Source organism: Pollachius pollachius, assembly GCF_949987615.1.
Source record: "Pollachius pollachius genome assembly, chromosome: 20".
Taxonomy (NCBI): Eukaryota; Metazoa; Chordata; class Actinopteri; order Gadiformes; family Gadidae; genus Pollachius; species Pollachius pollachius.
This window is the reverse complement of record NC_136953.1, coordinates 4,599,904-4,670,975: the sequence shown is the minus strand read 5'-3', so window position 1 is coordinate 4,670,975 and position 71,072 is coordinate 4,599,904. Positions and strand designations below refer to the sequence as shown.

General features: G+C 45.1%; 5 protein-coding genes and 1 long non-coding RNA gene across 8 annotated transcripts in view; 4 read left to right on the top strand and 2 right to left on the bottom strand.

Moving 5' to 3' along the window:
• Positions 1-288, top strand: part of fxr2 (FMR1 autosomal homolog 2) — a 17,612-nt gene extending 17,324 nt beyond the window's left edge. For all 3 annotated transcript variants that reach the window (XM_079758402.1, XM_079758403.1, XM_079758401.1), the window contains one exon: positions 1-288. This exon is cut by the window's left edge and continues 545 nt beyond it. The gene's annotated coding sequence lies outside the window, so the exon portion shown is untranslated.
• Positions 289-3,474: 3,186 nt separating this feature from the next.
• LOC307091254 (cornifelin homolog) lies at positions 3,475-7,526 on the top strand. The gene is made up of 4 exons (XM_079758199.1): positions 3,475-3,588; positions 5,532-5,669; positions 6,493-6,650; positions 6,924-7,526. Exons 2-4 carry the CDS (start codon positions 5,534-5,536, stop codon positions 7,116-7,118), a joined length of 489 nt encoding a protein of 162 aa, XP_079614325.1. The 5' UTR covers positions 3,475-3,588; positions 5,532-5,533; the 3' UTR covers positions 7,119-7,526.
• Positions 7,527-37,581: 30,055 nt separating this feature from the next.
• On the top strand, positions 37,582-44,809 carry LOC307091120 (cornifelin homolog). The gene is made up of 4 exons (XM_079757995.1): positions 37,582-37,686; positions 41,013-41,150; positions 43,796-43,953; positions 44,231-44,809. Exons 2-4 carry the CDS (start codon positions 41,015-41,017, stop codon positions 44,411-44,413), a joined length of 477 nt encoding a protein of 158 aa, XP_079614121.1. The 5' UTR covers positions 37,582-37,686; positions 41,013-41,014; the 3' UTR covers positions 44,414-44,809.
• Positions 44,810-49,987: 5,178 nt separating this feature from the next.
• Positions 49,988-64,108, top strand: rbm4.3 (RNA binding motif protein 4.3). Its single transcript, XM_079758231.1, has 8 exons — positions 49,988-50,210; positions 51,023-51,453; positions 51,587-52,261; positions 52,595-52,617; positions 57,709-58,136; positions 60,521-60,942; positions 61,107-61,811; positions 62,145-64,108. Exons 2-7 carry the CDS (start codon positions 51,045-51,047, stop codon positions 61,766-61,768), a joined length of 2,619 nt encoding a protein of 872 aa, XP_079614357.1. The 5' UTR covers positions 49,988-50,210; positions 51,023-51,044; the 3' UTR covers positions 61,769-61,811; positions 62,145-64,108.
• Positions 57,404-59,063, bottom strand: tifa (TRAF interacting protein with forkhead associated domain). Its single transcript, XM_079757987.1, has 2 exons — positions 58,958-59,063; positions 57,404-58,260 (listed from the first exon to the last, which is right to left on the bottom strand). The coding sequence occupies exon 2, from the start codon at positions 58,237-58,239 to the stop codon at positions 57,613-57,615; it is 627 nt and encodes a 208-aa protein (XP_079614113.1). The 5' UTR covers positions 58,240-58,260; positions 58,958-59,063; the 3' UTR covers positions 57,404-57,612.
• Positions 64,109-67,695: 3,587 nt separating the features above from the next.
• Positions 67,696-69,149, bottom strand: LOC307091095. The gene is made up of 5 exons (XR_013812705.1): positions 68,898-69,149; positions 68,744-68,785; positions 68,346-68,477; positions 68,200-68,234; positions 67,696-68,037 (listed from the first exon to the last, which is right to left on the bottom strand). It is a non-coding gene; the product is annotated as an uncharacterized lncRNA (long non-coding RNA).
• Positions 69,150-71,072: the final 1,923 nt, after the last annotated feature.

The window sequence follows — 71,072 nt, the reverse complement described above, 5'->3', positions numbered from 1 at the left end:
GTTTTTTAGTTTTTTAAACTAATGTCCTCTTTTTTTTTGTTGTGTCAATTATTTACGTTGTCGTTGTTTATCACTGGTTTTGACTAAGGAGGGGGTTGGACGGTGAAAAATCGAACGTATTTTCCCGCCAAAACCGACGCGTCTATCGAAGCGCGTTTAACGTCGAGAAACGAAGAGCGAGCTAGAACGAGAGAGTGAGAGAGGGGCGGCGAGGTCGGCAATAGACGCACGAGGGCGGACTTTGTTAGCTGACGGTCCCTGCCTGTGGCGTCGGGCCGGCGGTGCCACGCCCGGGGGGGAGAGGGGGGCGGAGTCAGGACGAGATGGACGGGGAGGCGGGTCTGGTCGTGGGGGCGAATTATGGTTTACTGATAGACATTGTGCCTTGAATTTGGGGAAGCTAAAAAAAAAAAAAGACTAAAAAAAACTTGAGTTTATCATTTCGATTTTTTTCCGTTATTTTTTTCTGTTTGTTTCACAAGAAGAATAAAAGCGAGGGAGGGGTCTGAATTCCTTTTGTTCGTTTTGGTTAAGAGACGGATGGACGGATGAATCTGAGAGCGAGTGATGACTAGACAGTACAGGGGTGTTACTAGTGGCGGCGGAGAGCGAGGAGTACAGGAGCGGTAGTGGTGAATGGATTAATAAAAACAGCGAGGGATGTTTGGTGCCAAACAGGAAATTCAAGTGCTTGTTCTTTGCTATCGGCTGCGACGGCATAGGGGCGTGGACGTGGTCGGAGGTGTGAGGGCGCGCGGGGGGGGGCGTGCCCAGCAAGGCATCTGGCGTCCACTAAAAGAAACGGTTAGGGGTGGGATAAGGGGTCCTGGCATTCGCCTTAAGAGTCTCCTACGTCACATATCACTTCCGCCTCCCTCCTATTCTCAGCATGGAGGGGGGAGGGGTGGTGGAGGGTTCCAGCAGCTCTGTAGCCAGAACAAGAAATAAATCAATTACAAAATGACAAATGAATAGATAATGAAATGGTAAAGGAAACCTATACTGTGCCTGAGAGGGGTCATACGGGACTGAGCGCATACACACGTATACAGACACACTCACACATTTACACACACTCGGAGATGAGGAGGTGGGGCGCAGGGAGGCTGGCCAGGCGAGGCCGATGCGTTGGGAGGCGGTCCCCTCTGGGTTTCTGATATATCTGTAGATATATAGTGGAGTGGAAGCGCGCCCTTACCCGTGACGCAGCTCGCACGCCGTCACCTGTTGTCTTGGTAACCGCTCTCAAAAGCAATTTCATAATTTTTCTTTTGTTTTTGTTTTTGTTCTTTCCACAAAATACAATTTATCAAATAAAACAAAAATGGAAGTGAAACTCTCTCGACATGATCTTTTTGATTCCCTTTTCTCTTGTGAGTTCTGCCCCAGTACTTTGTGTTGTAAGTTTCTAACGTGCATGGCGTCAGATTGTGACAACTCCATAAGACACTCTGTGCCTGTCCCGTGCATGAAGACTTGATGTGTTTGACTGACTCCCCTAAACATCTCTTCCTCCTGGAGCTGCTGCTATCGTACATACTGAATGTCCCAACATGGAAAGTAACAAAAAACTAAATAAATACAACCCCAAGTTAATACTTTATTTGTAACAAGCCTCCTCACAGTTCTCTGGTGCACACACCCACAAGACATCCTGGTTAAATATATATCCAAGATATATGTATATATAGTATTTATATACTGGATATTTTGAGGCAGTGGACGGGAGGGTCAGGGATTATTGTGTACTACGGCTTAAGTTCTATACAAGTTTAAATATATACGGTTGGACGTTGGTCAGCACCCATTCGCTAGACAATGTGAGGCTGAAATTGAATCAACAGATTCTGCTGCTGGCCCTTATTGCTTGTGGCTGTTTTTTTTAATCGAAAGCGGGTACAAAGGAACTTGAGTATTTGTACCTTTTTATTGGGTTGTGTCTACAAGGAAAAAGGAAAAATGTGACCCTTAGGTTTTTTGTGTACACCTTTGTACCTCACACTCCTACGTGTGTGTGTGTGGTTATATTGTAATCCTTGTGTGTCTGAACTTCCGTGTGTGTGTGTGTGTGGGTGTGCACATCCGTTGTGACACTAGTCCAATTGTCATTTTTTTCTCTAATTTTCTGGTGTTAATAAAGGACTTTTCATCGTTTAGTATAAATATTATATCCATTTTGTCCTTTTATTATTATCCGTAAAATGGTATTTTGACCTTTTTATACTTTTTTTAATTTTTATGAAAGATTGAATAATGAGTTGTTGGTTATAGCTCAGCCGAAAGAGAGTTTGATACCAAGCGTCCGCACACTATCCTGAAGGGCTCTTTGAGAAAGATGCTTCCTCCAACCCCTACCTGCTCATTCATGACCTGTCTCTGTATCCACTGTCTAACCCCTACCTGCTCCTTCATGACCTGTCTCTGTATTCACTGTCTAACCCCTACCTGCTCCTTCATGACTTGTCTCTGTATCCACTGTCCAACCCCTACCTGCTCCTTCATGACTTGTCTCTGTATCCACTGTCCAACCCCTACCTGCTCCTTCATGACTTGTCTCTGTATTCACTGTCTAACCCCTACCTGCTCCTTCATGACTTGTCTCTGTATTCAGTGTCCAACCCCTACCTGCTCCTTCATGACTTGTCTCTGTATCCACTTAAACCCCTACCTGCTCCTTACTTAATGACCTGTATCTTGAGGTCACTCTGAGTCAAGTTTGATATACGCTTCTGCTAAATGACCAAAGTAATAAATAACAAAAATATACAAGTATTGTTGAGGGACTGTGTTATGAATTTTAAGTTATTAATAACCGGCTTGTAGTCCTAAGATTCATTGAACGCAGACCTTGTTCAACACAATTGAATGGGTCATATTCCATTGTAGTTGGATGAGTCCCCATGAGCCACTTCTTTCTCCAACTGAAGGTTTAGTCGATTTTGCTAAATGGTTTACATAACCCATATTTATTTGCAATCCAACCCCATTTTGACGTTCTTCAAACAGTACGGGAATTACAAAGTTCCTAAATCATACCTTCTCTTTTCCCCATCTCCTTGCTTAAATGTAACTAGAAGTATAAAGACTGTTGTAACCTACCGTTGGCCACTGGAATGGAATGTACTTATTTTTGTACTCAAAATAAATTGGCCTTATGTGATCCTGCGTCTCCCTCTAGTGGATATATTTAACAAGTAGTTTGTTAGTCTTTTAGCAGAATCTGCTTTTTACCAAACAATTTAATTGAGGCATATTGTACTAGTATGCGGTGATTTGTTCTCTGAAAGTACTCCGTTTAAACGTCGTTGTCGTTGCAAACCACCCTACGATAAGGCTGTGTGTGTGTGTGTGTGTGTGTGTGTGTGTGTGTGTGTGTGTGTGTGTGTGTGTGTGTGTGTGTGTGTGTGTGTGTGTGTGTGTTTGTTAGCCTAAAAAGCATGTGTGAGAATGGGCGGCAACATCCTGGGAGCAACGATAGACTCTGGGGGCGAATGTTCTGGGTAACATAAACAGTTGCTTGTTCAGACAAATGCGCAATCTAAGCTCCATCTCCACATTAAGGCTGGAATTTGCTCCGTTCAAAAGCAGGTTTGTCACAAGTTTTTATTAATACTATTTGGAGTACTTCATTCCAGTGTTTGGTGTATCATATTGTCGCGTTTAAACATTTGCTAATTATTTTAGTTTGTTTGCATTGTTTATTCTAAGTATGTAAGGCGCTTCCACATGAAATGATTATCAATAATTACATATGTTTATCCCTAGAATATCCCAATCTAACATTAGATGAACATGGATTTGAGATTAGTAACAAAGTACTTTTGTTGCCACCTGACGCATAATTATTATTTATTTTTTTACTTTTTATTTAACTTTTTAAATTAATCTCTTTAAAAATGAGCCTCCTAGCAAAGACGGGCAGCAGCAGAATTCACAGGGTTTCAGAAATACATAAATAAATGCACGAGACACGAAAGAGGAAAAAGTAATCCGAACATCTTCTGCCAGCTTCGCTATAGGGAATGACGTGTGGCAGGGAAATCTAGCTGTGATCGCTCTGCGGCTGATTTGGTTTTCAAATGTCTAACATCCAAACCACCTGAGAGGCCGAGCCCATGGGATCCCTACCTAACAACCAACACTTTTTCCATGTGTTACACAGACACAGTCCTTACAGAGACACCCATCACAATGATCTAAAGCCATGGCCGCAGAAACAATATTAGCCTGACCAATATGAGGCAAATAACATTAGTCTCAATGTTTACAACTCAAACCACCAAGACATTTGGCAGTCAAAGGAAGAAAGGCAATAATTAATGTTATATACCCTATATGGTTATCTTTTTTCGTAGACCTACAATCAGCCAATCATAAAATCTGAGAAATCTTTTAAACTTGATCCACAAGACATTTAGCATTGAAATACTGAAAAATGAGGCAGGCAATGTGAAGTTGACATTGCAACGTGTTGAATGCTACGGAGATAAGCGTAATGTTTTGAGAGCCTGTGTTGGACTGTTGTTCTGTCTCACAAGAACCCACAGACCAGTTAGTCCCAATGAATTCAAACTCTAACCATACTACCTCCCATAAGTAACGCAGACATGCAGATTTTGTTTTTAAATATATTTAAATATATCGTATCGCTGGCTGCTCAAAAACGGGCTTCACTTGTTTCAGATTTAACTCGAGCTGCTTCATTCATTCATCTACAATATAGATTTAGTTTTAGGATTTCAAGATTTGTATTTTGATTCATAAATAACGATTTCCATTTATGTATTCGATTTAGCTTTCTAAATTAAGCATTTAGATTTAGGATTTAGATTTCGATATAAGATTTTGATTTAAATTTAGCATGCCGATTTAGATTTAAGATTTAACACATAATTCCTATTCTATATACGTGAAGAAGTGACATTTCAATGACAGTGTAGTTTGGAGGGGTGTTTATAACCGAAATCTGGGAAAAATGAACCAAAATGTAGGTTAAGTGAAGCACCCTTTTCAGCAGCAAAAGCTTAGAAACGGCACCGCATTACTACTTTACAAAGATCTAATTGACCTTGTACGAAGCAATTTGTCAGCCTCTTTTACCCTATTTCTTACTCAGTAACATGAAGACATTGTTTGTTTGGTTGCTTGGTTGGTTACAGTAGCCAACCTATTTGGTTCATTGTTATACATTCCCCAAAAACACTCAAGCTGTACTTTCAATTAACAATTGTAGTTAGAAACAGGATAAGGTTTTTGTGTGGTGTTATGACCAGTACCAATCTGTTCACAGAAAACAGTACCTATTAGGCAGACAGGAAACCCACAATTCATAGGTTCCCTATTCAACCATCTGGGCCAAGTTTGCGTAAATTACACCGAAACTCAAACCAAAGTTTTGGTTTCATATCTCAAGAAGAGGACTCTCATAACACCTTGTGGTACAACACTCTCATTATCTCTCATTCCATGTTTTCCATCTCTCTATCACTCTCTCATCATCTTTCTCTTTCTCTTTGTCAATCCGTCCGTAGCCATGGCGATGATCCACCCACAGGTGATGACCATCCAGCCCAGTGTGGTGACCACGGGTGTGGTGACCTCGGCTTTCGAGCCGGGGAGGGAGATGTGGTCATCCAGCTTGTTCAGCTGCTTTGAAGACATGGGGATATGTGGGTATCTGTTTCTATTGCTCAATGTAGCATCCCCAGTGTCTGCAGCCACCAATGAGAAAATGGCCAATCGGTTTCTTATATTTGTGACCTGCAATGTGAATGGCTTGTCAACTTGACAAGCCATTAACTTGACACTTGCTCAGGGATGACTACAGGTTGACTGTGGATGTCGGGGCTCGAACCAAGAACCTTTGGGCTGGGAGACAAACACCCAAACTGGTCTATCTTGTCCCCTCAGTAATGAATAAACTGCTGAAGTCAAAGTCAAAGTCAAATGTATTTGTATAGCACACTATCAGACACAGTGGTTATTCAAAGTGCTTTAAAATAAAATAAAAAAAACAAAATAGAATGAAATATATATATATATAAATTAACAAATGATAAATAAATATATATATATATATATACTAATAAGTAAGTAAAAACAGAATAAAACAAAACAAAAACAAGATTAACTGAAAGCAGTAGAAATGGGTTTTTAAGTGGCAGTGGCTGACCAACCCTGAGGTGGCAGAGAGAGTCTCTTTGCTTTACTCTGCTTGTACCTCAGTTACTAACAATCAGCTCAAATATTCTCCCGCTGTGCTTTGAGAATAGTGTTTTAGGGTTTTCAAACAACGTCAGGTGGGTAGTTCTGATTTGAATGTAGGATTTTGACATTTTAAAAGGGTTAGGAGTCCCGGTAAAAAAGGGGGAGGAGTCATGGTATTTAAAAGTAATGCATGCCCGTGGGGAATGATTGATCAATCAGAATCAAGTATTCAACCGTGCTGTGTCAAAATAATAATACCTGTCTCAACTGTGGCGCACCGTGCAGGCTGCCTTGGGTTTTGGTGCCCGTGCGCCCTGTCCTGTCAGGTCAGCGCTGACCACGGCGAGGGTCTGTGTCTCCCCATGCTGGAGTCGATGAGCGGCATAGTGCCAGCCTTGGCCCTGGGCCTCCGGATCTCCGTGAGAGAGCGCTACCGCATAAAGGCACGTGGGCCCCAACAATAATTACGATGCAACAACAACCACTCACCTGATTTCCTTTGTTTTTATCCAAAATATCACAATAACAGTCATTTTGTCTTACACCCCCGAACCTTGTGGTTGGAAAAGGGGTGATACACACTCACTCACTCAAACTTTCCTTAACAGATTAAATAGGGTTTATCAGTGAAATCAAAGACAATATTAATTAATTATTATTGAATCAATAATTTGTGTGCGTCCTTTCTATTCCCCACCGCCTCCCGCCCACTGCAGGGCTCCATTTTTGACGACTGCTGTATCGTCACGTTTTGCGGCACGTTCTCCTACTGTCAGCTGGCACGGGAACTCAAGGAACGCCGGTGTCGTCACACACAGGTCATCTCCTCCACCACTGTGCAGGTCACCTCGAATCCTCCGGCATATGTACCCCAATACCCTGTCCAACAGGGCTACGGTCCCCCACAATAATAGGCAGGACCCAAGGCCTTATTTTTATATGCATTACATTATGGGATCAGGTTTTTAGAATAAATGTATGCTTTATACTTGATACTAATGTGTGCAATTGTATTGCTGTGGAGCTTTGTTGGTAAATTTTAGCTTAGAGCCGGTGGGGCATGACGTTATGGTTGCGGGACTGAGCCCACCCAAGAAATGTGCCGCTCAAGGCTTTGCAAGATGACTTGGTTAAAAGTGTGTGTTTGTTTGTGTGTGTGTGTGTGTGTATCTGTGTGTGTCTGTGCGTGTGTGTGTGTTCTTTTGAAAGTCTGTGCTGTTGATGTGTTAAAGTTTAGAGCGTTGCCTGCATGTATAATGATAATGAAAGTTTGTCCAGAAATATTTTGTTACACATGAATGCATGAAAATAAAGGCAAAAATTCCCAGTGCAAATTCTGACTCTTTCTTTATATTTAATCTAACATACATATTTGTATACATTACTTAATTGATATTTCAATTTATGTTTGTATATGTTAGTAGCAATGTGTGTAATACGGGGGGGTCAGGGGGTGCTCGACCCCCTGATTTTCCCATGAGACCCCTGAAAGCCTCAAAAGCAAAATTTGAAGGGGGTGTCAAATTTTGTCAAAAAAATATAAATGTTTTTATTTTATTGTCACTCATGGTCACTTAAATGTTTTTAAGCTCACCATGTTCAGAATTCAGAACTCAAAACATTTATTCACAAATGTTATTTTTTGCCAAGCGGAGCCAGCCAGTCCTGTATGCAATTTAGCCATGTTCGCCAGAAGAACAGAAGAAAGACGTAATGTTTACAAGTCATGCTAAAAACGGCTAGCAAGGGAAGGCTAAACCAGAGTATCACTCACACACTTTGGGTCTATTCTAACTCAATTCAGTCACTTTGCAGTGACTGAATTGTGATAATAGAAGTGATTGTTGTGCATAAGATGAGTGTGTGAGACTGTGCGCGTGCATGTCCTTTCCGGCCTCGGCATACTGCATGGTTATGAAGGGGTCATCCCTATGTTCCCCAGGTGCGAAGGTTTAGGGTCAGGTTTAGGGTTACGCCTTGTTCACACTACCTCCGTCCGTCGATGGATCTCATTGCCTTCGCATGGGGCGCTCGCGAAATGCATTGTGGGTCCGTCTGTCCATTCGGCTCCATGGCCTGGGTCAAAAAGTTGAGAAATGTTCAACTGTCCTGGCAGTGGCGGATCCGTTGGCCAATCAGATCGCGGTTATACACTCCACGCGTTTCCTGGATCCATTTTGCAATAACAAGCAGGAAGAAGCAGGAAAGATCCGCCGGTTATATTTTTTTAAAGAAATGTGGAATGATAGCATTGTTTTTGGGCACCTGTTGTTTGTGTCATCTTTTGTATTTATATCCACACATTGGCTTTGTAGCGGGAAGCGATTTGATTGGCTGCAGCAGGGCCGTGTCTAACGAATGGGCTGACCGGGCTGTAGCCCCAGGCCTCGCCGCTAGGGGGGCCTCCGGTCGCTGAAGGTCAAATGACAAAAATCTATAAAACAAACGAGCGAAAATGCCGGGGCAAAGGAAACACGAGAGCGGAGCAAAAAAACGAAAATTAGATGAAATAAAAAAGGAAAGAGCGAAAGAATTATTACAGAAAACACCCAAATTAACCAACATGTGGAGGAGTAATCAGCCCGCTGTAGCAGCTACCACCAACAAAGATACAACTGTCAGTGACGGAGAGCAGCCAACCACCGCTAGCCAACTAACCAGCCCAACTAGCCAGTCTGCTAGCAATAGTGCTACAATCTCTGAGGAAACAAGGGATGGAGAAGAAGCAGTGGGTAATGTAGCAGATGAGCCTGTTGATTCTGAGGCTGGGGCGAAAACAGATATATCAACAGACATTGCCTGCTGGGGAGAAGTTAATGAGGAGACGCGAAGCTATTGGGTCGGAAAGGGAATTGAAGCACCTACACAATGTCAACATAAAGATGTCTATTTTTCGGCTTCTGAAAGGAGCTATAAAAATCAGAAGCGATGTCTGAGCAAAACATTGTTCTGTCGCTCGCTCAGAAATGGAGAGAAGGTGGCAAGAGAATGGGTGTCTTACTCCCCATCTACTGGAAATGTGTTTTGTTTTTTTTGCAAACTATTCAGTAACGATTCGTCCGCTTTCACGCACGGATTCTCTGATTGGAAACACTCAGTTGACCGAGTCGAGATGCACGAAGCGGGTCAGCCCCACAGAAAGGCTGTTCTTACTTGGCTTGCGCGCACCCAGGTGCGTGGGATCGACGCGGGCCTGCAGGATCAACTGAAAGATGAGGCGAATTACTGGAAGGAGGTATTGAGGAGAGTTGTGGCCGTGATAAAATTTCTGTCAGAGCGTGGGCTCGCTTTCAGGGGAGAAAATGAAACACTGGGCTCAGTGCACAACGGCAATTATTTGGGCATCTTAGAGTTGCTGGCCAAGTTTGACCCTTTTTTGGATGAACACTTAAAACGTTTTGGAAACAAGGGGCGGGGGACACCCTCATATTTGTCATCGACTGTATGCACTGAGTTTATTGCTCTCATGGGCCAGCGAGTACAATCAGAGATAATAATGCAGCTTCGACACGCAAAGTATTTTTCACTTATTGTGGATTCTACACCGGATTTGAGTCACACTGACCAACTAACATTTGTGGTGCGTTACGTGTCTCAGGAGGGCAAGATCTTTGAGAGATTTTTGAAATTTCTGCCCATTTTTAGCCATACAGGCGAGTCCCTTTTTGACTCAGTCACAGGTGCGCTGCAGGACATGCACATAGACATTAAAAATTGCAGGGGACAGTGCTATGACAACGCGTCTAACATGGCAGGTGCATACAAGGGATTGCGTGCCCGAATTCAGGAAATAAACCCACTTGCTGATTGGATTCCATGCGCGGCCCACTCCCTGAACCTTGTTGGGGTCTGTAGTGTGGATTGTTGCCGTGACGCCAGCTCTTTTTTTAGGCTAGTTCAATCCATCTTCACTTTTTTCTCAGCTTCGCCTAGCCGCTGGAAAATATTAATGGATGGACTGGAGTCTAACGAGAACAAGCGCATGGAGATGGTCAAGGGACTTTCATCGACGCGATGGGCAGCACACGCCCGGGCTACAAAAGCTCTCCGTTTAAATTTCAAAAATATCCACGACACTTTAAACGAGATAGCAGAAGACGACCATCAGAAATCAGCCGCACGAGATGAGGCGAAGTCTCTAGCAAAAAAATTGAATAGATTCGAGACAGCATTCCTCGCCATCATATGGGATACCATGCTGCAAAGATTTGACATCACAAGCAGGGCCCTGCAGAAGGTGGAGTTGGACCTAGTTACTGCTGTGGAATTGCTCCAGTCCCTCATAGACTTTGTGTCCAATTTACGCTCCCAGTACAAACACTTGGAATCCCAGGCCAAATCACTATCACTGTCACAGCAGTACACTGTGACTCGACAGGTGAAGCGCACCACCCCGGCTGATGACACAGACGAACCAACCCTTGTGTCCAATGCGGGAGAAAATCGCTTTCGGGAGACATTCTTTGTCATCATAGACAAACTGATCAGTGCATTACAACAGAGACACGCAGTGTACAAAGAAACGTCCACCTACTTCGGATTTCTAACGCAACTGGACACATTGTCTCTCAGTGAAATACGCGAGAAAAGCGTCAACCTGCAGGCAAAATACCACGAAGACCTGGCTGATGATTTCCCTGATGAACTAGGACAGTTTTTGCATTTCGCAAAAGTCTCCACTGTAAACAGGCAGCCGATGAACCTACTGTCATTCATTCGAGAAAGGAATCTACAACAAGTTTTTCCAAATGTCGACATAGCACTGCGGATCTACCTTACATTGCCTGTCAGCAATGCCAGCGGGGAGAGGTCATTTTCCAAACTTGGAATTATCAAGAACAGGCTGAGAACGACAATGTTGGAGGAGAAATTTAACAATCTGACTTTAATGTCAATTGAGCACGACATGCTGGCCCAAATGGACTTTGAGGAGCTCATTAATGATTTCGCACGGAAGAAGAGCAGAAGACGGACCTTCTGAAGTCCCTTGGTGAGTCATGTTTGCCGCGGCGGCCTCCTCTATATGACCCAGCCCCATTAATGTGTAAAATAGTTTTAGCTTGTTTGTGTGCACATTTCAAACAGTTCACCCCAAATATGTTGCATCGTACATTCCTGCCTGTCTTCTTGCTTGGGGTTTGTTGTGCGTAACCGGACATGTAGCCTACCAGGGCGTTACTCCCGGAGTAAATTAACCATTCAATGCCCAAACCGTTTGAGCCATAGCCGGGGCCTTCATTGACCTTTGTTTAATAGCCTACAATAGGCCCTACATTGTTTTATAGTTTTTGATGAGTTTACAAAAACAGGATGCATTTCTATAAATTAAGTAACTTTCAAAAAACAGTTCATTTATGTTGTCTGGGCCTAACTTGCTGTACTTGATAGCAAATGCATTGTAGGGCCTATTACTTTTTCTGTAATGATTTGCCAAAGTCACCGAATCACCAATTTCATACTTTCTTTTTTCCTACATTTTCAAGTAGGCCAATTCAGATACATTTTGTTTCCCCATCCTCATTCTGTCAGCTTTGTCAACACTACTGCAATTATAATAAAGCTACCCTTGAATTGAAATGAATTTAATTAAATTGAAATCATATTACCAGTTCACTTTAAATAGTCTGTCATAGATTGGTAGGCCTACTGTGTACGATGATGTGTTAGTGGGTTTGTGTGAGGTCATGCGTCAGAACATCATGATATGAAGGGCCTCACCCGGGTAATTAGCCCCGGGCCTCAGAAAGTGTTAATCCGGCCCTGGGCTGCAGTATGCGTCTACAAAGACAAATGTGCTTTGTGTACACTCTAAATAATGATTCAGAGGGCAGGGCTCTCAAGTCTCATGCATTGGGCGTGAGCACACGCATTTCAACCCATTCACACGCTCACACGCCACACTTCGTATTTCTCACACAGAGAAATTACCAGGATAGCACCCGCCAATTTGCGGCACTATTTAACAGTTAGAACAGTTAGAACAGGTAGAAATCAAATGGGTTCACCCCATACGTAGGGTGACCAGACGTCCTCTTTTTGAGACACAAAAAAAATTAATCTGCAGGCTGAATTTCTAAATCGTCCGGGATTTTATTAAAGGGGACATATCTGAACGCGTTCATTGAACGATAGTTCATGAACTCATTCATATTTTGGGTGAACGTGAACTGAACGTACTGTATAACTGCCTGATGAACGTTACTGTGAACTCGTTCATTCTGGTGTCTGTGAACGGCACGCTCACTCGGTTTAACTTCGTTCAATATGGGGGTTATTTGTTTATCAACACAGCGGATGCGCGCGCAGTTCGCCGTGTTGTTTGACCGGTTGCCATGGTTATCTCAGTGTGGTTAATTTGCAGTTGCGGTGTTGCCAGCCTACTGTTACATTAAACTTTTATCAGAAAAAGCGGTTATATGCCTGAGAACCTATAACGTTAGCTCTCTGGCTCATAGCTCAGCGGACTAGAATACCAAATAGAATCATTGCTTGTTGGCCGGAAACGGAAAGGGGGGCTGTTCACGTTTGGTTGTAGTCTTTTCACTCGGTTCTCCGTCTCATTAGTAGGGCTAGAACCGAGCGAAAAGACTACAACCAAATGTGAACACCCCCCCTTTCCGTTTCCGGCCAGCGAGCAATGAGTCTTCCAACAGAAATCAATGGGATTAACAAAATGCGCTAAATGTGCAATAAAACAGGATATAAACTGTATTTCGCTACGATACTTGATTCAACCAATCTATTTTATCCTAGACAAACCACAATGCGGGGCTCAATATTCAAAATACCAGAAAAAACGAATAGCTCACAGCAACATATTGAAAAAAAGAACTATGAACTAGTTCATTTTTGTGGAACTGTGAACGTAGTTCAAAATTTTGAATTATGAACGTTTTACTGAACTAGTTCATTTAAAAATTTGTGAACTGAATTTTGAACTAGTTAACGTAGAAAGCGAACTTTCCCAACACTGTATATAATTATGTTATTGCACATTTGCATTGTTTAAAAGTTCAGTGAAAAGTATATTCCTCTACTGGTGTTGCTTAGGCCAATAGCCTTTTGAGGCAGTGTTGTTTCTGCATATTAGTGATAAGGACCAATAATGCTCATTATTCTACTTCATTTAGAATAATGACTCATTCTGATTGGCTGGGAGGAGGGCATTAACCTGGTAGGTTGCCCGCTGACTTGTCGATTCTACTTGCTGCTGACTGAGCACAGCGTCATCAAATAGTAGATCAATACGCCGCTTGTATTTCAGCCTTCAAAACGAGAACTGGTAAATTGTGAAAAATGCATTAAACTGTAATTGGAAAACACTGTTATATGATATAGACCATATAGTATCTGTGGTAGAAAGGCTGGGACGAATTTCAAATTATGAATATGTACAATCCATAACGTTAGCTCTCTGGCTCATAGCTCAACAAGAGTGAACAACATTTCCGTTGCATAAGAACCTTACGGGAGGGTAATGATTGTTCCAGGTATTAGTCAAACCCTCAGACGTTACCAGGGAAACTAAATTATGGCATGTGAAAAACTGTATATTTGGATTGTAAAACGCATGAAAATATAAATGAATGATCTTAAAGGGGGACTATGCAACTTTGGCCACTTCCTCGCTGTTTTCTTGGTTTGCGCTCGCATTGAGCTCCCCCTACAGCTTCGGAGCAGATATTTTACAACACTGTCGTATCAACTCGTTGACGACCCTTCCCTATCTACTTCTACGCTAGCCATGTACATTTGTTTTTAAAGAAGCCGGCGAATGCGTGGAGCCATGTCCGAGGTAGATGTTCATAAAGAGTAGACAAGGTTATACATTTTGAAAGGGTGTATGTGTTACAATAAACCCATTTTTTTTAATAGTTGACGGGGAGATGTTATATCCTAGATTAGAATTGTTTTATGTAAGAGTGCTGGCCAACATCATACATAACGATAGCATGAACAATTTGCGCAGCAATCGTAAATTTATGTATCTGCTCAAGTACGTCACTGGTGTACGGAATTACAGGGAAATGGATTCAGAGATCGAGACGGTATAATGTCGCTAGTCCGCGCAGGAGAGTTGTCATAGGCAGATGCTGGGTCTGGAAGATTAGGGACACATTTATGTTTTCGATATGCCCGGCTCGTGGAAGGTTACCGCCCTTGACTTTGTCTCGGCGGTAAGCCACTCACGAGCAGGGCATATCAAACTGTTTATTGCCCTGCCTCGAGGTGATTATCCCTTACTTATCCTACATTAGTCACCATGTCTGTGGACGAATCTGTATGCAGTCAGATGTTACTATACCACCCCCCTGGAGGGGGGGGGGGGGGGGGGGGGGGGGGGGTGGTAAAAAACATAAAACATGGCCGCCCATTCATTCCTGTGAAAACTGCTCAATGGCGCAGGGCAACATCAAGGAGAGATTTGCTTCCGCATCATGGGTGCCTAGCCACGCCCTAGTGCATGACGTGCCGGAAGCAGAGATATTCTCGTTAACTAGCATTGTTAGCATTGTAGCATCATTAGCGAGAGGTCTGAGCGAGCACAGTCGCATTGTTTCCCGACCATGGAAGTATAAGTTAATACCCCCCCTCGATGATTCTCTATATGTGATTTTTAAATTACACTCCTCCTGCCATCTGTACAACAATTATTATTTAACAATTATTATGCCGGGCCGAAACAACATGTTTCACTACGACCCCTTTCAGCTGCCCACCCCTCCTTTCCCTGCAAAAAATACATCAATAAAATAAAAAGCTTGAGGTGGCGTTTTGAAAAGAGAAAACTTACATTTTATCAGTACATGATAGAAAGATAATTATGAGCCTTTGATTGATATCAACAATTTTTTTTGCGGAGACACATTCCTGTTCCCCACTTGTATTGGAGTGAACGGGGATATCTACTTCTGGGACTCCATGAATACCAGGCTTGGCCGCTGAGCACTGGTGGATTGCGTAAGTATGCACTGCTCCTGGGGACCCACCCCAACAAAAACCCCACCAATGCCGCCGCCGCCGACAAAATCTCACTCCATACCTAATCCAATAGGTTCATGCTATGAACTCAGTTCAAAACTTGACAGCCCTGGGTTGGTAGTTCAAGCTTAAAAAATAGAAATTTTTCTGCATAAAATGAATGTGCTTTTGTTCGTTAACAACTTATTTTAAGAAGTGGATCAATCTTAATATTAAGAACAATTTGTTAACTTAAGTCAATTTTGAATAAATATTTTTATATATATTTTTATGTTTTCCAAACAATTGAGAAATACTAGTTAGTCCTACTTGTCTATTTAGTTAGTTTCAACTGAACAGCTTTTTCAAACTAAAGTGGTGCCTGAACTTGCCCGGAGTTGTTTGATTGCCACGCACTGCTGCAACAGCCACGCCGTGTCAAAAGCAAAAGAGAGAGACTGGATGAGAAACCAAAGTTTACAGCAATTGTCTTTAGGGTAATTAACAGCAGTAAATGGCCTTTTGTTTTTATTTACAATAATAACTTACTGTATCAGAACCCATTGCAATTAACAGTTTTATATCCCTCACTAAACTTAAGTGAAAACAAATCGGGTCTAAGCTAATTTAGCAGCTTGAAAATAGTCCACAGTAGCCTACTTTTTGCTATCATTAGCCAGATAGCCATTTTCTGTTGCTTTACTTCAAAGGCAGCAGGCCTAATTTGAAGTGATTTTGCAGTTGACTACAGGTTCACTCTGGATGTCGGGGCTCGAATGCAGAACATTTGGGCTGGGAGTCAAACACCCAAACTGGTCTATCTTGTCACCTCGGTAATAAATTGCAAAAAAGTCAAAAGTCAAAGTCAAATTTATTTGTATAGCACAGTATCAGACACAGTGGTTATTCAAAGTGCTTTAAAATAAAATAAAAAAACAAAATAGAAGGAAATATTTATATATATATATATTAGTGCTGTCAAGTGATTAAAATATTTAATTTTCTATTCTAAATATCCCTTGTTTTCGTGCTGCTAGCCTTTTAGTGAGATCAGGGAGTGTTGAGAAGGACAGTAAGAAGAGAGACCCGCAGTGAATTCAACCCGGTCCACTTGACATCGGGTAGGTGCACGACAGTGGTAGGCCTACCTTAAAACTTCAATAGCCCAGGCTTTTATTTGTTTCAATCACTGAACTTTCGAAAAAAACTCTTGCTCAGCAAAGATGGGAAATACTATAACATTTATTATTTAAACCAGTATGACTATCCCTACCGTACGTAGGCCTACACATTACCAGGCTATTGAATAACACCTACACACACACACACACACACACACACACAGGTGGCGGAGTGGTTATCGTTAACCGATGTAAGTCGTTAGTCGATGTAAGTCGCTTTGGATAAAAGCGTCTGCTAAATGCCCTAATTGTAATTGTAATTGTTATAATCCTGAGAATTCCCGGTGGGCCGTTAACGTTTCGGGGCTGTCGGGCTGATTACTGCGGGATAACAATATTGCGTTTAGAAAAGTCCCTTGCAGCGCCGTCCGGCAGCCTGAGCTGTGCGCCCGCAACCTCTCACTCACTCAAGAGACTAGTGATGGGTCGTTCGCAAATGAGTCGGCTCAAACAGCCGGCTCTTTTAAGTGAACGATGGGAGTCGGCTCCCGAACGCGAGCCGTTGTCTATTTTTTTGTCCCGCGCTACGGGTGCTACATGCATTCATTCTACGCGTGCTATGCGTGTAACGGCGCATGCATGGCAGCCAGCAACCGATCATGAGAACAAGCAGCGAGGGGCGGGGGATGTCGATGCACGACACACGTTGCCTGTGACTGACAGGTGGAAAGAGGAGAGAGACGAGTGTGAGCGTGTGAGTACAAGATGAATGAGACAAGGAAAAGAAGCAGCATTTGGATGCATTTTGATCAGTGTGAGAACACAAAGGCAAAATGCAGAATGTGCAATAGTAAGATTTCATATCGAGCAGGATCCACTCACAACCTGCACAGACACTTGAAGACTGTGCATCCAATTGTTCAGTTGGAAGAACAGTGGCAGGCTGGCTTGCCTGCTTCTGCCAGAGCCTCTAATACTCCACCTCTTCCTGCTGCTACTACAGTAGGCCCCCATGCTTCAGGTAGCATACTAACAACAGCAGCACGGAGCTCTATAAGCCAATTAATTTCAAAACCTATGGCCACAGCAAGGCAAAAGTTCTCAGTTACAAAGTGTTATTGGGAGAGACATGATGAATAAATAAATCATGTTTTCAAACTCAAAAATAATCATTTGAATAATCGTGATTTCAATATTGACCAAAATAATCGTGATTATGATTTTTTCAATAATCAAGCAGCCCTAGCCCCGGTTATTATTTAATTAGCGCCGAACGTAATTTTTGGGTAAAAAAAACAAAAAACCATTTTTTTCTTTCGATAATTATTGGTATATTTACTGGTAACTATGGAATGCATTCATTCAATTCAGTGTAGAAGTGATGAAATGATTCTTGTCACTAATGGGAGTTAGTTATTTAGAAAGAAACATGGGGATTCCAGGGACATCTCAAAAGAAAGTAGCCTAGTCCTTCTAGATCAGGGGTCTCAAACTCGTGGCCCGTGGGCCAATTGAGGCCCACGGGATGATATTTTGTGACCCCCTACTTGACATCAAAGTTTAGTATTAGTGCGGCCCCCGCGTTGTTGTCAAACGCACCTTTTTGCTGAGTGGCTTGCCAAGACATGACCAGGTCCTGCAGGAGATCACCTCCACTCTCCATGAATTGACCCAAACTGTCCACTCCCAGCTCCCCGTCACCCCGGAACCACCATTCCCAGCCCGTGGTTGATCGGCGTCCCCCCGGGAGCCGTTCATTCCAGCCCCAGAGCGCTACGAAGGGGACCTGGGATCCTGTCGGTCCTTCCTGCTACAGTGCCCTCTGGTGTTCGAGATGCAGCCCCAGACCTACCCCACTGAGAAATCTTGGATCGCTTACCTGATCGGCTCATTGCGGGGGGAGGCTCTCGCATGGGCAGCGGCCGTGTGGGAACGCGGTTCTGCGGTCTGCTCCGACTACTCCGCCTTCACCGAGGAGATGCGGAAGGTCTTCGATCACCCGGTCCGGGGCAGAGAGGCCTCCCAATGTCTCCTGCATCTTCGCCAGCGATCCCGCAGCGTCGCCTCCTTCGTGGTCGAGTTCCGCACCCTTGCGGCTGAGAGCGGCTGGAACGAGGAGGCTCTGCAGGGGTTTTTTCTGAACGCGCTTAGCAGTGACATTAAGGACCAGTTGACCTCCCGAGAGGAAGCCTCGGATCTGAATCACCTGATCACTCTCACCATATGGGTGGACAATCGCTTACGCGAACGCCGCAGAGAGAGGGGTCAACACTCGTTCTCCACTTCCTCTTTCGAGCCACCTGCAGTTCCTCGGCCCCCTCCTTCGTTTTCCGTGCTACCCCGCAATGAGCAGACACGCTCTCCCGAGCCCATGCAGATCGGACGCACACATCTCTCCCCCGAGGAGAGGGAACGCCGTATGTGCTCCGGAGCCTGCCTCTACTGTGGGCTATCAGGCCATCTCCGGTCAGGATGTCCCTCTCTCTCGGGAAAAGAACGGGCTTGCCAGTAACCCGAGGGATCCTGGCGAGCTGCTCCCGTAATCCCTCGGTCTCCCGTCCCCACCTGGAGGCGGTTCTCCTGTGGCAGGATCAAACCCACCCGCTCTCTATCCTCCTGGACTCCGGCGCAGATCGGAGCTTTATTGAATTGGAGTTGGTTCGCCGATTGAGGATCGACACTGTTCCTCTTGATATCCCGATCGAGACCCAGGCACTAGACGGGAGGACACTCGTCTACACTCGGGTGGAGCGCCGTACCGTTCCGGTCAACCTGCTCATTTCGGGGAATCACCACAAGTCTTATCTCCCTTCTGGTGATTACCAGCCCCTTCTCCCCAGTCGTTCTGGGTAACCCCTGGTTTCAGACACACAACCCCCAGATCGATTGGAGAACAGGACGAGTCATGTCATGGAGTACACACTGTCTGTCCCAGTGCTTGCAGTCCGCTCAGTCTCCTCGGGCGCCAGAGCTCGAGTCCGCTGCCGCACCTCCTAACCTGTCCTCGGTCCCGGAGGAGTACCACGACCTTGGGGCAGTGTTCAGCAAATTCCACGCCTTGTCCTTGCCTCCCCACCGTTCTTATGACTGTGCCATTGACCTCCTTCCCGGGGCCCCCCTCCCTGGCAGCCGCCTGTTCAATCTCTCTCGTCCTGAACGGGAGTCAATGGAGGAGTACATCGGGGAATCCCTCGCCGCTGGAATCATCCGCCCATCCTCCTCTCCTGTAGGAGTGGGATTTTTCTTTGTCGGCAAGAAGGATGGCTCGCTTCGTCCCTGTATCGACTTCAGCGGCCTGAACGACATCACCGTGAAGAACAAGTACCCCTTGCCCCTCATCAGTTCCGCCTTCGTCCACCTCCACGGTGCCTCCGTCTTCTCCAAGTTGGATCTGCGCAACGCGTATCACTTGGTGCGTATCCGGGATGGAGACGAGCGGAAGACTGCGTTCAACACCCCACTAGGCCACTTCGAGTATCTAGTCATGCCCTTCGGTCTCACCAACGCCCCCGCTGTGTGATGACGCGGCTATTGACGCGTCCTCACGCGTCCGTATTGAGGCCGCACTGGGGCATTTATCTTGCATGCGAGAGTAATCAAGTTTCTGCATTATGTTTGGGATTTGATGTATTATGCGATTGTGGGGCGGGTTTGCGTATTGAGTGGTAAAAAAACAACTGCTCACCGCCGTTGTCAGCTGTGTGTTCAATGCGGCTTCTAAGAAGCGCGCGCCCGGCTGGGGACAGCTATATGGTGCGGGGGCGTGCGCGAGTGACGCCGTTGCGTCTCCATGAAATCAACTATCTGTATTTGAACATGTACTTTGTAAGTAGTGGCGTGTGTCCACGCAAAAATAATAACTAAGGTCTGATGTAGTTTAATTTATTATAGGTATGTTTGTTTTGACCAGTTTGATGCATATTTAGTTGATTGATATGTAAACACCCCCGGCGATATTTCATGGATTGGTATGTACCCATCTCGGGTGACCTGACGAGCAGATATAAGGGAGGCGTGTTAGTCCCGAGGGGGGAAGCTAGAAGGCGGAAGCTATGCCATGTGCTGCCTGTGTATTTTCAGTTGTTTGAAAGAAAAAATGGATTAAAATGGATTCAAAGTAATTTTTGCTTCATTGCTGCATTTTTGTGCTGAACCTAAGACCCTCGACATTCTACCCTTTGACACGCTGTCTTTCAGTCCCTGATAAATGATGTCCTCCGGGACATGTTGAACCACACCGTCTTTGTCTATATTGACAATATCCTTATTTTTTCGAAGTCCGTGGAGGAGCACAGGGTTCACGTCCGACAGGTTCTGCAGAGGTTGCTGGAGAACAGACTATACATCAAGGCAGAGAAGTGCGAGTTTCACGCCTCGTCCATCCCCTTCGTGGGTTATATTATTAGCCAGGGCCAGGTAGAGATGGACCCCTCCAAGGTCTCTGCGGTGGCCGAGCGGCCCTCTCCCTTGACCCGCAAGAGATTGCAACAATTCCTTGGTTTCGCTAATTTTTATCGTCACTTTATACGCGGTTACAGCCAAGTCGCGGAACCCCTCACGGCCCTGACCTCCACCAAGAGCACCTTCGTGTGGACGCCGGAGGCCGAGACCGCCTTTCAGGGCCTCAAACGGCGTTTCATATCCGCGCCAATCCTCATTCAACCTGACCCCTCTCTCCAGTTCGTGGTGGAGGCCGACGCCTCTGACACCGGAGTGGGCGCGGTGCTCTCCCAGCGCTCCTCTTCCATGGAGGAGCGCTCCATTCCATGCCTTGGAGGAGTGGCGACATTGGTTGGCCACTCCTGAAGTGCGATGAAGGCCGCGCACTTCATCGCACTCCCCAAGCTTCCCTCCTCAAGGGAGATCGCCGACCTCCTGGTCAGGCAAGTGTTCCGTTTGCATGGCATTCCATCAGACATAGTCTCCGACACAGGTCCCCAGTTCACCTCCCAAGTCTGGCGGGCGTTCTGTAAGGTTCTTGGTGCCACACCCAGTCTCTCCTCCGGATTTCACCCCCAGTCTAACGGACGATCCGAGCGAGCCAATTAGGAGATGGAGGCTGAACTCCGTTGCATCACCCACGCCAGTCCCACCTCTTGAAACACTCAGCTCCCCTGGGTCGAATATGCCCACAACACCCTGGTTAACACATCCACAAGGTTATCCCCTTTCATGGCTTTGCTGGGATACCAACCACCCCTATTCCCTGAATTAGAGGACGGGATAGCGGTCCCGTCGGTCCAGACCCACCTGCGCAGGTGCCGGCGCACTTGGAACCGCACACGCGCTGCTTCGCGCTTCCTCCCACTCCCAGTTGCAGGCCAATAAGCATCGTCTACCTGCCCCCCAGTACGCTCCCGGAGAGAGGGTTTGGCTTTGGGCAAGGGATCTTCCCTTGAAGGGAGCTCCCCCCAAACTCTCCCCCCGTGTCATTGGTCCCTTCGAGATCGAGACTATCAGTAACCCCTGTGCCATTCGTCTCAGACTCCCCCAATCCCTCCGTGGGGATCCGACCTTCCATGTCTCCCAGGTCAAGCCCGTCTCCACCAGCCCGTTGTCTCCCCCCGCCCCGCCTCCACCTCCTCCCAGGATCATTGACAACCAGCCGGCGTGGACGGTTCGTCGCCTCCTTGATGTGCGGCGCCGCGGCCGGGGACACCAGTACCTCGTAGATTGGGAGGGGTACGGTCCTGAGGAGCGCTCCTGGGTTCCCCGGAATCATATTCTGGATGCCTCACTCATCCGGGACTACCATCGAGATCACCCGTCCGTGGTTGGGCATCCGCCGAGAGGCGTCCGTAGAGGGGGGGGTACTGTTACGCCGCATCCTGCTACACGGTCCAACACCCCCATCTACTGGCCGCTTGGCGCCATTGGTACTCACCCTCTCAACACACCTGTCTGCAATCTGCAATCGCCGTTCCCTACTTCAGCCGGGGATCTCTAATCAGCCGGCGCCAGTTCGTCGTTTACTACACCTCAGTCAGTATCGGTCCTACCAGCGTTAAACCAAGTCCAGCCCGTTTTCCCTGCCTTCCAGTAACCCTCTTCCCTCTTCTGTAGTTCTCCGTCCGTCACCCTGTTTATCCGTTGCTGACTCCTCGCCTGCCTGACTACCCGCCTACCGCCGCGCCCCTGCCTGCCTGACTGCCTGCCTGTTGCCGAATCCCTGCCTGCCTGACTACCCGCCTACCTCCGAGCCCCTGCCTGTCTGACTGCCCGTCTGTTACCGAACCCTCGCCTGCCTGACAACCGCTTGCCTAGCCCCGGCTTGTCGTTACCCCTTGTCCCAATAAACCCCATTTCCTTTCCACCCCGTCTCTGCCTCCCTGTGTCAAGCGTTTGGGTCCTCTTGTCCTGTCCCCATAACATTTTCATGTGTTTTACAATCCAAATATAATTTTTTTCACACAAATAGGACGGGCCGTAGCTACGACTTGGCAACAGGAGGTATTCTAGTCCGCTGAGCTATGAGCCAGAGTGCTAACGTTATGGGTTGTACATATTTAGAATTCAAAATTTGTCCCAGCCTTTATACCACAGATACTCTAGGGCGGGGGTCTTCAACAGGGGGACCGCGACCCCTAGGGGGTCCGTGGAGGTATTGCAGGGGGGTCGCGAAAGTTTTGGTTGATTAGACATTTTTTTTATATTCCCCCCGCAATCGTTTCCACAAATTGAAATGTCTTTAAATACACATTACCATGAATCCAACACACTAGCCGCGTTTACATGGACACTTTCGATCCGATTTCTAATCGGAATAGATCTATTCCTATCATGCGATCCGAATATACTATATATATGGCATTCACAAAAGTGGTAAGCGTACTTTCGTACGTACGGTCTCTCACGCACACCTGACACATCTGGACTGGCTGCGAAATTTTGATGTATTTGATTTTAATGAAAGCCCAGCAGGAGAGAGCTTTTCTCTGCCTGAGCCTTCAATTAAGAAGGACAGCACAGCGACCTCAGTTTCTCGTCCGGTCTAACCCCTCCTCCGCCGCAAACAATACGTAATTGGATGAGAGTGTGCAGCGAAGACTGTTGGGAGAGAGAGAGTGCTGTTATGTAAGGGATAATGTACAGAACGCTGGTTAATATCGGGAAAATAAGCGATCAGCAGGGAAATAATCCGCCAAAGACGTTGACATCGCTTAGCAACCGGACACGCTGGGGTTGATAAGTTACCGGACTACTTGCGGGGTGTTAAGAAAGACACTAACAAACATCACTAATTTTCGTTTCCACATTTATGTTTTAAAAATGTCCATTTGAATAGCATTTATGCATGATTACATGCAATTGACAGACATTGTTGATCTTGGCAGGTATCAGTTTATTATGTTATGTTATGTTATGTTTATGAATGGCAGTGGCATGGCCACCCTACTCACTGTACCTTGCACATGTTTAAAATAAAAACATGAATATATGAACCTGTGTATTTTTTGAATATCTTGGTATTGCCGTTGCCATGACGCCGCAGCGAGTGGCAGCCCGATACAGCAGCTCCCGACCCCCTTTTCCTATTTCCTTTTTTTAAAAAACTTTTTATCTAGATATTACTTTTTAGAACTTCATCTTTAGGCTTTGTTAATACATAGGTATAAATCTTGAGTTAAATTATAAATCAATAGGGCTCTTAAACGGTTGTGCAACAACAACAATGTGCTGGACGATCACCGCGACCACCAAACAACAGCAACAAGGGGCCAACGTCTATTCACAAGACAAGCTCCTCCAGCACCGGGATCGACCAGTGGTGTGCCCAAAGGGGATCCCGAGGGAGTTGAGGTTAAGGCGGCGTGGGACCAGAGCAGGAGCCATGGTGAGGAACAAGAAGACGGAGTGGAGGTGGAGATACAAGCCCGTCTTCCCTTGGTCATCATGGGGAATGTACGCTCACTGCCCAACAAGACGGACAAACTAACAGCCCTCATTACTGGACAGCGCGAGTACCGGGAGTGCAGTGTGTTGTGCCTGACGGAGACAAGGCTGAACGGGAAGATACCAGACTGCTCAGTGGAACAAGTCGGCTTCACGCTAGTTCGGGCGGACAGAGACAAACAGAGCGGTATAAGTCGGGTGGTGGACTTGCCGTCTTTGTTAACTCCAAATGGTGCAACCCTGGACATGTTACCACGAAGGTAATCACGTGCACACCTGATGTCGAGCTGCTAGCTGTGGGACTGAGACCTTACTATCTGCCCCGTGAGTTCTCGGCAGCCATTATTGTTGTTGTTTACACTCCACCATCAGCTGTGGCGGCGCGGGCTTGTGACGTCATTCACTCCACCGTCGCAGAGCTGCAAACTCGCCATCCCAACGTTCTCATTATAGTGAATGGAGACTTCAACCATGTTAACATCTCAAAGACACTGAATGACTTCACCGAGTATGTGACCTGCAGCACCAGAGGGGATAAGACATTGGACTTACTGTATGCCAATGTTAAGGAGGCATACGGTGCAACAGCCATTCCCCCCCTGGGCAAATCAGACCACTGCTTGATACAACTGTCTCCTATATACAGGCCTCTTGTGAGGAGACAGCCAATCACCACCAGGACTGTGCAGCAGTGGTCTGTGGGGGCTGAGGAGGCCCTGATGGAGGGCTACAGGACAACAGACTGGGAGATGTTTCAGGTAGACTACGACGATGATATTGAGGGTCTCACTCAATGCGTCACGGACTATAAAGTTCTGTGAGGAGAGTGTTGTCCACACCAAGAAGGTTCGCTGCTTCCCCAACAGCAAACCCTGGATCAACGGGGACATCAAAGTCCTGTTGAACCGGAAGAGGAGAGCCTGCATGGCAGGAGACAATAAGGACACACAGAGGGAAATACAGACAGAGCTGAGGAGGGAACTGAGGAGGGCTAAAGACTGCTACAAAAACAGAATAGAGGGTAAGCTGCAGCAGAACAACCCCCGAGAGGTGTGGGCGGGGGTGAGAACCATCACTGGCATGAAAAATGCTGGAGGATCACAGGAGGAAACAAAGGAACGGGCCGAAGAGCTAAACCTGTTTTTCAACAGATTTTAATCATCAACTGGGGCCAGACCAACACCCCCCTCCCCCTCCTGCACTACTCATCTCTCTCCTGCACCACAAGACCCGGGGATGGCAGCTTTTGCACCTCCCCTCCCAGCACCACCCTCTCTCTCTCTCCCTTTCCACACTTACAGGGAGGCCGGACCAATGTCAAGCCCAGAGGGTAGTCATCCCCTCACCACACCCCCAACTATCCCAGCGACTCCAGCAACAACAACCCCAATCATCAACACCAGCTACGTGAGACGGCACCAGGATCAGGACATACAAGGCCAGAGGACCGGACGACATCAGCCCGAGGGTGCTCAAGATCTGTGCGGAGCAGCTGACAGGAGTGTTCACGCATCTTTTCGGCCTCTCCCTGAGGCTGAAAAAGGTGCCAACACTCTGGAAGACATCCTATGTAGTCCCTTTGCCGAAGAAGGGACGACCCAGCGCTCCAAAAGACTTCATACCTGTGGCTCTAACGTCACACGTCATGAAAACCTTCGAGAGGATGGTCCTGGAGCACCTCAGGCCCTTGGTGCGTGACTGCCTGGACCTACAGCAGTTTGCGTACCAGACCGACATTGGCGTGGAGGATGCCATCATCTACCTGCTTCACAGAGCTTACACACACTTGGAGAGGCCGCAGAGCATGGTGAGGATCATGTTCTTCGACTTCTCCAGTGCTTTCCTGACATGGTGGCATGGATTACAAACTACCTCATGGACAGGCCGCAGTATGTCAGGCTGCGACACTGCTTGTCAGATGTGGTGACAAGCACTGCACACCCCAGGGAACTGTACTTTCACCATTTTTGTTCTACCTCTACACCTCGGATTTCTGCTACAACTCCCGAACATGTCACCTGCAGAAGTTCTCTGACGACTCCTCCATTGTTAGATGCATCACAGACAATAGGAAGGAGGAGTACAGGGAACTAGTTGAGAACTTTGTGGGATGGTGTGACGGGAACCACCTTCAGCTCAACAACGGGAAAACCACAGAGCTGGTGGTGGACTTCCGGTGCAGAAAGAGCAACCCAATACCTGTTTCCATAAACGGGGAGGAGGTGGAGATGGTGGACACCTACAAGTTCATTGGGGTGCGTCTGAACAATGAACTGGACTGGTCAGACAACACTGAGGCCCTCTACAGGAAGAGAAGGAAGGGACAGAGTAGGCTGTTCTTCCTGAGGAGGCTCAGGTCTTTCAATGTGTGCACTAGGCTACTATGGATGTTCTACCAGTCTGTGGTAGCCAGTGCCACCTTCTTTGCTGTAGTGTGCTGGGGAGGAGGCGTCGGGAGCGGAGGTGCCAGCAAGCTGAATAAGCTGGTGAGGAAGGCGATCTCTGTGGTGGGGATGAAGCTGGACTTTGTGGAGGCTGTGACAGAGAGTAGGATGAGGGGAAAGCTGCAGGCGATCATGGACAATCCCTCTCACTCTCTCTACGCCGAGCTGAGGCAACTCAGGAGCACATTCAGCCACAGACTCACTCAGCCACGTGCCTCAAAGCACTTGGGGGGCTCTTTCATCCCATCAGCTATCAGACTTTATAACACCTCCAACCCCCGCTCCCAACGTCTCCAAAGCCCCAACAGCTCCTTTTTTCCAGACCTGATTAAGGACTAAACCCCACACCTCAGGACTGACTGTTGTTAATTCTATTGCTTATTCAAATAGTTTTGTACTATAATTTTATTTTAAATTAGTAAATTTATTGTATATATACTGTTTACGCTCTTCTCTTTTCCCACTGTACTGCTGGTCACCTGTGAATTTCTCCCAAGGGGGATTAATAAAGGACTATCTTAATCTTATTGAATTCAAAATAAGAAGGTACATTTATACATGGCACTATAGGACCAGTTTAATATAAAACACAATTTTATACAATATATGAGTAGGGGGTCCTTGGCCTGGAAAACGTTGAAGACCCCTGGTCTATAGCAAATAACCGCATTTTCTGATTACAGTTTAATGTAACAGTAAGCTGACAAAATCGCTAATTAACACAGCAACTGCAAATTAACCACACTGAGATAACCATGGCAACCGGTCAAACAAATTTTCTTTTTGCCATCTTTCTGCGCGCGCATCCGCCGTGTTGATAAACAAATAAACCCCCTATAGGGCTCTTTGAGAAAGATGCTTCCTCCAACCCCTACCTGCTCCTTCATGACCTGTCTCTGTATCCGCTGTCTAACCCCTACCTGCTCCTTAATGACCTGTCTCTGTATTCACTGTCTAACCCCTACCTACTCCTTCATGACCTGTCTCTGTATCCACTGTCTAACCCCTACCTGCTCCTTAATGACCTGTCTCTGTATCCACTGTCTAACCCCTACCTGCTCCTTCATGACCTGTCTCTGTATCCACTGTCTAACCCCTACCTGCTCATTCATGACCTGTCTCTGTGTTCAGTGTCTAACCCCTACCTGCTCCTTAATGACCTGTCTCTGTATCCACTGTCTAACCCCTACCTGCTCCTTAATGACCTGTATCTTGAGGTCACTCTGAGTTAAGTTTGATATACGCTTCTGCTAAATGACCGAAGTAATAAATAACAAAAATATACAAGTATTGTATAAGTATTGTTGAAAGACTGTGTTATGAATTTTAAGCCTCATTACACACCGTTATCAGTTTGCTCAGATGGTATGAATTCCTATTTTGAAAAAGGAAAAAAGAAAGAGGCTCTGTCGTTGTCCTAGACCCCAGGGCGAAGGAGTATGAGCCTACATACAGGCCTGTACAACAAATTCACTGGGCACAATCATCATTACCACCTGACAAACCAACATCAATGGACGTGAGGCCAAAACAACCTGTGCAATTGTTAGGAAACATCATAGCAACATCACAGCATGCACAGTGCCAGCCTACAGTTGCTCAGTCAAACGATGGACCATGACAATATGGTAGTCATCAAATCCTCCTGACGATATAATTAATATCATGAACAGGCAAAATGAAATTACTGCTGCTCTGGTGCAACAACAGCATTACTTGTCTCTACCACCGAGAGATATTCCTACCTTTGAAGGACACCCTCTCACATACAGGTCATTCATAAAGGCATTCGAGCAAGGAGTAGAAGGAAAGGCAAGCAAAGTCGATTGTCTATATTATCTGGAGCAATATATGAGGACAGCTGCGAGAGTTGGTGCGTAGCTGCCAGCATATGGATCCTGAGAATGGCTATGGAGTGGCTAAGGGTCTTCTACGAGAACATTTTGGCTACCACTGTATGATTGCAACTGCTTACATGGAGAAAACTTTGGCCTGGCAATCAATTAAACCTGAAGATGTGGATGCACTCCAAGCCTATTCTTTGTTTTTGCGTGGTTGCTGCAACGCTATGGAGGCGCTCCAGTACTTACAAGAACTTGATATGCCAGTTAACATGAGGGCCATTATTTCCAAACTACCATATAAAATGAGAGATCAGTGGAGAGCCAGAGCTCATGATGTAATTGAAAGAACAAACGACGGATCACACATCAAAGACCTAGTGTCTGTTGAACGCCATGTCAGAATTCTGTCAGACCCGTTGTTTGGCAACATACAGTTCATTGTGTTCAAATAACCGGCGTGCAGTCCTAAGATTCATTGAACGCAGACCTTGTTCAACCCAATCGAATGGGTCATATTCCATTGTAGTTGGATGAGTCCATGAGCCACTTCTTTCTCCAACTGAAAGTCGATTTTGCTAAATGGTTTACGTAACCAATATTTATTTGCAATCCAACCTCATTTGGACGATCTTCAAACACTACGGAAATAACAAAGTTCCTGTATCATACCTTCTCTTTTCCCAATCTCCTTGCTTAAATGCGACTAGAGGCATAAAGACTACTGTTGTAACCTACCGTTGGCCATCGAAAGGAATGTACTTATTTTTGTACTCAAAATAAGTTGTTCTTATGTGATCCTGCGTCTCCCTCTAGTGGATATATTTAACAAGTAGTTTGTTAGTCTTTTAGCAGATGCTTTTAACCAAATAATTTAGATAAGGCATATTGTAGTAGTATACTGTGGAAATCGTGATTTGATGAAAGAAGAGATTTCTCACGTTGACAACGCAACGGCGTGTCATTTATTGTTGCTCACCAAACCGGAATAAACAAACCGCGCCGTTGTCATCACAACCAAAACAGGTCCGCTTCCTTAAAGAGACAGCGTCCCTTATATTGGAACACAATAACATGTCGTGCAGAACGCACGACTGATGATAAGCAAAACAAGGATAATAAGGGAATATATATCAAGGGAAATAAATGTAACACACAGTATGGGGAATTGTTTCCATAATGTCCACTACATACGTCCCCCAAGAATTCACCATAACAAAAACAATCCAAAGTCAGCGAGGAGGAGGGCGAACAATTCGGCCACAACGACTCCTCTGCACTTGGGCGTGGGTCGAGGCCCCTGCGCACGGCGGCGGCGCCTCTGAGGCATTGGGGCGGGAGGGAGAATGGCGGTGTGAGGAAAACCTAGGCTCCACCCTCAGGGACTTGGGCCGCACCGGAGGGCGCCCACGCTTTGGAGGCTGGGCAAGCCCAACAGGCTTGTCCACATCCAGATGAGCTGGCTTAAGGCGGTCCACAGAAATGCGCTCTGCCCTACCGCCAATGTCCACCACAAAGTGCTTTACCCCCGTCTCCAAAACACGGAACGGGCCGTCGTAAGGAGGCTGCAGCGGCCCCCGGTGTGCGTCATGACGGATGAAGACGTACTCCGCTGACGAAAGACGTGGGGGCGTGTAGGATTGTGGGAGGCTGTGGCGTGAAGTAGGCACAGGCGCGAAAAGCCTAGCCCTATCCTGAAGCACTGTCCGCTGATGGGCTGAGGACCAGGGAATTGTAGAGTCAGGAACGAAATCCCCTGGAACCCGCAATGGCTGGCCATACACCAGCTCCGCTGATGAGGACTGTAGGTCCTCCTTAGGGGCAGTCCTCAGGCCCAGCATGACCCAAGGGAGCCTGTCAACCCAGCCACTGTCCTTGAGGCTGGCTCGAAGAGAGGCCTTCATAGCACGATGAAAACGCTCGCAAAGTCCGTTAGCCTGGGGGTGATATGCAGTGGTGCGGTGAAGTTTCACACCCAGGCTGTCCGCAATGGCGTTCCAGAGCTCAGAGGTAAACTGTGAGCCCCGGTCCGAAGACAAGTCAGATGGGGTGCCAAACCGGGCAACCCAGGTACCGATGAACGCCCGCGCCATCTCAGCAGTCGTCCCTGATGTCAATGGGACAGCCTCCGGCCATCGAGTGGTCCTATCCACCATGGTGAGGAGGTAAGTGAAACCCAGGGAGGAAGGAAGAGGACCCACGAGATCCACGTTGACGTGGTCGAATCTTCGCTCCGGCACCGGGAAATGCGCCAGCGGAGCCTTGGTGTGGCGGTGAATTTTTGATCGCTGACACTCCACACAAGAGTCTGCCCAGTCACGCACATCCTTCTTGAGGCCATGCCAGACAAACTTGGCCGCCACCAACCTCTGAGATGGTTTCCTACCCGGGTGGGAAAGGCTGTGCACAGCGTCAAAAACACGTCATCTCCATGCCGAGGGAACGACGGGCCGTGGCTCTCCAGTGGAGACGTCACAAAGCAGCATGGTGCCGCCATTGCCAAAAGCGATCTCCGACAACTGCAGTCCAGTGGCAGTAGTCTTGAGTGCCTGTACATCCAGGTCCGTGGCCTGATCGGCTGCCATGTGGGCGTAGTCAAGCCCCAGGTGGACGGCCCCCACAACGGTGCGAGAGAGGCAGTCTGCGACAAGGTTGGCTTTGCCTGCAACGTGTTGAACGTCTGTGGTGAACTCTGAGATGTAAGAGAGTTGTCGCTGTTGGCGGGCAGACCACGGCTCAGACACCTTAGCCATGGCGAACGTTAGGGGTTTGTGGTCAACAAAAGCTGTAAACTGTCGACCCTCTAGCAGTGAACGGAAATGTCGGATGGCAAGGTGAAGTGCAAGCAGCTCCCGGTCAAACGTGCTGTACTTGCGTTCAGGCGGGCGTAGCTGGCGGCTAAAGAAAGCAAGCGGTTGCCAGGCACCATCCACCCACTGCTCGTGCACACCGCCCACTGCATAGTCCGAAGCGTCTGTTGTGATGGCAATGGGCGCATCAGGTGATGGGTGTGCCAGCATCGTCGCTTTGGCCAACGCAGCCTTTGCATCCATGAACGCTTTGTCTCTCTCCGAGGACCAATCCACCAGATGTTTTGGTATTTTCCCCCTCAAGGCCTCATGCAGGGGGCACATGATTGCAGCAGCTCTGGGAATGAAGCGGTGGTAAAAGTTCACCATTCCCAGGAACTCCTGCAGGGACCTCACTGTGACGGGCCGTGGGAAGTTCGAGATCGCGTCAACCTTAGATGGGAGTGGCACGGCCCCGCCCTTGGTGACTCGATGTCCCAGGAAGTCGATGGTGGTCAACCCAAACTGGCACTTAGCTGGGTTGATGATAAGTCCGTGCTGGCTGAGACGCTCGAAGAGGATCCGCAGGTGGGCCAGGTGTTCGGTTTTGGAGGTACTGGCCACGAGGATGTCGTCCAGGTACACAAACAGGAAAGGCAGATCACGTAGTACAGAGTCCATGAGGCGCTGGAATGACTGGGCGGCGTTTTTCAGGCCGAAAGGCATCCTCAAGAACTCAAACAGTCCAAAAGGGGTGATCACTGCTGTTTTGGGCACATCGAGCTGTTGGACAGGAACCTGGTGGTATCCACGGACGAGGTCCACCTTCGAAAAAAGAACTTTGCCAGCCAGGTGTGCTGAAAAATCCTGGATATGAGGCACTGGATAGCGATCTGGCGTTGTAGCGTCGTTAAGCCTGCGGTAATCGCCGCAGGGGCGCCACCCGCCGGCGGGCTTTGGAACCATGTGGAGAGGCGAAGCCCACGGGCTGCTGGAGCGGCGGATGATGCCAAGGCGTTCCATGCTGTCAAACTCAGCCCTGGCAATGACCAGCTTGGCTGGGTCTAGTCGTCGTGCCCGGGCGTAGACAGGCGGGCCATTGGTGGCGATGTGGTGCTCCACTCCATGCTTGGCCTTAGATGAAGAAAAGGTGGGCTGTGTGAGCACTGGAAACTCTGCGAGCAGGCGATGAAACTCGTCGGCCTGCGAGAGCACGCTAGACAGTCTGATGGAGTCCAAACCACTGAGAGCGCAGGTGTATGAAGAAAACGTGGTGGCGTCAATCAAACGACGGTTTTTGACATCCACCAGCAGCCCATAAGCGCATAGAAAGTCCGCACCCAGGAGGGGGACAGCCACTTTGGCTGTGATAAAGTCCCAGCTAAACCGCTGACCGCCAAAACATAGTGCAACGTGTCGAGTGCCATAAGTGCGTATGGGGCTACCATTAGCAGCCTCCAGGGGGGGGCCAAATCCATCCGCCAGGATGTCCAGTGGTAATGCAGGCAGAATGCTCCTCTGTGCGCCGGTGTCACACAGGAAACGGCGCCCGGAGATGGTGTCCTGGATGAACAGCAGCCTGCCAGTGCGGCCGACACTCAAAGCCACTACTGAGCGCCGGCCCTGGCGTTTCCCGTCCCCCTGAAGCTGCAAGGTGGTAGGCATTTCTTGGCCCTGGAGCCGAATTTAGCGTGGTAAAAACACAGGCTTGTGTCAGAACGTTGCCGGTGCGAAACTGTAGCCACTGCAGTGAGCGCTGAGTCACCAGGGAGCGGGGCGGCGGTGTGAGGGACTTGGGCCGAGTTGGTTGCAATGGCGTACGCAGGATGGAGCGCAGCAGCAGTCATGCCAGGGTGTTGAACAGCCAGAAAAAACCTGTCAGCCTCCTCTGCCAGCGCGCGGCAATCAGTGATGGCAGTGTTGGCCAAAGCAGCCCGTACCTGAGACGGGAGTTGACGCAGGAAGAGCTGGACGAAGAGGAAATCAGGCCTGTGCTCTCCAAGCAGATCCAACATCCTGTCCATAAGTTCAGACGGTTTGCTGTCGCCCAAGCCTTGCAGAGAAAATAGCCGGCTAGCCCTCTCAGCATCAGAAAGTTCAAAAGTCTTCAGCAGGTGAGCCTTGAGTGCTGTATACTTATTCTCTGCAGGGGGATGTTTCAGGAGACTAACCACTCTTGTTGCTGTTGAACTGCCGAGGGCCGACACTACATAGTAGTATTTGGTGGTGTCCGCGGTAATTTCACGCAACGCGAACTGTGCCTCAGTCTGCGCGAACCAAGCAGAAGCCGACGACTCCCAGAACTCCGGGAGTTTCAATGAAACAGCATTCGTCGACATAGTTGTTCGGTGTGTCACTGGAATGCGTCCAGCAGACAAACGTCGGGGTCACCAGTGTGGAAATTGTGATTTGATGAAAGAAGAGATTTCTCACGTTGACAACGCAACGGCGTGTCATTTATTGTTGCTCACCAAACCGGAATAAACAAACCGCGCCGTTGTCATCACAACCAAAACAGGTCCGCTTCCTTAAAGAGACAGCGTCCCTTATATTGGAACACAATAACATGTCGTGCAGAACGCACGACTGATGATAAGCAAAACAAGGATAATAAGGGAATATATATCAAGGGAAATAAATGTAACACACAGTATGGGGAATTGTTTCCATAATGTCCACTACAATACAGTGATTTGTTCTCTGCAAGTACTTTGAAATTTTTGCAGTGATACAGGATGTTGTTGCAAATGTGGCACTGTGTATTAAAAGACATAGGATGATTTGCCCCCCTTTCAATATTTACGCCAAAGTCAACAAGCTAAACACAGGTTCTGTCTTATAATATATCACAACGTAGTTTGAATGGGTTACATTATTTGCTGGGCAAACTCGTCTTCACCAGCAGAGGGCGCTCAAGGTCTTACAGTTGGCTGGGCATCGGTGACTGACACCAGTAGCGCCGAAGTAGGACAGTACATGAAGTATAGCCAATGAATGTACACTACGCTAAAGAGATCTCTAATGTGAACTGCTTATATTTCCAACAGGTATGCTGTGATACACACTAGTGAAATGTTTTAGTAGAACTGAGACTTTCCCCTGTGACATTAATAGGAAACATTGAAGTTGACCGTGGCTAAGCGTGTTGATGATTGTGTATGTGGACTAGCCAGTATTTATGATTGCGGGCGCCGATAGCAATGACACGGCAAAATATTAAGCTAGTCATGTGCTGTGTGGGGCAATACAAGTGTAATAACTGTTTGTAGCTATGTATGGTTGGGGCATGGGAGGGATGACAGACTGTTTTGAAGCACGATGAACTTGGTAAATGTGTCGGGAGACGGAATAAGCCGTGGATATTGATGAACGGGGCCGAGCAAATCCCCGCTAGCATGCTAATGCTAAGGCCAATAGCTGTTGGGGATTTCCTCCCCGCCACGACAGTTATGCATTTATGTTTACCTTTATTTACAGTATGTTTAAAGAGTTTATTCTACACTTAAAAGAGAGTTTTTAGTTATTCCGTCTGGAGTAATGTTATTGTAATGCTCTAGGTCAGCGGTTTTCAATAGGTGAGGCGCGCCTCCCCTGGGGGTCACCAAATAGCCACAGGGGAGGCGCGACACGCAACACGCAAAGAAAAGATACACATCTGTATGCAGCTCTATTGATATCGGTAATTGTGCGTGCTTGTATTAGTTTTAAAATGCATCGTTTCCTTGTCCCAAGTCACCAGAAGTCAGCATTACGGGAGGAGAAAAAACATAGGAAATATGATCCTGAATGCGTTTCTGGTTCTGTGGAGAGCGAGTTCCCCCAGATCTCCACAAAGGCTATGAAAGTCCTAATCCCCTTCACCTCAACCTACTTGTGTGAGTGTGGGTTTTCCGCACTGACCCTGATTAAAAACAAATACAGATCAAGGCTGCAGGTGGAGGACGACTTGCGTTTATTTCTCTCTGCAGGGCAGCCCCGCATCGAACACCTCTGCCATCAAAAGCGAGGCCTTATTGTTATCACTAATATGGACGATTACATTGAAGGTCAAAGTTGTGTCTTGAATGCATAAATTGGTTGGGCCATAGGGTTGATGCTGCTCGTAGTGCAAATGATGTGAGCATGGCGCATTTTGTTTGTGGTTTAAATCTGTGGTTTTATGTGGCTGAAATCGTTAACAAATTTGATGAAAATATGTGAATCTGTTCGATCTCATAACATGCCGTTGTCGTTCATTGATCAGAGAGCTGTCCATTGTGCTGATTTCTTTCGAGACGATGTGCATCTCCTTCAAATGTGCCCTTAAGGCCCAGACACACAGCGCCGATTTCAGCCGTCGGGTGTCATTGGTTGTAGCTTTGTTTTTTTGACTTGTGGATAGGCCTACTGATGTTCAGTGATTTTAAAGTAGCCTCAATTAGGCCTGCATGAAGTTGGAAATTATTTGCTGTTGCAAAGAATCGATAATGAATTCACTTTTAAAATAGTTGTGGAAATAAAATTTCTTCAAATACAATATTAAAAAATTTACATTTGATTAGTTATTGAAAGTCATCATTGCTTGCAACACACAAAAGGTGGCATTTACTGAAGAGGCGTGTTAGGTCAGGCGGATGGGAATATATATATTTATTTTTGAGGGGGGGGGCTCGGCTGTCCTTACCTACTCTAAGGGGAGGCTCACATTCACCCAATTTGAAAACACCTGCTCTAGGTCATTTGAGTTCATGCATTTATGTTTACCTTTACTCACAGTATGTTTGAAGAGGTAATTCTACACTTAGAAGAGACAGCATTTTCATCATTGAGGTTACATGCTTATACTTACCTGTGGGCCCTGTAATAGTAAAGTGAACATGTATTTAGGTGCCTAGCATGGGTAGTTAGACTAACTGTAGGAGAGATACAGAGTAGCAGGTCTATTGCAAGTGTACATGATTAATGTGTATTATAAGATGTGCTGTTATTGAGAGCATGTGTTTTGATATGTATTAGATTAGATGATATGGGCCAGTAGCTCCGAAGTAGGACAGTACATGAAGTATAGCCAATGAATATACACTATGCTAAAGAGACCGCATCTCTTATGTGAACTGTTTATATTTCCAACAGGAAATAAATGTGTTGCAGAAGAAAGAACCAAGCTTGTTTCGTATACCTGTAACACAAACCAGCAACTACAACAAGACTCGTGTGTGTGTGTGTGTGTGTGTGTGTGTGTGTTAGCCTAAAAAGCATGTGTGAGGGTGGGTACCCACATCCTGAGAGCTATAGACTCTGGGGATGAATGTTCTGGGTAGCATAAATAGTTGCTTGTTCAATCTAAGCTGCATCTCCACATTAAGGCTGACATTTGCTCCGTTCAAAAGCAGGTTTGCCGATTTCAGCCGTCGGGTGTCATTGGTTGTAGCTTTGTTTTTTTGACTTGTGGATAGGCCTACTGATGTTCAGTGATTTTAAAGTAGCCTCAATTAGGCCTGCATGAAGTTGGAAATTATTTGCTGTTGCAAAGAATCGATAATGAATTCACTTTTAAAATAGTTGTGGAAATAAAATTTCTTCAAATACAATATTAAAAAATTTACATTTGATTAGTTATTGAAAGTCATCATTGCTTGCAACACACAAAAGGTGGCATTTACTGAAGAGGCGTGTTAGGTCAGGCGGATGGGAATATATATATTTATTTTTGAGGGGGGGGGCTCGGCTGTCCTTACCTACTCTAAGGGGAGGCTCACATTCACCCAATTTGAAAACACCTGCTCTAGGTCATTTGAGTTCATGCATTTATGTTTACCTTTACTCACAGTATGTTTGAAGAGGTAATTCTACACTTAGAAGAGACAGCATTTTCATCATTGAGGTTACATGCTTATACTTACCTGTGGGCCCTGTAATAGTAAAGTGAACATGTATTTAGGTGCCTAGCATGGGTAGTTAGACTAACTGTAGGAGAGATACAGAGTAGCAGGTCTATTGCAAGTGTACATGATTAATGTGTATTATAAGATGTGCTGTTATTGAGAGCATGTGTTTTGATATGTATTAGATTAGATGATATGGGCCAGTAGCTCCGAAGTAGGACAGTACATGAAGTATAGCCAATGAATATACACTATGCTAAAGAGACCGCATCTCTTATGTGAACTGTTTATATTTCCAACAGGAAATAAATGTGTTGCAGAAGAAAGAACCAAGCTTGTTTCGTATACCTGTAACACAAACCAGCAACTACAACAAGACTCGTGTGTGTGTGTGTGTGTGTGTGTGTGTGTGTGTGTTAGCCTAAAAAGCATGTGTGAGGGTGGGTACCCACATCCTGAGAGCTATAGACTCTGGGGATGAATGTTCTGGGTAGCATAAATAGTTGCTTGTTCAATCTAAGCTGCATCTCCACATTAAGGCTGACATTTGCTCCGTTCAAAAGCAGGTTTGTCACAATTTTTTATCAATATTATTTGGAGTAGTTCATTCCTGTGTTTGGTGTTTCATATTGTCAAGGTTAAATATTATTTAGCAATTATTTTAGTTAGTTTGCATTGTTTATTCTAAGTGTATGCTTAAGGCTAGTTCAAATGCTTCCATTTGAAATTATGATTATCAATATAAATTAAATATTGTTTTTCCCTAGAATCGCCCAATCTTATTTTCGATGAACATGGATCTGAGATTAATAATTTACGTAAAGAATGTAAAATGTTTTGTTGAATGTTGTTTTTTCAAAAAGTGTAAATGCAGTCAACGACAAAAGTCAAGCACCTTCAGTTTCCTAAAAGTACTTTTGTTATCACCTGACTCATAATTCATTTTTTTTATTTAACTTTTTTATTTAACTTTTTTATTTAACTTTTTAAATGAATGTCTTTAAAAAAAGCCTTCTGGCAAAGACGGGCAGCAGCAGAATTCACAGGGTTTCAGAAATAAATTAATAAATGCACGAGACATGAAAGTGGTAGAAGTTATCTGAACATTTGTTGCCTGCTGTCTAATATCCAAACCACCTGAGAGGCCGAGCCCATGAGATGTGTCTGTGGGACTGTGTCACACAGACACAGTCCTTACAGAGACACCCATCACAATGATCTAAAGCCATGACCGCAGAAACAATATTAGCTTGACCAATATGAGGCAAATAACATTAGTCTCAATTCAATTCAAAGATCTCTACCGTTAGGAACGTCAGATGTGGAGGAGCAGCAGGGTTTGTCCATACCCAACAGTACATACAATAAACAAAAACACGCACGCACGCGCACAAACACACCATCAGCCCACACTAGACATGGCAGATAAAGGGGGAGGAGAAATAAATAAATAATTTTAAAAGATTCCAGGTATTATAACGAGAGGAGACAGTTCAAAGAGGGGTTTAACCATTCAAAAGTCTTATGGATGCCGGGACAAAGCTTGACAAGGCTCTGTTTGTCCTTACTGTAGGGCAGGGCTGCCCGATTTGGGGCCCGCGGGCCAAACGTGGCCCGCGACCGATTTTACTTGGCCCGCACCTTACCCACTGTATATATTATTGTTTTCCGCCATCAGCGCTCGGAATCTGCGCTCGCTGTCATTGAATATTATTAATTGGTGCACTTCCATTCCTGACCCTAGAATAACATTGTGATACATTGATGGTAGGGTGGCGCTGTTGAGCTCCTATCCTGTTCAGCCGCCTCCCACATATTTGACTAAATATACTGAAAAATTTAAATTTTGGCCCACGAGCCTCCCCACGATTACATTTTGGCCCTCCACTGGGAAGAATTTGGGCCCCCCTGCTGTAGGGCTCTGTATCTGTGGCCTGAGGGCAGGAGGGAACACTGGCTGTGTAGAGTGTGTGTGATGTCCAAGGTGATTTGTGTTGTTTTTTGCTTAGTCCTTTTGTTGTATATGTTGATGAGTGATTCCTGCTGTTGTCCAATTATTTTGCTGCTCAGTTTGATGATTCTGTTTAGTGGATTCCTATGACTGTTGGACAGTGCTCCAAACCAGGAAGTGATGTTAAAGGTGATAATGGATTCAATGAAGCATCTGTAGAATGCTGTCAGAATGGATTGGTGGACCTGGAGTTTGCAGAGTTTGTGAAGGAAAAGGAGACTCTGTTGGCACTTGGAACGGATGGTATCAGTATGTGTTTTGAAGTTGAGTCTCAATGTTTACAACTCAAGCCACCAAGACATTTGGCACCCAAAGGAAGAAAGGCAATCATTTATATTTTATGTACCCTATATGGCAGAGATGGGACAAAGCCACTGTTTGGCAAGTCCCAAGTCTTAGCAGTCAAGTCCGAGTCGAGTCCCAAGTCAAGACGGGGAAAGGCAAGTCGAGTCCAAGTCAAAGTCACACCAAAGCCAAGTCGAGTCCAAGTCCAAGTCCCAAACTTTTTCAAGTCTTGAACAAGTCACCATGTATTTTTACTTAATAATGTCATAATTAGGCTATTGATCATAATTTCAACATATCACTCTAATGTACAGTAATTTCTTATCAATACAGTTATATGTTCATTGTTTCTGTCTTCGAATGTGTTATGATATGCGCATGCGCCGAAATCTTATGTTGTTAAAAGTAGCCCAATAGGGTGGGAAAACCGCCCAATCTGGCAACACTGCCTGAACGTCCTCAAAACTTAGGCCAATAGGTCTGTAAAAAAACGCCCAATCTGGCAACACTGCTGAACGTCCTCACCTCCACCGTCAACGTAAATCAACGAGACCAACTGAAACGAAGCCAATATAAAACTTAAACTGTGATTTTTGAAGAAAGCATAAATTATATTGAAATTCAGTTTAGATATCATTGAAGATACGAGTGTGTAGATTTGTTATATTTTTTGAACGAAGGTAAATGGTTGAGCAATGATTTAGTTACGATGTCTTGTGTGTCAGAGGCTGGCCAGACGGCTTCAATGGGACCAACTCAAAACGCAGCTGATATGAAAGTAAAAATGTTATTCTGAATAAAGTATAAACGATATCGAAATTTCGTTTTGATTTGTAGATTTGTGTGTAGATTTGTCTTCGCTCGCTGTTTTTTTTCTCATCTTCACGGAAGTGAATGCGTCTTGGGTGTCTAGCCCTCTAAGCGGGAAATAGGTTAGATATCTAAAACATTTAGATTTAAGATTTAAACTATAATTCTAATATACGTGGAAAAAGTGACATGTGTATTTTGGCAGTGTAGTTTGGAGGGGTGTTTATTACCGAAATCTGGGAAAAAATTAAGCAAAATGTAGGTTAAGTGAGGCACCCTTTTCAGCAGTAAAAGCTTACAAACGGCACCCCATTACTACTTTACAAAGATCTAAATGGTACGAAGCAATTTGTCAGCCTCTGTTACCTTATTTCTTACTCAGTAACCTGAAGACATTGGTTGGTTGGCGGGTTTTAGTACCTATTTGGTTCATTGTAATATATTCCCCAGAAACACTCAAGCTGTACTTTCAGTTAAAGATGGTAGTTACAAACAGGACACGGTTTTTGTGTGGTGTTATGACAGTACCAATCTGTTCACAGAAAACAGTACCTAGCAGGTAAACAAGAAACCCACAATTCATAGGTTCCCTATTCAACCATCTGGGCCAACTTTCGAAAAGCCTTATTTCCTCTGAAACTCAAACCACAGTTTTGGTTTCATATCTAAAGACGACTCTCATTACACCTTGTGGTAAAACACTCTCATACTCTCTCTTCCCATGTTTTCCATCTCTCTATCGCTCTCTTATCATCTTTCTATTTCTCTGTGTCTGTCCGTCCGTAGCCATGGCGATGATCCACCCACAGGTGATGACCAACCAGCCCAGTGTGGTGACCACGGGTGTGGTGACCTCGACTTTAGAGCCGGGGAGGGAGGTGTGGTCATCCAGCTTGTTCAGCTGCTTTGACGACATGGAGATATGTGGGTATCTGTTTCTATTGCTACTGACTCAATGTACCATCCCAAGTGTCTGCAGTCCACCAATGAGAAAGCTTACTCTAAACGTCTCGGCCAATCGGATTCTTATATTTGTGACTTGCAATAGACCTCTGAAGAATAAGTCCCGCCTCCTAGGCTCCTGGTTCCATCTGACAAATGTCTATGGAAATAACATGGGGGTTTTGAATGATCGTACACATTGGCGTCAGTTTGGTTTGAAATGTGGTGGGGACAGAGTCGCAATCTGTTGTGCTTTTTCAGAAGTGCTGGGTACATTGAGGATGCACCTTATTTTTCTTTAGCGCAGGTCATGAAAGGTTCTGAAAGACGGGATACCCATGTAGCTTACTAATATAAAATTTATACAAAAAAATGATGTCTGACACGTTTTATGAAGAAAGCGTTTTCAAAAAGCATTGGACATGATGACCCACTATGTTCTGCTCCATGATGCACTCAATGTTGACGTGACATGGCATGAGCTATACCAACATAAACAAAGAGGAGCTTATTACCTACGTGTTTAAGTTCAGAAGGGGCAAACGTGTAGCTACACATAGCACTACAAAAAGATTGAAAAAGCTAAAAATAATTATAGCTGAACGCTATATATCACATCATGAGCTGGCTGTTCTCAATTCACAACACACATCCATCCAATCTACAGGGCATTCTGACCGCAACCCATGCACTCCCCCCCCCCCCCCCCCCCCCCCCCAACCACACAGACACAATTATTCCAGAATTCAAGCAAAGCGAATGACCAAAAGTCACTTTGAGTCAACAAGAGACTGACTCCATCGACTCCACTATCGTAATATCCACTAGTCTATACCCAACATCGTAAGAACGCAAACACTGGATAATTTAAGTTAAGCTACTTGGAGGCTATGGCTAGTAGTACTATTTCAAGTTAAAACAGCTGACCACATGAGGGCAAAAAATGATCTTGCCAAAGTACCAGCAAATCTTAAGCAATAAATATCGCATCTTACCTTTATTAATGTGCCAGTGGTCTGCAGATGTATCTCGCGGGGTTGCCTGCATGCCTGCTGCCTAACCACATCCATTTAGTTCAACAGGTTTTCGCTCTGATACTGTCCATCCGTGGTACTAACGGTCTGGTGTTTTTTTCCTATGTATTCAGGCTAAAATTAATTGACGGTCTGATGCCTCATCATTGCATACCAGCCATAGAGTATTGGTATTAATATCTCATTCATTGTCCAAGCCAGGCTGGCGCCTCATACAAAAATAATCCACCACTACGGTGCTGCAGAGGGGGCATCTAGTCACGACTGAAAAAAGACGAGATAGCGATACAACCAGAGCCCGACATTCTCTCATCCTACCTAGTTAATTATACAGCATAATGTCAAAAAGGAGTGGACAGGACATCAGAGCTTTTTTTTTTAAAGCTAAGCAGTTGAAGCTGACATGCACAGTAAGTGTGCTAGTGTCTTATGAGCTCAGCTAAATTAATATTATTCTAGAAATATGTCATTCTTGAGTTTTTTTTAGCTAGCTAGCCTCTACCAGTGCTACACACTGTTGGCTAGCATGCCTAGTACTACCGGAGTGTTTTGCCCTATGTGCTTTAACGTTTAGCTTTCCTATTTAAATTAATTTTGAATTTATAACAGTACGGATGATTTATTTTATTTTCACTTCGATGACGTCGTTATCAGTTTGCAGACTCCCCACTAGATGGTCGTAAATCATCCATATTATTTGTACCAAGTACCAACCATGGTACCAGGCAACCGCACACTTCAAACCAATATTTTGTCAAAAACCAATTACAATATTGATAACATATATACCATAACCAACATAATTTTTAATTTTTATTTTTTATTTTTTTCTTTTTTTCTTTTTCTGGGGGGGACAAAATGAATCTTTCCGAAAACTGGTGGGGACGCGTCCCCGGCGTAATCGACGCCTATGATCGTACATAACAAACTGTAGGTGGCGAAGAAGTAAAAGCTGCTCACGTTTTGAACTACACACTTTTCCCACCTAGATTCCACTTGGGTTTTGGATTGTCGGTGCCATGAATGCTTCGTCATAATAGTTAACTACTTTAATAGCACCGACAACAAGACATTTGACCGATGGAACCGGAGCCTCGGAGGCAAGACTCTTCAGAGGTCTATGTGAAAGGCTTGTCTACTTGACAAGCCATTAACTTGACACTTGCTCAGGGATGACTACAGGTTGACTGTGGATGTCGGGGCTCGAACCAAGAACCTTTGGGCTTGGAGTCAAACACCCAAACTGGTCTATCTTGTCCCCTCAGTAATGAATAAACTGCTGAAGTGGAAGTGGCTGACCAACACTGAGGTGGTAGAGAGAGTCTCTGTGCTTTACTCTGCTTGTACCTCAGTTACTAACAATCAGCTCAAATATTCTCCCGCTGTGCTTTGAGAATAGTGTTTTAGGGTTTTCAAACAACATCTGGTGTGTAGTTCTGATTTGAATGTAGGATTTTGACATTTTTAAAGGGAGAGGGGTCCCGGTATTGAAAAGTAATGCATGCCCGTGGGGAACGGTTGATCAATCAGAATCAAGTATTCAACCGTGCTGTGTCAAAATAATACCCGTCTCAACTGTGGCGCACCGTGCAGGCTGCCTTGGGTATTGTTTCCCGTGCGGCCTGGCGTGTCAGGTCAGCGCGGACCACGGCGAGGGTCTGTGTCTCCCCCTGCTGGAGTCGATGAGCGGCATAGTGCCAGCCGTGGCCCTGGGCCTCCGGATCTCCGTGAGAGAGCGCTACCGCATAAAGGCACGTGGGCCCCAACAATAATTACGATGCAACAACAACCACTCACCTGATTTCCTTTGTTTTTATCCAAAAGATCACAATAACAGTCATTTTTTCTTACAACCCCTATGGTTGGAAAAGGGGTGATACACACTCATTCACCCTCACTCACTCAAACTTTCCTTAACAGAATAAATAGGGTTTATCCATGAAATCAAAGACAATATTAATTAATTATTATTGAATCAATAATTTGTGTGCGTCCTTTCTATTCCCCACCGCCTCCCGCCCACTGCAGGGCTCCATTTTTGAAGACTGCTGTATCGTCACGTTTTGCGGCACGTGCTCATACTGTCAGCTGGCACGGGAACTCAAGGAACGCCGGTGTCGTCACACACAGGTCATCTCCTCCACCACTGTGCAGGTCACCTCGAATCCTCCGGCATATTACCCTGTCCAAGTCTACGGTCCCCCACAATAATAGGCAGGATCCAAGGCTTTATTTTTATACGCATTACCGTATGGGATCAGGTTTTGAGAATAAATGTATGCTTTATACTTGATACTAAGGTGTGCAATTGTATTGCTGTGGAGCTTTGTTGGAAAATTTTAGCTTATAGCCGGTGGGGCATGACGTTATGGTTGCGGGTTTGAGCCCACCCAAGAAATGTGCCGCTCAAGGCTTTGCAAGATGACTTGGTTAAAACTTGAGTGTTGGTTTGTGTGTGTTTTTGTGTGTCTGTGTGTGTGTATGTGCGTGTGTTTGTGTGTGTTCTTTTGAAAGTATTTGCTGTTGATGTGTAGTCAACACTGTTGATGTAAAGTTTAGAGCGTTGCCTGCATGTATAATAAAAGTTTGTCCAAAAATATTTTGTTACACCATGAATGCATGAAAATTCTGACTCACGTTACTTTCTTTATATTTAATCTAACATACATATTTGTATACATTACTTAATAGATGTTTCAATAAATGTTTGTATATGTTAGTAGGCTAGCTCAGCTTAAGATGAAAGAAAATAGAACAATTTAAAATTATATAAAAGGTACGGTACGGACCCAATCCATTACACAAATAAAAAACATACATTCACTAGTACTATAACTTTTAGCTTTGCATCACATTACAAAATTATTCCCCCAAACCACCCCCCCCCCCCAAAAAAAAAAAAAAAAAAAACCCACACATACACAGAACCGTGTTGCTGATGAAACATTTATTTTAGGCAAAACTGTTTAGTGTGTGTCTTTGTATGAGTGTGTTGCTGTAATCATAAAATAAATAAAAACTGTAAGTATAACTGTGTGTGTGTGTATGTGTGCGTGTATGTGTGTGTGTGTGGTGTTTCTGCATCACAAAAAACTACAACTAAGATGATCTGTATCTATATACATTAAGTGTTGGTAGACTATGGTGAATGACTGAGTGAGAGACAAAGAGATCATAAAGGTGGAGATCCTGCTCAGGCTTCTGTTCTGCAATGAAGAATTCCTTGGATACACATTTAACCCATACCAATTCAGTTTACTCAAAACTGATGATAAATAAAGAATGCATATAGGTAACAATAAGTACAGTAATAACATAGCTTACAATAAGTCTTACCTCTTATCAAAACAAGTGACAATTCTTCTTTGGCCAGATGCAGCCCATCTCTGGAGGAATCTAATGGGATCCAGCAGAAGCCAGAAAGCTTCTCATCCCCCATACCGGATCTTAACCAGGTTTTGAGGCTGCGTAGAGCTGAAAAAATACCTCTCACACAAGAATTTGGTCACTGGCAATGTGGGGTAAATGCAAAGGATGTATTTAATATTAGGATAAAATTGCATGTTGCTGCTTCACGGTCATCCTCTTCTTCGTTGGGGTAACACCAATGGTACTGGCCATCTCCACTGCTTGTTTATACATGGCAGTGAATCTCTCATCACTTCCGCATCAGATCCACATCTGGAGAATGAAGTCGTATTGTCAATAGCAGTTGTATGCCACCTAGTGGTGGACCAGCGGATCAACACGTTTTAATTACCCTATGCGCCGTTATCACAGAAACGAAACTTAAGGAAAAATACCGAGGACATGACCTCGGTGTCCTCAATGGTAGCTACGGCCCTAACCGTCCGTCAGTTATTGGTCAACTACCGCATTTAGGAGTAGATTTAGTGCAGGAGGCCTCAGTTTAATCACGAACAGCGTTAGGACCGAAGCTGAAACGGTTGGACAGAGAGTTTATAGCAGGGCTTTTCAATTGGCGGCCCCAGGGCCGGGTCCGGCCCCTGAGGGATTTTGTACCGGCCCTTGGAGTGAAGTGTAGTTATTACATATGGGTAATGAAAAAAAATATCCGGAAACAAAAAAAAAATACTATGGTTAATTTTACATTCTTTCTTGCAGTAGGAGGCAGTATGCACCCAATTAAGCCGGTGGCAAAACACGTAGAATATCTACCTGTTTTGGCCGGACATATATTTTGGGGGACCACACATGACCAATCAAAGAGGCCCATTCGCGCTCTAGTGCCGCGCTCTTTTGCCGCGCTCTGACCGCTCTGACTTTCTTTCAAGCCAAGCACGAAGTTTGATTTAAAAATGTCTCTCTCTACCTTAAAAAAAAAGTAAAGTTGACTCAGAGAACAGGCAGTTCAACAATGAATGGACAGAGAAATATGCGTTTATTGCCGTTGATGCGAATCCTGTGTGCTTAATCTGTAACGAGTAGAATATTATTTGAGAAGGCATCTCAAGATAACCCATGCTAATTTTGATGCTATTTTCCCACCGGGCTCTGCTGCTCGGAGGCAGAAGATAACGGGCCTTACATCTTGTTATGAGCAAAGACGTCGCATTTTGTTTCGGGCCTGTACGGATCAAGAGAGAGCAACTGCGGCATCATTACGAGTGGCATGGATATTGGGCAAAAAGAAAAAGCCGTTTACAGACTCAGAGACGGTCAAGGAGTGTATGCTGGCATCCACTGAGGAGGTGGTAACTGATGAGAACACACGAAAAAACATTACATTTACATTAACATTTAGGGCATTTAGCAGACGCTTTTATCCAAAGCGACTTACAATAAGTGCATTTGTTACAATAAGTACATTTGTCATAAGAAGTGAAACAATATATCGCTGTCGGTACAGTAAAGACGTTCATAGAACCAAGTGCAAGTATTACAATCGCTAGGCTAACCCATTCCCCGTGTAAAGCAGCGATAGCAGCTACTGTAGATGCTAGACAATTAAGTACCTTGAATAAGTGCAATGTACAAGTGCCAGGACGTACAACATTCAAAGGTGGCTGTGCATTGGTTTCTATGCAGAGTCGAGATGAACTCTGAACAGGTGAGTTTTGAATCTTTTGCGGAAGCTGGTAAGCGACTCTGCAGTCCTGACATCGGTAGGGAGCTCGTTCCACCACTGAGGTCTGTTACGTATTTTAAACACATAAGCTGTAATTACTATACATAGCCACAAGGGGCAGGACACATAAGCTGCAATAACTATTTCAGCCATAGAGCACCTTTAGAAAGGTGAGAATAGCGAAACCGGTGCGTTTTATAGGCCACGCATACTCAGTATAAAAGCAAGAATTGAAGCCCGAGGATTTTGAGAAACATCCGGCAAGCCATAGAGAGAGATAGGTAGAGAGGATTGCTGTTTGTCGCTCCGCACGTGCGTAATACAATTCCCCTCCTTCTGCTTCGTAGTTACCATACCGAAATACTTAAGTAAATAAAGTGAGTTCAAAGCGATCCTGATTAGACTACTTTCCTTGAAGAAGAACGCAACAGGTCCCAAAACAGAGAAAAGTTGTGACTTTGCTGATCGACCTTTGCTTGCTCTTAGCGATGGCGGTACCAGACGTCCAGCTGAGGTAGTTGAGCGGAGGGATAGAGCTGGGGTGTGTGGCTTTACTAATGCTTGGAGGTAGGCAGGGGCAGTTCCATCGACTGCCTTGTATGCCAGTACCATCATCTTGAATCTGATGCGAGCTATTACAGGGAGCCAGTGGAGGTCTCGGAAGAGGGGGGTTACATGTGAGAACTTTGGTAGGTTGAACACGAGGCGCGCTGCCGCATTCTGGATGCGCTGCAAGGGTTTAATCGCAGAGGCAGGGAGTCCAGCCAGGAGCGAGTTGCAGTAGTCGAGGCGGGAGATGACCAGTGATTGGACTAGAAGCTGAGCTGCTTCCCTTGTGAGGAAGGGCCGGATCCTGCGGATGTTGTAAAGTGCAAATCTGCAGGACCGGGCCACCGCAGTGATGTTTGCGGTGCAGCATAACTGATTGTCCAACACTACACCAAGGTTTTTGGCAGTTGGAGAAGGAGATACAGTGATGTTCTCAACAGTGACCAGTAAGCTCTTCATGCTTTTCAAAGAAAGCTCTCACTCTTCTCTGCTGATCTTTGTCCTGGCAAGATGCTCCACTTCCCCACATTGAAAAAATCTGGCCTGCAAATTACCGAGGTGATGTCAGGGTTGATTGACTCATTGAAAAACAATTTTGCCACTAGGTTTGAGGATTTCAGCATCTCCAGTGAAGTGATTAGATTTGTGAAGGACCCTTTCTGTGTGAATGTTGAGGCAGACTTTGCATTAAAAGGAAAGGAGCTGGTATCGTCATTGGATGAGGGGTCTTTACAACTGGAACTCATTGACATTCAGTCGTCAGATGACTTGCGACAGTCATTGCAGCAGGCAGGTTTTGAAAAATTCTGGACCCATGCGGTCAGCCGAGAGAAATTTCCACATTCAAGGGGTCTTGCACTTTTTCTTCTGACAATGTTTGGCTCAACATACACTTGTGAGTCGTCATTCTCACACATGAATGCCATTAAAACTCACAATCGCATATCCCTCATTGACCAGCATCTGCAACAGTGCTTGCGCATTGCCCTGACAACATATACACCTGACTTCACTGCTCTTGCCAAGTCAAAAAAATGCCATTTTTCTCATTAGATGGCAAATGTTGGCAAACTACATGCAAGGTAACAGGCATGTTAGTCAAGCAAGAAATGAGGATTGATTTTTGAACAGTATGATGCAATTAACATGTTATTCACCCCATATTATGCTCTTAATATTTTTCTTGATGTGGTATTATTGTTGAATGCAGTTTGAAATGTTTTGCCTTGATAAAGTGTCATGCACTGTTATGTTGTTATAGTTCTATTCTGTACCATACTATGCACTTTGGTTTTATTGTTGTTGGTGGATATACATTTGATGTTGCCTGTAACTCAAATGAGTGCAATCTTAAATACCTGTGATATGGCTGAACTAGACTGATTGTTAAGGTGTCTGATTTATGTTCAAAATGGAAAGAAGTGAGTACAGTAGTAGTCCATGCGTGGATTTATGGGGCAGTCTATTTTATTTTTTTAGAAGGAAAAAAGTGTGAGTTGGATTCAGTTACCATTTAGCTGCATTTCTGTTTTTAGCCAGTGGAGAAGGGGGACAGTTAGATTTTTCTGAGAAGTATTTCCCTCTTTACTTGTAACACTGAAATTTATCTCCTCATTGTCAATTGAGGATAACGAGCTGTAAAGTTGGTACAGTTATGTGCTATTAAGTGGATGTTTTCTGTTAGTTAATTGCATTTCTCTAATTGTCTGTGTCTCGGATTTTTCAACATTGTATTGCCATTTGAATGTAACAATGCCTTGGGCCTATGTGTCTTACTGCATCACAATGTTCATATGTTGTTCTGCATTTACAAAATAGATTATATTGACTCCTTCAGTATGATTTTGTAATTTCTTTGTTACCATAATTACTCATATTCTCCGGCCCCTTATTTTGCCTCAGTTTCATGAACTGGCCCCAATTCCAAATTAATTGAATAGCCCTGGTTTATAGTATCAGAGGATTGGACATGACCACAAAAACCATGAAGGACCCTGAACAAATCAACCATCAAGGACCCTGACCTAATCAACAATAAAGGGCCCTGACCTAATCAACCGTCACCTTATTCAGCCACGCCCCTTTTTTAATGTCATTGTCTTCCGCTTTGTGTTGAAACTTCCGGTCGGCTAGCTAAGGCTAGATAGCTGCTCTCGTCTCAGTGGAGTGGGAGGAGGAGCTTGTGTGCGCATGCCGTGAACGTGACAGCGATAAGAAAAAGAAAAGAACGACAAAGAAAAAGAACGGCTCACCACTGCGACTCGGTTTCCATCGTTCATGTTAAAGAGCCGTTCAATAGATTCGGTTCGTTCGTGAACGTCACAACTCTACTCGACGGTGTTCGACTCCGTAGTTGGTCGGGCAGTCTTGGTAAGTTCACATCGCTTTTAATCCTACTTATATTTCATTTTAAGGTGTAATTCAGATAATTTATGAAACCTGCACGGTAGGAATATTCCTCAATTCTCACTATATAAATGAATGTGGTAAGATGGCGGAAAAAAGCTACATTAGCTTGAGTTAGCATGGACTAATCAGGATAGCAAAGGTGCTAGCAACACATGTACCGTTAATGTGAGTGGTTCATCGTGTTCTTTACATCCGTATATGTTCTATATTTATGAACAGATAGGGGTAGGTGATGTCTACATTTGAGAGCGACTTTGTGACGCCTGTGTTCAAGGTCTGCGTTTAAGTCATCCAGCTAGTTAGGTAGAACGTCGACCTGGACTTCCTCATTCTGCTGCCCGCCATTAACACAACACGAACGCGGAGCTGTTTTACATTTAGGGCATTTAGCACACGCTTTTATCCAAAGCGACTTGCATGGAGTACATTTAAAAAAAGGTGAAACAATATATCTCTGTCAGTGCAGTAAGGGTGTTCATAGAACCAAGTGCCAACAATCGCTAGGTTAACCCTTTCCCTGAATAAGACAAATATAGCTAGGATAAGAGGCTGCACAACTAGGTACTTTTTTTGTTGAGTGCCAGGACGTACAACTTAAAATAAGTGCGTACATAAAGGGCCAGGACGTACAACATACCACAAGTGGGAGGGGGTAGATATGCTGTCTAGGTGAACTCTGAACAGACGAGTCTTGAGTCCTTTGCGGAAGCTGGTGACCGACTCTGCTGTCCTGACGTAGTTTTAAACTCTGTGGTTCTCGTCATGTCTTCCAGAGGTCATCCCTGAGCCGTTACTATGGTGAAGATCTTCATTGGGAACATCGCCCAAGAGGCAGAGAAGGATGAGCTGGAGGCTCTGTTCACGCCGTATGGCCAGGTCACAGAGTGTGCCAAGTACAAGAACTATGCCTTCGTTCACATGGATGACCGGAAGTCGGCCACCAAAGCCATCCGCGAGCTGCATGGCCACAAGCTCCACGGCCGGCCCATCAACGTGGAGCCCAGCAGGGGCAAGAACAACGGGCCCGTGAAGCTTCACATCGCCAATGTGGAGAAGGGCCACGACGATGAGCTCCGCGCGCTGTTCGAGGAGTACGGCGACGTGTCCGAGTGCGCCATCATCAAGAACTTCGCCTTTGTGCACATGCCCAACAGCGAGGAAGCGATGGACGCAATAAAGGGACTGGACAACACTGAGTTCCAGGGTACGTCTCGCACATTCTCATGTATCATGTGTCACATGGTAACCACTGCTGCTGCTTGTAAGCAAGCCTTTGGTTGTTGAATTCTAGCATAGAGTTGTCGATGGTCTCTGATTTTCAAAGTGTCTTTCTGCAGCCAAGCGCATTCACGTCCAGATGTCGAGGAATCGCCCGCGGGGCGGAGAAGAGGAGGAGGAGTACCCTCCGCCCATGCACCGGGGGGGTTACTTTCCTCCCCGGCATTACCCGGGACCCGACCACCCCGACATGCACTACAGAGGGCGCATGCATGGGTACCCTCCTCCCCCACCCCCGCCACCTCCTCCGCGTCGGCCCGCCTACCCGGAGCACCCGTATGGCGGCGAGCGGGACGGCTACAACGTGGTCGACTACTACGAGAAGTACCGGGCAAGACCCTACGCCCCAGCGCCCTACGCCTCCGCCGCCCCGCCTTCCTACCCGGCACCGCCGTCCTACGCCACGCCGCCCTCCTACGCCCCAGCGCCCTACATGGACAGGCGGGCGCCCCCCATCCCACCACCACCCCCCTCTGCGAGGGAACGGCCCTACGACCCCTACGACGGTCGATCGCTGGCCCCTCCTCCTCCACCCACCTCGGCCGGCGCCTACTACGCCAGAGACCGGAGTCCCATCCGGCGCCCTCCTCTCCCCGTCCCGCCGCCCCCCTCCGGCAACGGCTACTCGTACGAGAGGTCCCGGCTGTCGCCAGTGCCCCGGCCCCCCATCTACACGATGCCCCGACCCAGGGACCCGTACGGAGCTCCGCCGCCGCCGCCGCCACGCTATGCTGGCTATTAGCATCGCTGGAAAGCAAGAGAGAGACCCGAGGTGAGTGGAGCATGACCAGGGGCGCACCGAGGTGGGGGGAACCAGGCACTCCAGGTTGGGAAGGAGGCAATACTGCGGCCAAAACGCTTTGAATGAAACGAGCTGGGTCAGTTAAGATGAGAATCTTGCGTTAAAAGAATATTCAAGAAGGTGTTAAACCATAGTAAGAAACCCGAAAGCCGTTACGTGTATTTTGATGACCATCGACATCTTGACTGAAAGTGCTAAACATGAGACTTGCGCGAGTCCTGTAGTGTAAAGCCGGCTTGACCTGTGTGGTGTGCTCTCTTTCCAGGTTTAGACTATGTCAAGATCGTCGTCTGCTGATGCACGTGGCGCTATACCCGCAACCCCCCCCTTCGAACCCCCCACTGTAGTCTACGGCGGATTGCGTTGCGTTCGCCATCAGGCTTCACGGAAGCGACTATTGCGGACGTGTCCGTAATTTAAAACCATACGATGGCTTCGAATCACACGTCCTCATCCTTGGGCTGATGTTGGCGCCTTTCTTTTGATTATTATTATTTTGTTGTCATGTTTGTTTTACTATTCAGAATTCAACTGTTTGCAGTTTACTGGTGAAGGTGCCTCATCTACTTAAACAAAACGTCAATCGACAAAAATAACTATTTTCTGCTTTTCGGTGATTATTTTATATAGACTAAGAAAACTGTGACTTAATTGTTCGTCAGTTAAATAACCGATTTGTGTGAGACAATTTATTTGTAGGGTTTTCTGTTTGTTTTTTTCAAAATGCTCTGAATTGTTTCTAGTCACAGGAGTCATGCCGTTGTAGTGGCGTTGTAATCATAGCGCTTGTGTCACAGATTGTTCAACTTTAACAGTCCATATATTTGCGACGCATGACGAATCACATTTACACTGTTGTTTTAAAATTATAATTTTTTACTTTTGCGGATATTGAATCTTTAATACATCTAGCAACGACATGTATGATTTTATTTTCCTCAGACCTCTTTTCATTTCCAAGTCTTTTAAATAAACACATGTTACCAACAAAGAATTCGGCGTTCCCACTCGCATCATTGCATCAATCATAGGTGAGGCCTTCTAGTCCAAGTTTCATTTTTTAACTATCCTTAATTTCGTAACTAAACCTTGTTTCAATTTAAACAATTGAGCCGTAATTGCTAGCTCCGATATGTTCGCGTGTTGCTTCGACAACAAAAAATGATGTACATGTATCAATTGTGTAATTCCCATCATGCATATTTCTCACTCATTGACCTTTGCTTCCCCTTCGCACTGCACGTAACCCTTCACCCCATTGTTTGGCGCTACCTACTCTGGTATCCTCAGTGTTTGTGCTCTTTGTAGGTTACCCTACCCCTCGCCCCCTGCATAGGGGTTGACGTAACGCAATGCCAGGAGTCGGGCGCTACACGGTAAGTGTCCATCAGGAGACCCCTCTGACAGGATGAGCTGGGTAGGTACTACACCAGAATGACCTTTCTGTGACATCCCGCGCACATCCCGCCCTCTTGTTTAAACTGTCTGCACCCTGATCTCTCACCGCAGGGGAGCCGCCGTGGGAAGGCAGCGGCGGCTTGCGGCCAGATGAACTGTATTGGCTGAGCGCCAGTCAGGACCAGCGCTGATGGGAATCTACGTGTAGGATTCAAAGGTGATTTCAGTGGCTTGCCCAATAGGAAGAGCCCCTATTTTCAGAACTGATAGATCGCTAAAACACAAAAAATATGGAAAATATTATTTGGGAGAAAAAGCTACCAAAGATTAGGTAAGGTAACCTGCTTCAATGGGAACAAAGAAATCATACCTTTTACGGGGAAAGTACTGGTGATCAACTCAGAAATTGTAGCTTCTCTCCCTTACCTTGCTGGTACACTTCCAGCCCTCAAGTCTGTTATGACAGACAGCCCTAAGAAGAAGCCTTTTACACTTGATATGGGGAGCACATCAAGAGAACTAAATGTACAGGCCATTACAAAAAGGGGGAAAAAATGTCCCTGAGCTAGCAAGTAAAATAGAAGCTCTATTTTTTTACTCCTATATTGCAGGAAGTATTGAATGAAAATAGGAAGAGCCTATGGTCTAAATTTGCTATCTTCTAGGTAGGTCACCAAGTTGAAAAGGGCCTTTGTGAAATCCGGAGGTTGGAATGATGGGTAAACTGAACAGAGTTTTTAAAGAAAAATGTTTAAGCCCCGAACGGGCTTCTAAAGGCTAATCAACGTCATACTTTTTTGAATGGGTGCCAGAATTTCAAAGGTTCGAAAATACCTTCTTTTTTTTATAATTTTTGTAGTAGCTACGAGGCACCTTTTTAAAACATTGGACTCATTCTTGAGTTGGTGTTTGCTTGTGTAGTTTGAGATCCCATGTAATGCTCTTTACAGTATCTAAAAAATGTCGTAATTTCTTCAACTGCAGGCAGCCGATATGGTCTTACTCCATGGAAAGGATGTGAGGCCAACGGATCAGAACCACTACATCAAAAACCAATGTAGATCAGTGATGCAGTCATGCAACTGAAACCAAACCAAGTCGTCACCCCCCCAGCCCACCCATAATGAATGCAGATGATAAGGCACAGATGCTGGTCGTGGTGGGTGTCTGTTCTGTCCGGTGAGATACTGTTTGTCTGGGAACATTTACAGATCCCAACACCCCAATGCATAGAAGCACGTAATAAACACGTTTTTATGATTAGACCTAAAACAACGATATTTGTTTTGGCAACAACTCTACTTGCCAGCAAAAAAAATAAAATTGGTCTGTTAGATGTATGTAAGTGGATGTCTCAGGTTCGTGAATTGGGGGTAGATGGGCCGCTGTGACTGCCTGCTGCCTCTCATCCATGTCTGCCCCTCATCCATGTCTGCCCCGTGCAGCTAGAGTGTCTTCAGGCTTCTCGGATAAAAGAGGCGCTGCTGGGCCTTCTTGACCAAGCTAGGGGTATTCAGGCCCCCGGTCATGTCCTCAAGATTTGTGGATGCCCAGGAACTTTAAACGGGCCCCTCACTCGACCTCCCTGCTAAGGCCCAGCCCAGTGATGATGATGCACATGAGAGGTCTGTCTTATCTTGTTGTAGAAGGAACAACCCAAATGATCTCTTGACCCAAAACTACTGTGGTGCATGTGGTAGACTAACGTGATAACTTATCGTTGGATAAAAAAAATAATAATAATTAAATATTTATTCTGATCCAGACCTTGCCTTGGTGTCAATTTTTTTCTAATCACTAACTAAAAAACTGCATGGAAATTAAAGTAATGTAGGTCACTGGAAAATAACCTCTCCCTTTCACTTACCGGGGGCACCGGTCAGGTATTACCAACACCATTGAGAGTTGGCTTTATCATATTTAACGGTAAGATATCACAGGAAGATAAAGGTTATGACCATATATCTACTTTCCCACATGACAAGCAAGCACGCATACACTGACTGAGACTCAAACTCATCTGCTGATGACTACATCATGATTTAGTGATTTAGATTTAGCATTGTTCCTTCGACAATCAAATCGTAGGTCAATATAGACTAAAGCTGTAGGCCATGTGAGGTTGAAGTTTCAAATGATTAAACTACTTAACTGTACGGTTTAAATCAACATTCTGAAGTCAAAAGAAGTGCCACAGGTCATGCTGGACAAACTGAGGGTTTACTACAACCAGATATGTGTCCGACCCTCACACATTTCTTTCACTTCCTCTTCACATTCCAACTGGTGTGCGAAAAAAAAGTCTAAATTTTCTTGGATGGAATTTCCCAATAAGGCAGCCTTCCCTTCAACCGAATGTGAACAATATAGACTATTTTGAGGCAATAATCTACTGGTTTCTGTAAGATAACAAGTAAGATAACAATGGCCAAACCAGAGACCATTTCAAGACGTACAGCAACCCATTCACAGGTTCCATGCTTGAGTGCCTGTTACGGCTAGTACAAGGACTGCACTCTTTAAGTATGGGTGGATCCTCAATTCATGTTTGCTGAAACTCCCGCTAGCACATATAGCAAATCTCCTTCTGTTTTCGGCTATCTCTAACAGTAAAAGCCATCTTTCTCCTCTTACATTCTATCTCCAAAAAAAGCAATGACAGGATCAAACGCATGTCCCGTCCGAACACTGCTGTTAATACAGTTGTCAGGCGGAAAATACTTGTTCAAAGGACTGTTTTTATAAGAGGCCAGAGTCTCAGGAGCCATTAAGGGGACCACATTATGGGCCTTCCAGAGACAAGGGTTGGAGGAGCAGAAAGCCTGGTCCTCCTTTGAGCGGTGCTTTGACATGGGTGTGTGTGAAGGAGCAGGTTAAGACGAGTTTTTGAGCGTCAGTTCAAGGGGGGTGTGCAATTATTTTTGGTATGTAGGCGTATGTATGCATTTGTAATGAAGGATGGTTTTGAAGTTGATTATGTGGGAGAAGTGGTGTCACAGTGCATGGAAACCAGGGTGGGGTTGATGGGGTGGTGCTTATGCACTCATCAGAACCCTCGTTGTTCATGAGGTGGTGGAGCTTCCAACCCCCATCAAGAGTGCGTAGAGCCTCAAGGACAAAAAAGAGTGTACGGGTTAAAGAGTTAACTTTGTTATGTTAAGTTGGGAGTGATTCTCTGTAAAACGCGATTGTTATGGCTGCTAACCTCGCTCGAGTGGGAGTGACCTGCTTTCTGACGCCTGACCACGCCCCTCGCGCCCGCTTCTATGAAACCCAAATGGGTCAGTGTTTCTGCACTCAGATAACATTTTTGTATCTCCCTGGGCGGAAGTTTTCCTGCTAAAACCTGGGTGTTACTTATTCTCATTCCTATGCATTTTTTCTTAATCATTGCTTGATTGAGGATCCCTTGATTGAGCTGAAGCAGAGTGGAACAAGCAGAAAGTAAAGCTTCTCTTTAAAACTTGAGTTTCTGAAATGCTTTGTGTCATTTGAGTACCCTGGCTCAAATAAAGACACTGTCCGTTAACGACTTCTTGAAAAACCCGTTCCTCGGAATGTGACAGTGAGTACTTAACCCTTGTTCGCTTTATCATTGATCATCGATTCAAAAATAGATCCACAGCTTACTGTTTTTTCAATCATTTAATAAAAATTAATTAAATAAACAGTAAAAGTTAAGTCAATAATAAAATATCTTAAATCAGTCTCATTGCCTCAATGTTTAACCATTATTTTGCAATAAAAGTTGGATTTGACGTGGCACACAATGTTATAAAAATAGTTCACAAATATATATAATGAAATGTGCGGCCACAAATGTTCATACAATCATCCATCATCACAGGGTGATCCGGAAAGAAGAACAGCAGCAGAGCTTCTTGATCAGCTTAGAAACAGAAGGGTCTCATCCGACTCCATGGGCCCCTGTCTCTCCCTGGGCCCCTGTCTCTCCATGGGCCCCTGTCCGTGGCTCCTCAGGTCTGCCGGTCTTTCCGACCACCCCGTCTCCATGACGGGAGCGATGCTGGGCCCCGCCTCCCCCGCCCTCGCCGGCCGGGCCTCAAGTACGTCAAACAGCACCTCAAAGCTGGCCACGGCCTCGCCCTGCTCCACCCGGATCAGCATCTCGTAGTCGCCGAACTTCACCAGGGCCGTGGCCCCGATGTCCAACCTCTCCAGGTAGACCAGGGAGACGCCGTCGACGGACACCCGGCCCCGCTGGCTCAAGCTCTGCACGCTGAACTGCAGGTAGGGGCTCCGCGGGGTCCGGAAGGCCTGGACGGACAGCTTTTTGCGGGAGACGCGGGGGTCAGCCAGGGCGAAGGTACAGGCCTGCTGGTCGCGGCCGAACCTCAGCGGCTCGTCAGCGGGATGGGCGTGGTGCCCCGTGCCCGGGCCCAGGGGCAGTAGGCGGAACATGCCCTTGGCGCCTTGCTGTGGATGGTAGAGGCTGATGTAGAGGCAGGTTAACTGGTCCTCCTCAGTCTCCAGGGTCTGGGAGACATCCATGACGGAGAAGGTGGCGGTGGACTGAAATGCAACACAGAATAACAGGAACGAGTTAACCTGAGGCCGGAGAGTGATCCTAACCCCTAACCTGCCCAAACTACACTGCGAGTTGCCTCGGGTAAAAGCGTGTGTTCATTTACGTAATAACTAGTGGCCACCTCTCCATAATGACGTAATGAATATATTGAAATTGTGTGTGCACAATATTAATATAATATCCCTTAGACTCATAGAAGTGAAAGGGATTTAGACTCATGTCTGTAAAGCAGTTGTGTAAGAACGGCCAAAAAGATGTGGACTCTACCATTTGTTTTTTAATGAGTGTGGCACAATTATTATTGCAACACAAACCAAAAAGCAACTGAGGTCTGTTTTCTAAAATTGGAGATTTTCGACCACATGATTTTTGTTTTATTTTACAAACAATAAATATATACAAAAATTGCTGTACAATCCTATAACTTATTTTTGTTTTAAATGTGGTATCTCTATTAAGAATGACCCTGGATCCTGACATGTTTACATGTGAAAAATATTGCTATTTGCAGAAACGAAAAGTGAAAGAATTTCAAAAGGAGACACCGACAGATAAGCATATGAACAGGCTCACTAATATCCCACTCATCCTCATAGGCCTACCATTTTAAGTAGCCTTTTGAAACAAGGTTTCTTTCTAAACGGCTCGGTGGGTCCATTTAAATCATCCGCAAGTGCCTACCTTTGCATGAAATTGCTGCGACTTTCTACGACATCCACTGCCAGGCCAAAATGTTCGGAGGGACTTCAGGAACAACTCTAACGGTGGCTTTTCAAACACAGCGTAGACAGACAGCAACAACCCCCCCCCTTTTCTCCAACTCCCTCCCACGCTCTCATCTTAAGGGGGAGAGGGATGTACTTCTCAGAATGATGTTACGTAAGGTTAAAGAACTGAAAGTAACTAATAATAGTGACTTCGGTTTTTTACCAAATGGGCAGAAAAAACGGGAAATAATTTATGAACCCACGGTTTCCTTTGCTTTCTACTCGGATGGGACCCTCACTGGACACCGACGGTTTTGTTTACATAACATTCACACACCTTTATTGAACGGAAAGTTCTTCTGGGAAGAGCCGAATAACAACGCTGGCTTCCTCCACCATAAAGCATCAATAAATAACTTGGTTTTAAAACGGATAACATCTCACAGCCAGGGGGGCGGAGCTTCTGACCAAACCATATATGGACATACAAAACCTCTAGAGTATTTGGACCATACCAGTAAAACAGACAAAAACATCTGTATAATCCAATATCATGTGGGCGTTGGAAGAAATGGTGGCATTTTAACACGGGTAGGACACAGGGATCAATCACAACACTGCACAACACTGGAAACACACCACAGGAACTTGGAAACAATGCAATGAAACAGAGACAGTGAGCACTTATTGCTGGAATGTAGAAGGTGCCAACAGAACGAGGAAAGAAGTTCCTCGTTCCTCGTTCGTCGTCCTGATAGGGGCTTCTTCGGGTCCTGTCAAGCTGATGACCCCCACTCCAGGCCGCGAAATTACGAATCATTCTATGGCCACGCCAATATTCCGAAAATAAACGCCCGCCGGTAGGTGGCAGTAATACCCCGATAAGTTAAAGGCTGAGCGCCATTAAAGAAGAAGAAGAAGACGGTTCTTCTGACAGTCAAAGGTTGAACGCCATTCATTGAGGCTACCGGTTCCCGGTTAAAAGGTAACAATTAACGTATTCTATTGTAAATCGATCAATTGTACATGATTTCAACTTTAAATCAACGTTGGAATAAGGAGTGAAAGTATTGATGGTTTTATTAGGCAGTGGAATTCGGTATTAACCGTGGATGGATCGGGGGGCTTTGTTGATAATATGGCCTAGCTAGCTACTTAGCATTAGCCGCAATTTATCAGAAATGGATTCTTTCGTCCAAGGTGCTCTGTGCATATCGGTAAATGTAACGCAAATGTATTTAAGAAGCATAAAACTATTTCATATGCGTAAATGTTTAATTGTATTTGGTTATGACTGATTTATGAGGTCAGGGTAGCCTAGTGTTGTAGGTGGCACGAGGTAAACTAGTGCATGTGTCGCTTAGGGGTTAATCACCATCACATGCTCTGGTTTTTATGAGATGTTGTCTAGCAGGCATGTAAAAAAAAAAGGAGAATATGGGAAATCACTGCAAATCACCACCTCTCATTACCTTGCCTGGTAATACACCAAAGGACTGACACATACAATTTACCCATTTTGACATTCTTGAAACAGATCCAAAAGTAGAATGGTGAAGATATTCGTCGGGAACCTCCCGCGGGAGGCGGACCAGGAGGAGATCGAGGCCCTCTTCAAAGAGCACGGCACCGTCACCGAGTGCTCCATCATCAAGAACTTTGCCTTCGTCCACATGGACGACCGCAAGGCGGCCGTCAAGGCCATCAAGACCCTGCATCTGCACAAGCTCCACGGCTCCCAGATCAACGTGGAGGCGAGCCACGGCAAGAACCAGGGTGCCGTGAAGCTGCACGTGGCCAACGTGGACAAGGGTGATGACGGGGAGCTCCGCACGCTCTTCGAGGAATACGGCAGTGTGTCGGAGTGTGCCGTCGTCAAGAACTTTGCATTCGTTCACATGTGCAACTCCGAGGAGGCCATGGATGCCATTAAGGGTCTGGACAACACAGAGTTTCAAGGTAAGGGAGACATGAATGTTCCAAAGTATGGGGCAACATGAATATTGCTTTATCTCTCCGGGGTGTAATTTAGGCCTAATCTAGGCTATCCAGTAAAAACTATCATTGTGCCCGTGCGTTCCATACCGATTCATCCTCCTCACCCCCACCCTGTCCGTCCCCAGGTAAACGTATACACGTGCAGATCTCCAAGAGCCGGCCAAGGCACGAGGAACAGGACGACTACCCGCCCCCGCCCCAGGAGGGAGGCTACTGGCCGCCGCACGGGTATCCGGGCGACCGACACGAGCCCCCCCCACCACCGCCCAGCTACATGAGGGGCCCACCCCACCCCCACCACCACCACCCCCACCACCACATGCCCCCCGGCTACCCCACGCCCCCTCCCCCGCCCCCTCCCCCCCGGCGTGCGGTGTACGCCGAGCGGCCCTATGAGCGCGAGGCCTACGGCGTGGTCGACTACTACGAGAAGTACCGCGCCCGCCCCTACGGCGTGCCGGCCGCCTACGATGACCGCCGCCCCGGCCCCGTGCCCCCTCCTCCTCCTCCCTCGATCGCCGTCCGCGAGCGCATCCTCACGGCGCCGCTCGACCCGTACGATCGCCGCGCCCTGCCCCCGCCGCCGTCCTCGTACTACCCCCGAGAGCGCAGCCCCCTCCGCCGGGCGCCGCCCCTCCCCATGCCCCCCGCCGGTAACGGCTACGGGTACGAGCGCTCCCGCCTCTCCCCCTCTAGGCAGCCGGCGCCGTACGGGGCGGTGCACCGCCCCCGGGACCCCTACGCTGAGCGGTTGCCTCCGCCACCGCCGGCACGCTACGCTTATTAGCTCCTCCGCGCCCACGCCCCCTCCTCCCAGCGTGCACGTCAAGGTGAGGACAACATGCGCGCTACGCTAACGACAGTCACACCGAGTCCATAGGTCTCGCAGGGAAGCTTATTAAAATCCTCTGGTTGGAGGGACATTGTAAGGAAGGATGGGTTTCACTGGGACGAACATCCTCATCTCAATCGTATGTGGGAAAACAAGAAACCATACGAGTCATATATATTTTTTATTGTATCTTCTCTGTGGAGGAAGATGCGGCACTCGACTCTAAAGTAAAAGCACTAATATATATCTTTTAAAGTAGGTCCCAGTGCCCGTTGTCTCTAGTTGCAGAGCGTGATGTTGATGTTTTCTATATTTTTGCTCTATCCCACAGGATCGTTCCGCTCGCCAGATGCTCTCGGCGCTCTTCGTTTCCCCGGCGACGGTGGAGCGCGTTTCGTTCCCCGCTCTCAGGAGGAACCGTCGTCCTCGTCTCCTTATGAATTATATTTCATTTGTATTTTTAATTATAACATTCTGGAGCAGATTTCATTTTTTTATCTCGTTTTTATCTTTGTCACTGTGCTGTAGTCGTTTTAACAGTCTGGCTATAGGTCGTTTTTTATTTTGTAATTTTGTAAAAATTACGTTAATTAGTATTCTACTATTGTGTGTGTGCCATGGGAAGCTTTTTTAAAAGCGTCACTTGTTTTGGAGGTTCTATTTGGTATCGAACGTACGCACTGGGTCCATCTTCTGGGCCTTCCCGTTCTAACGGCGTATAACAGCTTGGTAAACATCTGCTGTGACTTAAATTTGACATCGTCTGTAAAGAAAGAATACCGAAATGCGATTTAAAGAAAAGAAAAATGTCGCCTCCTTTGTCGGAAATGGTTTCAATAAAGGCCTCATACCGTGATCCCGATGTTCTTGATACTTCAGCCGCACGTTTCTTTATAATATATTCGTCGACTAACGTCGCTCCCTGCATAAAATGTCTCATCGCCATTAAACCCTGTATACCGACTAACTGTCCCATTAAAGGGTCCCTCTTCAACCACCAGGTATGACGTTGGTCAGCCACTTCAAGGCAAAATGTACCCTAGTGAGTGACGTCACACGTGGGCGTGTCCACGGACAGATTGTTTGGTGGGTAGGTCAGCATAACCAGTTAGTATGGCCCACTGGGTGCTGTTGGTCAGCTGATCTATCCCTCATACATCTGGTTGGTTGGTCTCATGTGACGTCGCACTGGGGTAGATTTAAAGGAAGGGTGGCTTTTAAACGTCACACTTGCTGGTAGAATGGGACCCCTTTTTGGCCGGCAGTGAGAAGCCTCGATCACAAATGGCTAACCGCCAACCTCGTGTCCACGTTGCCTATTCGTCATCCTCCCTGTCACTCTCAAGTGGGCATAAATGGGCTTCGATGCGATCCTCGTCCGGCTATACTCCAGCTCTTACCTCCTAGTGTTTTTACCTAGTTTATACCGCATTCATGTGGGGAACGGTGGTGGAGCCCTTTCTTTTAACCACAGGTGAGTACATGCAAGAACCCCAGGATACAGGTAACGAGAGTGCTGAAGGTTTTCACAGTGACTTGTTTTAAAGGAGAACCAGACACCAACACCGCTCATGTTATGCCTTCCAGATGACTCCGTGTAGAAGGTAATGGCTTGCTGTTGCATGCAGTGTCGGTTACCTGCTGATTAAGCATTGATGTGACAGTGTTCTTTAGGACTTTTAGGAAACAGAATGGGGGAACCTGAGAAGGTAAAAATAACTAATTGTCCAGGTGTTTGGTTCTCTTTGTAAATGCATTTGCTTAATAGTGGATGTAGAACCTGCAGCCTATAGCCTTTCACAGGCACAATCACTAACCGTTTCCTGCTCATTTTTGAACGCACCATTTTCAATTGGATTTAAATTGACAATTTATTTGAATATCATAATTAACCCAGTGAAATGCTCACAATGGCATGCTTCATTAAACTCCATATGGAGCTCAGGCTAGTCTCAATTTAAAGCTTTATTTTCAATCCTCTCAATGTGACCCCAGAAAATGAAGACTGACCACTAGGACATAAAGAAATGGTATGGATTGACTTGCCAATCCTAGATATTGGTGTCAGGTATATATATTGATCATATTCACTGATGCATATACCATGTTTTAGCCTGGTCTCACACCGATGCAGATGTAAGGTAAGCTGGTCAAAAGATGGGCAATATGAAAACGGCATGTCTAAATTTGTCTCACCTCTGAAACATTAGCAGGACAGTACTAACAAGAAGGCCTACTCATTTTGTAGATCTTCAAGAACCTGCAATGTTTCATCTCAATTGCGTCAACATTTTGTAAAATTAACTGCCAATAAAACATGTTTTGCTTTTATTGCCTATGTTTCTCAATTTTTTTTATGACTTATATTTGCTGATAAGCCCACTTTTTTTAATTTCATTCCATTTTTTGACACGAGTTGAAATCTTAATGAGGTCTTGGGTGGTTGTAGTGGCCCATTAAATTAAAGCGTTGATGGAAATGGAGGACAAATAATGAAATACTAATATTTTATTATAGAATTCATTGGTTTATAAAAAGCAAAGGTAAACCATAATCATTCATGGAGAGCTTTAACTGACAATGTTGTTTTTATTAAATAAATCTATACATTTCATAGAAAACGTGTGCCTGTGTACTAGAAAGAAATATAAGCGACATGCATATTGTAATCAACAAAATGTAAATATTTCCAGATATATTTGCAAGCTTATTTGTTTCTTAATGACTTCTTAGTAATGCAATGTAATTCCATATCTTGTAAAAAAGGGTCCAGGTATGGTTAAGATTGAGAGATTCCTATAGTCTTCTGGTTGCTGTGTACACGACGGCCGTGTCTAGGTCCTTAGGTCTGGGCCCCCCTCTTCTGTTCTTCTGACGGAAACTCAACATCGAGTAGCCTACTTCATCTAGCTCCTGAACCTGGGCAAATATATGTTTGTATTGATATAAAATAATATATAAAAAATATTTAATCAAATTTGACGATGCATTTTTAGAAATAAGACTCATACTACATTAGGTTTACCTTCCCTGATGGCAATGCGTATTTTAAAATGTAAAGTGTAGCAAGAAATGTGTTACCTGGCTTTCCTGTAGTTGAGGTTGATTTGAAGTTTCTAAAAAATATGAATAAAAGAATATTAATACAGAAAATATTTTTCTTACATGGATCCTCAATTGAAACAAGGGCACACCATGGTTATTTTTGTAAGAAAGAATTGGCTGACCTTTCTGAAGTTTACTTTGATGTGCTATTCTAAAAGCGAGTCCGACAATGACCAGAACCAGGATGATGACCACAGAAGCAAAGAGTCCTCCGACCATGATCCAATTACCCTCACACTTCACCGGCTGGGGTTCTGGGAGGATAAAGATGGGATCATCTGTTATCCACATTTGAACCAATATTATTTTATGAACCAATTCTAACTGAATCTCAGTACAATTCATGTAATTTAATTTAAATTAAAATTTTATTAATGAGAATTAATTGTTTAGGCCTATATGTATATATTTCTTTAAAGTCTGTTTTTTTTCTGCAAGTTTTTATTCAATTATAAGCAGTTAATTCAACTTGTTTATACAACTATACAATATAACAAATAATTTAAAAAGGATTGTTACTTTCAGAATTTGAGTCATCCTCTTCATGAAATGCACCATTTTCTTTAAACAAAGAAAAAGTAAATTTACCGGTGAAAAAAAAGGAAGATTAAATGTATATCAAAGTGTGTGTTTATCGACAGAATGGTATAATCATAGAAAAAACATATCTTACCATGAACCAACAACCATGTTGAGTTGACAACAACTACATCCCTACCAAGGTAAAAAATGCAATAATACCAGCCAGAGTCTGAAGAATTCACTTTCATTATTGTAAGATTGATGAAAGATGGACCGTATTCCGTTACAAATCGACGTCGTTGGATACCGTCACTGTGTCTCCCTGTCGAAGGAGAAGTTCCATACCCATTGGAGATGACAAAGGGCTTGGATGTGCAACCTGCCCTCATCCAGGTAGACAGTGTGGGAGCGTCAGACACATTTCTACATGACAAGGTGACATTGTTCCCCGCCTCTACCTCCACGGTCTGAGACACGGAGGGTGAGATGAGGAGCAAAACTGTAACACACACACACAAAAGTTAGAGATGTTAAATTGGCAGTGAGGGTAGAGGTCAAATCTGAGTCAAAAAGAGAAGTTCTACTCACCAAAGGTGTTTAGAAGTAGATATCGTATCACTGTTTTAGTCATCACTGCGAGTTGTGCTTCAAAGCTCTTTTAGACCTTGCATGTAGAGGCGCGGCAACTTTTTCAGTTTTTTTCCTTGACACTTAAAGGCTTGTGGAAAATATGATGACCTGCGACAACAATAATACACTCACAATGGGGGCTAACTGCAAAACAGTTTGCTACCTTCGTCGTTAATCAAAGCCACAGAGTGGAGAGAGTCTCGGTGTACAATACTTGAGGTGGAACCTAAGTCCCTGGTACTGTGTTCCTCAGCCATAGAAACATCAGGTGGTTTCAACCCATGTGAGGAAATAGGCTTCTGAATCTCTGTGACATTCACATGCGGGCCCGAGGTGAGAGGCATCAAACCACAACACGCAGGGGGCGGTAGTCTATTGGTTAGTGTGATTCACTAACCAGGCTAAAGGCTGTGGGTTAGAAGCCCTAATGTTAATCACCAGACCTGTAGCCCTCCTTGAGCCGGAGGCCTTACCCGTACACCTGCTCATTGATCACATGTCTGAATCCACTGCTTTGGATGTAAGCTCAAACTCTAAAGAGGACATTTGTAATTTTCCCAGGCCCTACTTCAAAATGGTCTGGCATGATGTTAACTGACACAGCCAATAATTTAACTGATTGCTTTATTATAGAACAACTTGGCCCTGTGGTGCGTCCTCCCATCAGGCTCCAGTCCACTAGCTAATCTGTCCTATCCTTCAAAACCTATGATTCATGTCTTTACGGGGCTAGACAGAGGAAGAGAGAATTTGTTGCCCAGTGCACGTTAGTTGATCAGGTCTAAGTTCTCTCATTCTTATGGTACATAATGTATTGTATTAGAAATGTTTTCATAGCATCCATAGTGTCCAAGGGAAGATACTTGTTTCCTGAATAAAAGTCAAAGTTGACGACCACTGTTGACCCTCTTATTACACTTTGCTAAAATAAGGTTATCAACCCAGTGAAATGCTCACAATGGCATTCCTCATTTAACTCCATATGGAGCTCAGGCTAGTCCCAATTTAAAGCTTAAGTTTCAATCCTCTCGATGTGACCCCAGAAAATGAACACTGACCTTTATGACATAAAGAAATGGTTCGACTTGCCAATCCTAGATATTGGTGTCAGGTTTTTACATTGATCATATTCGCTGATGCATATACCATGTTTTAGCCTGGTCTCACACCGATGCAGATGTAAGGTAAGCTGGTCAAAAGATGGGCAATATGAAAATGGCATGTCTAAATTTGTCTCACCTCTGAAACATTAGCAGGACAGTACTAACAAGAAGGTCTACTCACTTTGTAGATCTTTCAGGAATCTGGAATGTTTCTTCTCAATTGCGTCAACATTTTGTAAAATTAACTGCCAATAAAACATGTTTTTCTTTTATTGCCTATTTTTCTCAAAATTTTTATGACTTATATTTGCTGATAAGCCCACCTTTTAATTTCACTCCATTTTTTGACACGAGGAAATTAAACCTAAATGAGGCCTTGGGTTGTTGTAGTGGCCCATAAAAATGAAAGCATTGATGGAAATGGACATAAATAAAGAAATTCTTATGTTTTGTTATAGAATTCATTGGTTTATAAAAAGCAAAGTTAAACCATAATTATTCATGGAGAGCTTTAACTGGCAAATGTTTTCGTTTTTATTAAATAAATCTATACATTTCATACCAAACGTGTGCCCGTGAACTAGAAAAAAATATAAGTGACATGCATATTGTAATCAACAAAATGTAAATATTTTCGATATATTTGCAAGCTTATTTGTTTCTTAATGACTTCTTAGTAATGCAATGTAATTCCATATCTTGTAAAAAAAGGGTCCAGGTATGGTTAAGATTGAGAGATTCCTAAAGTCTTCTGGTTGCTGCGTACACGACGGCCGTGTCTAGGTCCTTAAGTCTGGGCCCCCCTCTTCTGTTCTTCTGACGGAAACTCAACATCGAGTAGCCTACTTCATCTAGCTCCTGAACCTGGGCAAATATATGTTTATATTGATATAAAATAATATATAAAAAATATTTAATCAAATTTGACAATGCATTTTTAGAAATAAGACTCATACTACATTAGGTTTACCTTCCCTGATGGCAATGCGTATTTTAAAATGTAAAGTGTAGCAAGAAATGTGTTACCTGGCTTTCCTGTAGTTGAGGTTGATTTGAAGTTTCTAAAAAATATGAATAAAAGAATATTAATACAGAAAATATTTTTCTTACATGGATCCTCAATTGAAACAAGGGCACACCATGGTTATTTCTGTAAGAAAGAATTGGCTGACCTTTCTGAAGTTTACTTTGATGTGCTATTCTAAAAGCGAGTCCGACAATGACCAGAACCAGGATGATGACCACAGAAGCAAAGAGTCCTCCGACCATGATCCAATTACCCTCACACTTCACCGGCTGGGGTTCTGGGAGGATAAAGATGGGATCATCTGTTATCCACATTTGAACCAATATTATTTCATGAACCAATTCTAACTGAATCTCAGTACAATTCATTTAATTTAATTTAAATTAAAAATGTATTAATGAGAATTAATTGTTTAGGCCTATATGTATATATTTCTTTAAAGTCTGTTTTTTTCTGCAGGTTTTTATTCAATTATAAGCAGTTAATTCAACTTGTTTATACAACTATACAAACTATAACAAATAATTTAAAAAGGATTGTTACTTTCAGAATTTGAGTCATCCTCTTCATGAAATGTACCATTTTCTTTAAACAAAGAAAAAGTAAATTTACCGGTGAAAAAAAAGGAAGATTAAATGTATATCAAAGTGTGTGTTTATCGACACAATGGTATAATCATAGAAAAAACATATCTTACCATGAACCAACAACCATGTTGAGTTGACAACAACTACATCCCTACCAAGGTAAAAAATGCAATAATACCAGCCAGAGTCTGAAGAATTCACTTTCATTATTGTAAGATTGATGAAAGATGGACCGTATTCCGTTACAAATCGACGTCGTTGGATACCATCACTGTGTCTCCCTGTCGAGGGAGAAGTTCCATACCCATTGGAGATGACAAAGGGCTTGGATGTGCAACCTGCCCTCATCCAGGAAGACAGTGTGGGAGTGTCAGACGCATTTCTACATGACAAGGTGACATTGTCCCCCGCCTCTACCTCCACGGTCTGAGACACGGAGGGTGAGATAATGAGCAAAACTGTAACACACGCACACACAAGTTAGAGATGTTAAATTGGCAGTGAGGGTAGAGGTCAAATCTAAGTCAAAAAGAGAAGTTCTACTTACCAAAGGTGTTTAGAAGTAGATATCGTATCACTGTTTTAGTCATCACTGTGAGTTATGCCTCGAAGCTCTTCTTTTAGACCTTGCATGTAGAGGCGTGGCGACTTTTTCAGTTCTTTTCCTTGACACTCAAAGGCTTGTGGAAAATATGATGAACTGAGACAACAATAATAGTCTCACGGTGTCAGCTAACTTAAAAAAACTGTGTGCTACCTTCGGCTTATCAAAAGCCACAAAGTGGAGAGAGTCTCGGTGTACAAATATTGAAGTGGAACTGAAGTCCCTGTGTGGGACTGTGTTCCTCAGCCATAGAAATATCAGGTGGTTTCAACCCATGTGAAGAAATATAACTAATTTTAATCTCTGACATCAACATGCGGGCCGGAGGTGTGAGGCATCCAGCCATAACACGCAGGGGGCGGTAGTCTATTGGTTAGTGTGATTCACTAACCAGGCTGAAGGCTGTGGGTTAGAACCCCTAAGGTTAATCACCAGACCTGTAGAAGAGGTCATTTGTAATTTTCCCAGGCTCTATTTCAAAATGGTCTTGCTTGATGTTAACCGACAGAGCCAATAATTGACCTGATTGCTTTATTATAGAACAACTTGGTCCTGTGGTGCGTCCTCCCATCAGGCTCCAGTCCACTAGCTAATCTGTGCTATCCTTCAAAACCTATGATTCATGTCTTTACGGGGCTAGACAGAGGAAGAGTCAGCAGGTGCAGAGACATCCTCCAGTAAATGGCGATTGAGGCATATGAATGCCCACTCATTTTTATTTTTCAATGTGGATTTGTTGCCCAGTACACATTAGGTGATTGGGTCCAAGGGAAGATACTTGTTTCCTGAATAAAAGTCAAAGTTGACGACCACTGTCGACCATGGTATTTGCATGGCTAGGCAGAGGTGCCCTGAATACCTATAGTAGAAGTGATCTTCTACATAGTAGAAGATAACTTCTTCTACATTATAGATTTCTTATCAAGATAACTGCATTTATTTTTTATTTATTTTATTTCAGGACAATGCACATTAATAAACATGTACAGCAGTACACGTAAATGTGCCAGTTTGTAGCCCGGGGGCTAATTTCCATCTTTAGTCCATTAGGCAGGTTGATGTTACAGTACAAATGACAAACAATATACAATAGCATTTTTGCTATATAAATTTGCTATATAAAACAGGGAAGACATAAAGAAAGAAAAACTGTTCTGAAGTACTATATGTCACAGAAGGTGTGATCAGTGCCCTAAGAAGAGGTTTCACATCCTCCACAGCCCACTTCCTGTACAGATGGTGCAACATGATCTCCAGCCAAAATAACTGAAAAGGTTTTTTGTCAATATTAATGTGATCGTGGGCTCGTCCAGGGAACCAGCAACACATCTGAGACCACGTAGCTTGCATGTTGTTAAAAAGTGACCTGTTATTTCTTTATGTAACCGTGATGTTCTATCAATAAAATATCTATTATTTTTTCTTTGGGACGGACTAGGCCAACTTGTTTTTGTGGGGCAACCCCAACGTTTATGACAATTTGTGTATTTGTACATTTGGGCGCGGTTCGGGTTATATTGACAAACGACCTATAGGCCTGCTGTCGTTTAGGTAGGATAAAAAGTGAAGTCTCTGCAGGATGAAATAGGAAGCAAAGAGGAAGCTACAGTTGCACTTTGCAATATGTCATCAAGTGTGTTTGAGGGTTGGAGGTGAGGAATCATAAGGCACATACAGAGTA

Excerpts from the sequence above, each read along its gene's own strand:
- rbm4.3 (XM_079758231.1), top strand. The coding sequence starts at position 51,045 with ATGGTGAAGATCTTCATTGGGAACATCGCCCAAGAGGCAGAGAAGGAT. Across the intron at positions 51,454-51,586 it reads GGACAACACTGAGTTCCAGG|CCAAGCGCATTCACGTCCAG; the intron begins GTACGTCTCGCA and ends GTCTTTCTGCAG. Across the intron at positions 60,943-61,106 it reads GGACAACACAGAGTTTCAAG|GTAAACGTATACACGTGCAG; the intron begins GTAAGGGAGACA and ends GTCCGTCCCCAG.
- LOC307091254 (XM_079758199.1), top strand. The coding sequence starts at position 5,534 with ATGGCGATGATCCACCCACAGGTGATGACCATCCAGCCCAGTGTGGTG. Across the intron at positions 5,670-6,492 it reads CTTTGAAGACATGGGGATAT|GCTGCCTTGGGTTTTGGTGC; the intron begins GTGGGTATCTGT and ends CGCACCGTGCAG. Across the intron at positions 6,651-6,923 it reads GAGAGCGCTACCGCATAAAG|GGCTCCATTTTTGACGACTG; the intron begins GCACGTGGGCCC and ends CGCCCACTGCAG.
- tifa (XM_079757987.1), bottom strand. The coding sequence starts at position 58,239 with ATGGATGTCTCCCAGACCCTGGAGACTGAGGAGGACCAGTTAACCTGC.
- LOC307091120 (XM_079757995.1), top strand. The coding sequence starts at position 41,015 with ATGGCGATGATCCACCCACAGGTGATGACCAACCAGCCCAGTGTGGTG. Across the intron at positions 41,151-43,795 it reads CTTTGACGACATGGAGATAT|GCTGCCTTGGGTATTGTTTC; the intron begins GTGGGTATCTGT and ends CGCACCGTGCAG. Across the intron at positions 43,954-44,230 it reads GAGAGCGCTACCGCATAAAG|GGCTCCATTTTTGAAGACTG; the intron begins GCACGTGGGCCC and ends CGCCCACTGCAG.